Source organism: Musa acuminata, chromosome BXJ3-11 (assembly GCF_036884655.1).
Source record: "Musa acuminata AAA Group cultivar baxijiao chromosome BXJ3-11, Cavendish_Baxijiao_AAA, whole genome shotgun sequence".
Taxonomy (NCBI): Eukaryota; Viridiplantae; Streptophyta; class Magnoliopsida; order Zingiberales; family Musaceae; genus Musa; species Musa acuminata.
Window position 1 is genome coordinate 5,591,908 of NC_088359.1, and position 53,479 is coordinate 5,645,386.

The 53,479-nt window shown below is 39.1% G+C and overlaps 8 protein-coding genes, 1 long non-coding RNA gene, 1 other non-coding gene and 1 pseudogene across 23 annotated transcripts; 4 read left to right on the top strand and 7 right to left on the bottom strand.

Moving 5' to 3' along the window:
* Window positions 1-1,103: 1,103 nt before the first annotated feature.
* Window positions 1,104-8,637, top strand: LOC103970581 (glutathione gamma-glutamylcysteinyltransferase 1). Of its 2 annotated transcripts, none has more exons than XM_009384404.3 (8): window positions 1,104-1,205; window positions 2,282-2,438; window positions 2,935-3,173; window positions 4,211-4,374; window positions 6,569-6,620; window positions 7,319-7,546; window positions 7,634-8,134; window positions 8,239-8,637. In XM_009384404.3, the coding sequence occupies exons 1-8, from the start codon at window positions 1,131-1,133 to the stop codon at window positions 8,317-8,319; spliced, it is 1,497 nt and encodes a 498-aa protein (XP_009382679.2). In that variant the 5' UTR covers window positions 1,104-1,130; the 3' UTR covers window positions 8,320-8,637. The 2 variants fall into 2 exon arrangements, with proteins under 2 accessions (XP_009382679.2, XP_065031202.1); XM_065175130.1 differs by lacking the exon at window positions 1,104-1,205 and adding an exon at window positions 1,482-1,601.
* A 281-nt stretch (window positions 8,638-8,918) lies between these two features.
* On the bottom strand, window positions 8,919-12,117 carry LOC135582170 (large ribosomal subunit protein uL14x/uL14z/uL14y). 4 transcript variants are annotated; one of them, XM_065175131.1, is made up of 4 exons: window positions 11,965-12,116; window positions 11,407-11,691; window positions 9,361-9,402; window positions 8,919-9,179 (listed from the first exon to the last, which is right to left on the bottom strand). In XM_065175131.1, exons 1-4 carry the CDS (start codon window positions 11,975-11,977, stop codon window positions 9,097-9,099), a joined length of 423 nt encoding a protein of 140 aa, XP_065031203.1. In that variant the 5' UTR covers window positions 11,978-12,116; the 3' UTR covers window positions 8,919-9,096. The 4 variants fall into 4 exon arrangements, 2 of the variants coding, with proteins under 2 accessions (XP_065031203.1, XP_065031204.1); XR_010502387.1 differs by lacking the exon at window positions 8,919-9,179 and adding an exon at window positions 10,846-11,014 and having other exon boundaries at window positions 9,374-10,727; window positions 11,965-12,117; XR_010502386.1 differs by lacking the exon at window positions 8,919-9,179 and adding an exon at window positions 10,272-11,014 and having other exon boundaries at window positions 9,374-10,152; window positions 11,965-12,117.
* On the bottom strand, window positions 9,620-9,750 carry LOC135653471 (small nucleolar RNA snoR137). The gene has a single exon (XR_010502434.1). It is a non-coding gene; the product is annotated as a small nucleolar RNA snoR137 (small nucleolar RNA).
* Window positions 12,118-12,979: 862 nt separating the features above from the next.
* On the top strand, window positions 12,980-25,059 carry LOC135653057 (transcriptional corepressor LEUNIG_HOMOLOG-like). Of its 5 annotated transcripts, none has more exons than XM_065174498.1 (18): window positions 12,980-13,239; window positions 13,404-13,522; window positions 13,630-13,727; window positions 14,889-14,998; window positions 15,085-15,380; window positions 15,466-15,541; window positions 15,658-15,769; window positions 16,360-16,409; window positions 16,502-16,807; window positions 20,506-20,577; window positions 20,725-20,952; window positions 21,056-21,197; window positions 21,268-21,377; window positions 22,183-22,332; window positions 23,625-23,780; window positions 23,864-23,980; window positions 24,099-24,296; window positions 24,622-25,059. In XM_065174498.1, exons 2-18 carry the CDS (start codon window positions 13,491-13,493, stop codon window positions 24,763-24,765), a joined length of 2,397 nt encoding a protein of 798 aa, XP_065030570.1. In that variant the 5' UTR covers window positions 12,980-13,239; window positions 13,404-13,490; the 3' UTR covers window positions 24,766-25,059. The 5 variants fall into 5 exon arrangements, with proteins under 5 accessions (XP_065030570.1, XP_065030572.1, XP_065030569.1 ...); XM_065174500.1 differs by having other exon boundaries at window positions 20,515-20,577; XM_065174497.1 differs by having other exon boundaries at window positions 12,992-13,239; window positions 13,396-13,522.
* Window positions 25,060-28,505: 3,446 nt separating this feature from the next.
* On the bottom strand, window positions 28,506-33,194 carry LOC135582179 (uncharacterized). 3 transcript variants are annotated; one of them, XM_065174599.1, is made up of 4 exons: window positions 33,057-33,194; window positions 32,852-32,933; window positions 31,116-32,709; window positions 28,506-29,096 (listed from the first exon to the last, which is right to left on the bottom strand). In XM_065174599.1, the coding sequence occupies exons 3-4, from the start codon at window positions 32,655-32,657 to the stop codon at window positions 28,713-28,715; spliced, it is 1,926 nt and encodes a 641-aa protein (XP_065030671.1). In that variant the 5' UTR covers window positions 32,658-32,709; window positions 32,852-32,933; window positions 33,057-33,194; the 3' UTR covers window positions 28,506-28,712. The 3 variants fall into 3 exon arrangements, with proteins under 3 accessions (XP_065030671.1, XP_065030672.1, XP_065030673.1); XM_065174600.1 differs by having other exon boundaries at window positions 32,852-32,975; window positions 33,057-33,189; XM_065174601.1 differs by having other exon boundaries at window positions 33,053-33,169.
* Window positions 33,195-35,250: 2,056 nt separating this feature from the next.
* Window positions 35,251-35,943, bottom strand: LOC103970920 (uncharacterized). Its single transcript, XM_009384835.3, has one exon. The coding sequence runs from the start codon at window positions 35,941-35,943 to the stop codon at window positions 35,251-35,253; it is 693 nt and encodes a 230-aa protein (XP_009383110.2).
* Window positions 35,257-41,255, top strand: LOC135653120 (CASP-like protein 5A1). Of its 3 annotated transcripts, none has more exons than XM_065174634.1 (4): window positions 35,257-36,046; window positions 36,112-37,049; window positions 40,329-40,461; window positions 40,813-41,255. In XM_065174634.1, exons 2-4 carry the CDS (start codon window positions 36,838-36,840, stop codon window positions 41,002-41,004), a joined length of 537 nt encoding a protein of 178 aa, XP_065030706.1. In that variant the 5' UTR covers window positions 35,257-36,046; window positions 36,112-36,837; the 3' UTR covers window positions 41,005-41,255. The 3 variants fall into 3 exon arrangements, with proteins under 3 accessions (XP_065030706.1, XP_065030707.1, XP_065030708.1); XM_065174635.1 differs by having other exon boundaries at window positions 36,121-37,049; XM_065174636.1 differs by having other exon boundaries at window positions 35,257-36,042.
* A 798-nt stretch (window positions 41,256-42,053) lies between these two features.
* LOC135653121 (uncharacterized) lies at window positions 42,054-43,102 on the bottom strand. Its single transcript, XR_010502327.1, has 2 exons — window positions 42,487-43,102; window positions 42,054-42,405 (listed from the first exon to the last, which is right to left on the bottom strand). It is a non-coding gene; the product is annotated as an uncharacterized LOC135653121 (long non-coding RNA).
* LOC103970587 (uncharacterized) lies at window positions 43,070-44,498 on the top strand. Its single transcript, XM_065174631.1, has 2 exons — window positions 43,070-43,449; window positions 43,540-44,498. Exons 1-2 carry the CDS (start codon window positions 43,128-43,130, stop codon window positions 44,313-44,315), a joined length of 1,098 nt encoding a protein of 365 aa, XP_065030703.1. The 5' UTR covers window positions 43,070-43,127; the 3' UTR covers window positions 44,316-44,498.
* Window positions 44,499-44,703: 205 nt separating this feature from the next.
* On the bottom strand, window positions 44,704-48,037 carry LOC135653119 (protein POST-ILLUMINATION CHLOROPHYLL FLUORESCENCE INCREASE, chloroplastic-like). 2 transcript variants are annotated; one of them, XM_065174632.1, is made up of 8 exons: window positions 47,810-48,037; window positions 47,177-47,288; window positions 46,424-46,508; window positions 46,264-46,342; window positions 46,073-46,186; window positions 45,880-45,992; window positions 45,128-45,235; window positions 44,704-44,999 (listed from the first exon to the last, which is right to left on the bottom strand). In XM_065174632.1, exons 1-8 carry the CDS (start codon window positions 47,922-47,924, stop codon window positions 44,859-44,861), a joined length of 867 nt encoding a protein of 288 aa, XP_065030704.1. In that variant the 5' UTR covers window positions 47,925-48,037; the 3' UTR covers window positions 44,704-44,858. The 2 variants fall into 2 exon arrangements, with proteins under 2 accessions (XP_065030704.1, XP_065030705.1); XM_065174633.1 differs by having other exon boundaries at window positions 47,177-47,282; window positions 47,810-48,036.
* Window positions 48,038-48,430: 393 nt separating this feature from the next.
* Window positions 48,431-49,238, bottom strand: LOC103970590 (GDP-mannose 4,6 dehydratase 2-like; annotated as a pseudogene).
* Window positions 49,239-53,479: the final 4,241 nt, after the last annotated feature.

Sequence of the window (53,479 nt, forward strand, 5' to 3'; positions counted from 1 at the left end):
CTTATGTGATTATAAATTAATTAGGTCATGTCTTCAGAAATTGCAAATGAGAGAAAATAGTAATGTCAAGATTACAAGATAAACAATTCTTTTCGTAGATTTTCCCTCTCTCTTCTCAGAAGAATAGATCATACATATAGTCATCAAAAGAATCCTACTTCTTGAAAAGCAGGATGTTTCCTACATCCAATTACCATTACTCCCACCAACATAGATTAAAAAGAAATCAACTAGTATTGACTTGAGCAATTGTTTTCACCTCATATATATAAAGGAGAGAGAAATGTTGATAAATTACAGATTTTTCTTACAAGTTTGCATCAAAATCGATAGGATCAAGAAGCAAAGGAAGGCAACAAATTCGCGAAACCAAGGAAAGCAAGCAAATCACGGACCTTTCCAATCGTACAAGAAATGGTACACGAGGTCGCAACAAAAAAAGCCGAAAAAATGCGCATCAAGATCGTACCTTTCGAGAATAATGGACGAGCAGAGCACCAGATAGCGAGGAGGAGATCGTGTTTTGAGTGGGTTATAGCGGAGTGCTTCCGTTCGCCGGAGAGAGATGGCAGAGACGAGACTTCCTGTGTGAGTTCATCCAGTGAGAGGGGAATTAATGGGGCTATCTTTCTTTCTAATTAAGGATGAACAAAACCATAATCTACGGGATTAACATAATACTGCAACCATAGAACCAAAAATAAATGGCTTAAGAGTGGTTTGGTGATTGTTGTCTTCGTTAACCATTTTAAAGAGCATTTATTTTCCTTCACTTTTCTTGCAAATTATCTGTTGCTAATTTATTTATTTTTTCTCAAAATTATTTTCAAAAATATTAAGTGGTAATTTGAAAATGTGTTGATTTTTATTGGAGAGTGATATATTGGAAGTTGAAACTCTTTTCTTTTATAATAATAATAATAATAATAATAATAATAATAATAATATTCTCTTCTCTATTATCTTACTTTTGGACTCATAACATAGAAAAGAATTATGAGAATACTCATTCATATAAATAATTGATTATTGTGATAAATCAATTTGGTTGTGATAAATCAACAATATATATATATATATATATATATATATAGAAGGAAGGAAGCAAAGGCGAAGACTGGCGAGGAGACATGGCCGTCGCGGGTCTTTACCGGCGAATACTCCCTTCTCCGCCCGCTATTGAGTTCGCCTCGTCGGAAGGGAAGGTTAGTTATCCCAAATTTTATGCTACACTCTTTGATCCCCATCGTTCTGCTCTCTAATCCAAAGACGGAGAAAGAAAATCAGCAAGAAATGGGGCTTTCTGCGAACTAATTTCTCGTTCACATCGGAGATTCGATTTGGGTTTTCTAGTTTTGATTCCTTGATAAGTTCAATCATCAGTGCGTCCCGAATACCAATGTTGGATGTTGCATACCTAATGTGTGATTTGACTGTTAATGAGTATAGTGTGGTGAAGAAAGGCGTAACAAGTTTTAGTCTTTGTGTGCTACAGACATAGGGTTTTCGAGGACTTAGCTTGTTGGAATGTTCTTTGGATAACTATTGAACCCGAGAGATTTTATGCAGCGAGAAAAAAATTGCATCTTTTCTACTTAGTGGTGAGTAACATGGTCACGTGCAAGTTTGTTCTTCATGGTATTGATCTCATGAATGGTTTCTCATAGTCAAACAGTCAGCGATTGGCTAGAAGTGTTTCACGCTCTTTACAAATTTTCATCCTGACCTTGAAACTCAAAGCCTAACAGATGGTAAGAAAGTACTAAAAGTTACTGCACAGTATCTAGGCGGTGGATCCCATGAGAAACATATGAACTTAATTTTTTGAATGCTCATGAGAATAGAACATGATTCATGCCCTGGTTTTGGTTTCACTAATCCCTACAATTCTTGTTTGATCCTGTAATATGGAATTTGCTTGACTTCTTGATGCTTTTTTTTGTCTGTATGAGTTAGTTCCTGTTTCCACAGATAATTGCATTTTTCATGACAAGATATACGCCCTGTATAGGTTTCTCCTGTCTTCCATGATAAGATATGTCTTGTATGTCTTTTATGAAATTTTTTTCCTGGTAGACCTACTTTCGTTATTTCATACTATTTAAAAGTAAAAGATGCTGTTGTTTTTATTGTTGATACTCTGTTTTAGCTCCTTATACAATGGTTATATTCAGGTTTAAGTACTAGCATTGGATATCATTAGGACAGATTTTATCTTTCTTTATGAGCCAACATTATATTTCTTCTTCATTTTATTTTTCTTCTCTGACAAAATTTGCAGAGATTATTCTCCGAGTCTCTTCAAAATGGAACAATGGAGGGGTTCTTCAAGTTAATTTCTCACTTCCAAACACAATCTGAGCCTGCATACTGTGGATTGGCCAGCTTGTCTATGGTCTTGAATGCTCTTGCAATAGATCCACAGAGAAAGTGGAAAGGTATTATTTCATCACTAGTCTTCATGTTATTTTTTCCTAAATTAGGTGATATCTTTTTTTGTGCAGATTCACTTTCAGTTATGCAACTTAATAAATTCTTGTTGAGTAAATATACACTTGTATCTCTCGACATTCTTCTCCCCATCTTTGGTTGGTGATATCCTTTCAAAGGAATTTTTTTAGGTTCAGATTTGATTTGATTTTTTCGTGTGGATCCTTAAACAATTTCCCGTTCCGATTGTATGTATAAACAAGCATTTGACTAATTCATTGTCCAGTTCTGAATCATATATGACTTATTTCTGATACTAATATATACATTTTGCTATTGGTAACAACAGATTGCTACCTGGTAATATGCAATGTTTCTTGAACTTAATTGCTTTTGATGTGGTGCTGTGATAACAAAACTGAAATATTTACAGAAGTCGTCTTTATCTTCATTTTTTTACCTTCACTTAAAATTTGTTATGATGGTTCTTTTTTCACTTTTTAGGTCCTTGGAGATGGTATGATGAGTCCATGTTAGATTGTTGTGAACCTTTGGAGAAAGTTCAAACTGAAGGTATCACATTTGGGAAAGTTGCTTGCTTGGCTCAATGTGCTGGAGCTAAAGTCGAATCTTTCCGTACGAATCAAAGCACCATAGATGATTTTCGTAACCATGTTGCCAAATGCACCTCTTCAGAACACTGCCATTTGATAGCATCGTATCACAGGAAACCTTTTAAACAGGTCCCTCTACTTTTCCTCAAACAAATATTCTTTTTGAATGTTTGTCCAATCCTAATTAGCATCAAATTGATATATTGTGAGGAATATTGCTTTCAATGAACTGCAAGTGACTTTATATGGAAGAGGATATGAGTTGAATGCAAGTTTTCACTTCTTCAGTGATGTATTTGCAATGTTGGCTTGTATATGGAAAAGCATGATGGTAAACCATTGATTTATTTTTTAAGATCAGGGGCCTATGAACTTGTTAGTTATACCTCTGCATCAGTAATTGTTTATATAGAAAGATGCATTAGCAACAGTGTTTTTTTTAATCTTTAGTTTTTTTGCAAATATTATCCACAGCTAGAAGTTTTTGGTTTTATAGCTTAATAGTTGAAATAATATTATGCATGGAAACTTTTTTTTTCCTGTATTAGTATTTATCATGAGTTATTCAATGGTATATGTTTGAAGAACTAAATAGTTATATAAAATTTATAAGTTCAGGGAAGCTTGTTGGTCTTAGTTCATTATTGCTTTATAAAAAAGCAAAATTATATATTGTAGCTCCCTTTTGTCTCCAACTGATTAAGCCAAAAGCACCATGGTGTGGGCACATTAATGGATAATATTGCTTTCTTTAAACAAATTGGTTCTACGAATTAATGGAAGTGTTTAATGAAAGCAATAACACTTGCTGGTTTGGTATTCTGTGGCTGTGCTTGTCTGGAACATAGAAATGCTGCCTTTATTTGGAACTAGCATTGTACTTTCTAAACATATTGATTGCATCACATTTGCTGGTGGCTATTCACCACTACTTCTTTCGATATCACCTCAAATTACTTGCCATACAGTTGAATTACTTGAATATGCATTAGTAAGCAATATGCTTCATATCTAATCGTTATAGAATGATCTGCAGGAGTTGATGTAAACTATTAACTGGTTCTTAGACTTTGAAAGTATTTTATTCTTTTACGACCTAGGCACCTATTTATTCGCTGTTCAGTGTTGGCAGAAATACCTGATATTTGTATCTTATTTACATGCAGACAGGAACTGGCCATTTTTCACCAATTGGTGGATATCATGCAGAAAGTGACATGGCACTCATTTTGGATGTGGCCCGTTTTAAATATCCTCCTCATTGGGTTCCACTTGCTCTTCTTTGGGAAGCCATGGATACAATTGATGAAGCAACTGGGCGTCCACGGGGGTATGCTTTGAATCATTCACTTTTTATTTGTCCATCACTTGAAAAGGAGCATGTTGATTCAACTTGCCATTTTTTGTGTGGAAAACATTATGCTGTGTGCCAATTCTTACTTGCATGATGCGACTTTTTAAGGAAAACATAGTTACCTACATGTTACTAGTAAATGATCATCTGAAAATCAGGGGGAAATGGAGATGTGTCATCTCTGATGTTCTTGATGTAGGTAATCTCTACTTGCATCTGATCTGTCTTATATATTACATGTGAGTTACTTCTAATAGATTTACATAAATGTAAAACCTGATAGACATACATGTAGTGGGCTTGAGAAACAATATTTTAGCGCTGACCTGGTAACATTGCTACTCCACATGTTCATTTATAAGAATAAAGGGTTTGTACTGGAAGCTTAATAGGTAAAGTGAGCATTGGTTGGCAGTGTCTATATGATGTTTTATGGTCTTATTATTTTTTGGCATCAAACATATTGTGTCTGGCATTTGATATCTTGTTTAGCTTCCTACAAGTATGAGCCCATCATATTTTTCATCTGAGCTTTTATTTAACTGGTTTGTAATAATTTGCTGTGGTTTAAAGTTTCTACATGATGTGAAAAAAATAGTAGTTACAAAAAGATCCGTTATATCTGTCGTAATGCAGATCAGATCCGAACTAGATCCCTATAAGACCCTAGATAAGACAACCGTGCTTACTGAAACATGGCAGCAGCTGATCTTGTTAATTGCTGCAAGGTGTAAAGAGGTCCCTTTGAAGCGTTCTGATGCATTGGATGCACATGATCGATCATGATCCGGACAAAGTGTTATCATTGGGAGAACGTCCAGGATTTAGAGAGATATCTTTTCGCTTTTGAGCACAACAGTTCAAATTGGAAGTCTTAAGACTTCAAACTCATTTGGATATATCTAAAGGAGATAAACCATTACAAGGTAGCTGGACTTTAAAAAGATTCAATCAGACATAGAAGAGCAGAATATTACAAAACAAAGTCACTGTAGAAGTTCTTGTAGTTGACATAAATCACTCTTTAATTGATAGATATTTCTTTTATAGAATAGACTTAGAGTTGGCATAAGATTTGGGTATCGTTGGCTTCTAAATATGTGCTTTGGTGTAAGGCCTAGGCCTTGTTTTGAGATTGATATTATTTTGTTTATGCAACATAGTAGACTGGATTGTTAGAATTGAGAATCCTTTTCCATGGGTTGGAATCACAGTTCTAGGAGGGTACTGTCCTATTATATGTCTTAATTATTTGTTAATATTGATGGAAGGCCCACAAGAAAAGGTTTAGGATTGATATTAACCATTCTGTTTGGAATCTCTGGTCCACATGTTGGCGAACCAATCTATATATTTGTCCAAACACTTCAACTGAAATGAAAATTTTGGTTTGAAGAAATTCAGAATTTTGACTAAATGGGTTAAGTCACTTGACCAAGGCGACAATTGATTGATTTCAGTGGTTCGGTTTCTTGGTTGCAATTTCTATTAGGGGAGGGGGAGAGAGCAAGACAGTAGTTGTGGCCTTTGTCAAGGGGAAGACAGGGAGAGAATAAGGAGTAAAGAAATCAAGAGGGAGACAACAGCCTTTGTCCAGAGGTGGGGTGACAGAGAAAGAAAAGGCAAGAGAGAGAGAGAGAGAACAACAGTAATGCCTGAGAGTTTTTGCCCTCTTGTCATATGTGTGCATTGAACATATCATGCTTCCAAGGACCTTAGCGAAGAGCATATGGACTCTTATGGCTAACTAAGTATATGTTTTCATTGCTTGGTTCATTTGCTTTTCTTGTGGGATGGCTAACTGAATGTACTAGGTTCAGTTTTGTGGATTTCTTTTCTTATGTTTATTTTCTTTCTTTATGAATATTCCTGGTATATTGTACGTGGTTCACAAATCAGATTTTTGCAAGATTCTTCCCACATATACTTCAAATGTTTCTTAAAGATGGAGGCATTTAGGTTTGGAACCTCTCGGTTTCTGAAGCTTCTTATGAACTTGTCCTTTTGTCACCACATACATAGAACAGTAAAATTAGTTGTATTTTGTTTACTTTGATGGGTCCCTTATATCCTTTTGGTCCTCTCACTGAATTTGATTCTTAGATACACATTCAAATCCTGTTTGTGTTAAACGTTTAGTTATTGACTTGGAGATTTTAATTTTTTTCAGGTTTATGCTTATTTCGAGTCATCAGAGAGCCCCATCCTTGCTTTATACGTTGGTAAATGATTTTCATACCTTTTCTTCCCTCTTAAAAATTTAATTAAGCTTTCTTCTTTCAATATATAGGGCTATCGAAGAGATTTGGTTATAGGATTTTAGTTCGTCATCAAATATAATTACCTTTCTGTACTTGCCTTTTTTAACATATACAAAGACGGACAGTATTCAGTCAGGTGCACAATATACATAATTATGAATATGCTTATGTTATATTACAAGTTATTGTGGATCTATCATGTATTATAACATGTTACAGGCAATCACCTTGGTGCTTTGATGGTGAAGGAGAATCATGACATCTAGGTTTCGCTTGTCTGGACCATCACATATAATTAATTATCTACCATTTTCAATACCATTTTAATGAATATGTCAATTGACTTCAGAAAATAATGATATGCATTATAGTTTGTTATCTTAATTTTTAGAACAGCTTTTGCAAACTTCGGTGTAATTTCAAGTGTTTCAGTGCTAATATGCAAGGATCCTGTTATAATTGAAATGCTAATTTTCTGAAAATAAGTACGAAATTTATGATGCTGTGTTAAAATAACTATAAAAAAGCAAGGTGAACTTTTCTCTAGTTTGTCACCCAGATTATTACGTAGGCATAAGGGGAAGTTTGTCATCTAGATTATGTGATTTATGATGTCATAGTTAATATTTATATTGTGTGAATTCTCGAATATTCTTTAGAGCTGCAGAGATGAAAGTTGGGTGAGCATGGCAAAGTACTTGATTGATGATGTACCTATTCTCCTGAAGTCTGAGGACCTAAAAAATGTTCACGAAGTTATGTCTCTCCTACTAATGTCCTTGCCTGCATGTGCTGGAAATTTCATCAAATGGGTTGCAGAAGTTAGGAGACAAGAGGAAGAAGGATCTAGCTTAAGCAAAGAGGAAAAGGATAGGCTTGCCGTGAAGGTCTTGCTTCTTTTTCCCCCTATTCCCTCTCTTTAACCTATTTTGTTTCTTGTCTCTGAATAGTCCCTGGTAATTCTCTGGTTTCAGGAAGAGGTACTGCAACAAGTTCATGAAACCGAGCTATATAAGTGTGTGACAGACTTGTTATCTTCTTCAACCTCAAATTGCAAGCTAAGAAAAAAAGATTCATTGACGGAGATTGCAGCTAATGTCTGTTGCGAAGGAGCAGCTCTGTTGTCCGGAGGCCTAACATCTAGAAATGGAATTTGTTGCAGAACATGTATTAGATGCTTGAAGGATAACGGTGATGAGCATACGACTGTTGTCTCTGGGACAGTAGTTTCAGGTGGCGGCAATGAACAGGAGGTTGATATGCTGGTACCGGTATCAAAAGCAACGGCAAGGAGCAGTTGTGATACCACATTGAATAATTGCATTGTGATGCACCCCGCAAACAATGATGTTTTAACCGTTCTGTTATTGGCTTTACCTCCCTCTACCTGGTTGGACATTCAGGATGAGAGCTTGTTGGCTGAAATCCAAGGTCTTGTTTCAACCGAGAATCTACCCGATGCTCTTCAACAAGAGGTTGGCTTCTCTTGCTTTTAATTCTTTGTCGTCAATTCATTTCTTCATTTCTTGTGTTTTATATTATGAATGGACTTCGACGAACTCGTTTATATGCATGACAGGTTTTGCACTTGCGGTGGCAACTCCATTATCTAAAGAGGTGTAAAGATAAGGAAGTGGATAATGATCTTACATTGCCTTAGTTCATTTGGTGCGACCATTTTTGCATCGCATAAAAGATGAGCCGAACTTGATAGACTGTGGCTAGTCATCGCATAAAAGATGAGCCGAACGATTGACAGGAAAAGATCATATTGTTGGGACCGTATTACATCTATATTTTCTCATCCTTGATGTGTTGTTTGGTGTGCTGTTCTGAATATTGACGAGAAATAGAGAATCTAATAGGTACCTTTGAGAATCAAGGGATGATCGAAATATAGAGAATATATGATACCAAATATAATGATCATTTGGATGATGTCGTTTTAATTGAAGTTCTCTGATTGTTCTTGGTTTCCTATTGGATGAACATCTCCTCGTACGTTTCTTTCTTGGTCAACAGTTTCGTCAGGCCACTTGCATTCCATATTATGGCATTTGCTCAGACGTCGATCAGTCTTCTGATCGTTTAGTCCAAGAAAGTGATCACCAACATAATATTGATGTTATGTTGAACAGAAAATACCGGTGAATAAAAATTCATGCAACCTTTAGCATATGCAATTTTGATATGTGCCCATTAAATGTAATAATGGAATGTCTCAATTTTATGTTAAATGCCACATTAGTGCATCTCATATGGAGGAATCCAAGCACTTGACACTAAAACCCAGATTCGTGGGTGACAGATAAGACATCAAAATCTTGTCCAGTTAACCACAAGAAAAAGAAAATTTATAGAACCAACAAAAAATCCAAAATTCCTTTTGAGCACAAAGATTGGAAAATGGGAAAAAGAAAAACTTAAGCCTTCACCATTATACGATGGCATTGGCTGCACTGGCAATTCTAGGCCACAGATCAGCACATTCCTTCCCTATGGGTCCTGTGATAGCAGAACCTGAAAAAGGAAAAGATAGAATAAAAGAATTAATCAATCTAGTGTTAAATGACAAGTATATTTCAACTTCTATAGCTGCAAGAATTAACATGAGGATTAAATGTGAGAAGGAAAAAATAAAAGAAAATCTATAAATATTTCAGAAACTATGATATCGTTAGAAAAAAGAGATAAATTTTACCTTTCATTTCTCCTTTTGGATTCACAATAACTCCAGCATTATCTACAGAAGGCAAATTTTTTAATATGAGTCCATAATTCAGCATTATACAAAGCAGCAAATAAATACGATATAAGGATAGCCAACATGACTCCACCAAGTGGCACTAACATAAAACTATGCGAGTAAGTACCAGAGTTAAAAAAACATTATAACGAACATTAAGAGCCCACTAATTTTATCATCTTCCTCCCAACCAAGTGAATTCACTATGCATGAGTAATTTACCAGGAGACAGGTAACATAATGCTATTCTATAACATCATGCTGTTTAACACTGGCCAAATTAAATATATGCTTCTCACTACAGAATGACTCCAGTGGAAGCCACTCTTCCAGAACAGAAGCAACTCCAAAGGATCAGATGATGGCCAAAGTTCAAACTACTTAAACCGAGAGTGCGACTGTGATCCAGATTACAAAATAACATATTATTACACTTCTGACATATCACAACAAAAAGGCTAACATAAACCTAGTGCACAAGCAGGTGTGACTCACGGCCAGTCCCAATAGGCAACAGCAACAATGCTGCTGCTCCAGGTGATTCCTATCCAAAACATCTCTTCAATCAACACTGAATCAATTCTTCCTATATTTAAACTTTAATGTGAAGGTTCATTGTAAGCTACCACCTTTATCTTAGCTCAACAGCTAATATGTATGTCTCATGGCCAGTCCCAAGAGGTAATGGCAGCGATGCTGCTCCTCCAGGCGATGGAATATGAGACCACCTCCAGATGGAGGAACTCCCTGCAAAGATTTGAACTTTTCAGGAAGAACCATCAACATCCAAAGACTCTGTATGTGACGTTTACTCAGGAATTTACAAACATAATTGGTTTGCTCCATCATGTTGAGGAAATTCTCACCCAGAAAATCTCCTCCATCAGCATAGATAAAGATTCACAGTGTAGCTACCACCATGATCTAAGCTCATTAGCTAGATGTATGTCTCATGGCCAGTCCCAAGAGGTAATGGCAACGATGCTGCTCTTCCAGGCGATGGAATATGAGACCACCTCCAAATGGAGGAACTCCCTACAAAGGTTTACCTTTTCAGGAAGAACCATCAACATTCAAAGACTTTGTATGTGACGTTTACTCAGGAATTTACAAACATAATTGGTTTGCTCCATCAAGTTGAGGAAATTCTCACCCAGAAAATCTCCTACGTCAACATATATAAAGATACACAGTGTAGCTACCACCTTGATCTTAGCTCATTAGCTAGATGTATGTCTCATGGCCAGTCCCAAGAGGTAACGGCAACGATGCTGCTCTTCCAGGCGATGGAATATGAGACCACCTCCAAATGGAGGAACTCCCTACAAAGGTTTACCTTTTCAGGAAGAACCATCAACATTCAAAGACTTTGTATGTGACGTTTACTCAGGAATTTACAAACATAATTGGTTTGCTCCATCAAGTTGAGGAAATTCTCACCCAGAAAATCTCCTACGTCAACATAGATAAAGATTCACAGTGTAGCTACCACCTTGATCTTAGCTCATTAGCTAGATGTATGTCTCATGGCCAGTCCCAAGAGGTAACGGCAACGATGCTGCTCTTCCAGGCGATGGAATATGAGACCACCTCCAAATGGAGGAACTCCCTACAAAGGTTTACCTTTTCAGGAAGAACCATCAACATTCAAAGACTTTGTATGTGACGTTTACTCAGTAATTTACAAACATAATTGGTTTGCTCCATCATGTTAAGGAAATTCTCACCCAGAAAATCTCCTCCGTCAACATAGATAAGCTTTACTGTATGAGTATGAGAAGAAAAAAATTCATAGTATAGCTACCACTTTGACTTGTACATGGGGAAATGGATGCATCACATAGTAAAAATCTGCAGCAAGACATGATGTGGCAATATCATCTGAAGTAAAATTTATCAGATAATAACTAAATAGACAAACTTTATAATGGCATATGATAAGTGCATAATGTCTCCAATCATAGCATAAGGAGAAAATGCAAGCCAGCAATTAACTTTTACCTTCAAAGTACATGTAGACACCATCCTTTCTGCGCCACGGTTTCCGCTGCCTGACAATGACAGCAGGCATAACCTTCTTCCTCAAGTCCGGCTTACCCTTCTTGACGGTAGCCATCACCATATCCCCGACACAAGCAGACGGAAGCCGGTTTAGCCGGCCCTTTATCCCCTTGACGGATATAATATAGAGGTTCTTGGCCCCTGTGTTGTCGGCACAGTTGACCGTCGCCGCCACTGGAAGACCCAGCGACATGCGGAACTTGTTACCAGCGGTGCCTCCTCGTCCTATTGTATCACCATAAACAAATCAATTAACAAACCAAAATCACACGTATTCTACAGATCGGGTAGATAGTATCTAAAATTGGAACCAGACCTCGACAAAACCCCACCTTTCTAACGAAAGATGAAATCTTTTGCAACAAAACAACGTCTAAGAACGAAATCTTACACAAGAAAAATATTAATGTATTCCCAAAGCTACAGCAAAGAAAACCACGCAACGGAAGCATTGATTCGGTGAAAGAAGAAATCCCGATAAAAGAATACCCGACTCACCTCGTTTCGACATCTCCGAAGGAGTCGGCGACAGCGGAAGGGGTTAACGCGTGGGTCATATTTATAGCGCGCAGCGTGGTGGGAACCTAGGGTTTAAAGACGTCCGATCACTATAATGCCCTCAAGTCATGGGCCGAACCGGAAATGGATATTGGGCCAATCTGCCCGGCGTTACCTGGAGCCTCCCGGTGGCTCGGCGCGAACAGTGTGAAAAGTAGACGGAGTCGGGGCGACGAATTCGTCGGTCGCTTTCCCGGACGCCAAAAGCCACAAGCGGTGGTTGGAAAGAGAACACGGCGTTGAAACATGTGGGCTGGGTGTCGGGAATGCTTCGGGCCGCTCGGCTCATCTGAACCGCACACGAGTCGTCGATCTCAAATCTCAGCCGCGCATTACCGGATTCCGTCCGCCCGTCTCAATCGGCGTTGGTGAGCGCATCGCGGTTGCGATCGTTGACGGTCGGTCCCGCGGGCCAAAGCCTACAGCAACGGGGCCCATCTACTTTCCGTCTCACAAACCCCTGGTTAGAGCTGGTCAAACTTGATCACGTCAATTTGACTCGTACCCACGCGTTGCGGTTCTCGATTGACATTTGCCATACGCAATCCACAAACCAAATTAATATTTTAACCTCGATGGATTGCTGTGCGTTCCCACATCTTCCTGATCGACACAGAGCAGCGAAATGAATTCGCCGAACCACGCGAAAAGCCATATGCTGCTGTCATCAGACAACCAACGGTCCTGATCAGGCGCAGCGTCGCTTCTTCCCGTCACCTAGGCGTAATCTGGACAGCACACGTGTCGCCTAAATGAAATCACAGCCGCAGATTTCCAGATGCTTCTCCTGTTGATCCCCGGTGTCAGCTTACGCCTTCATGACGCGTCTCGGCTACCCGACCATAAACAGCAAACTAAAAGCTAGTCAATCTCAATCGAACACGTTTGCAATAACGGCCAAGTTTCATGCGTTTATTGGAAAGCGCCACTGCGTATGAGGGAGAGCCGGTAGGTTCGGATAACCGAGCCACGATCCGAAGCTTCTCGAACCTTGGTTTGTGAGAACGAAGCGGGAGCTCGAGCCTCCTTCGATCTCTCACTCTTGCCGAGGCAGGTTGAGAGGGCGTCTCTCCCGTCTAACGATTGTGGTGTCCTGCCCCCGATCTCGAGCGCCCATCTCGCACCCATCGACTCTGGTCGCCTCGAGCTCGGATCTCGGAGAAGAACCACCCGGAACTGCGGTGGGTCGCAGTAGGTGTTGAGCTGAGTTATGTGGTAAGAGGTCGTGTTCGGATTTGCGATTTTTGGTTTTCCGTTTTTGCATTAAGTAGATTGTGGCTTGTAGATTTTGGAATTGGTTTTGTGACTGATGATTAGAGGCCGAGATCGATAATGCGTGCGGCGATATAATTGTTACTCTTTTCCTCTTAGCGTGTTAGGGTTTTGTTTTGTCGATTGTTTTGGTTGATGGATCATGCTGTAAGACGAGTGGAGTAGCGCTTTTCTGGTGGTGAGTCGAGCGGAATATGGCGCAGAGTAATTGGGAAGCTGATAAGATGTTCGTACATTGCGATTAAGATACTTATATTTTGTACTTCTACTGGAGTAGTATTCTCTTCTTACTTGGCTTTTTGTTTTTTGTTTTTTTTATTTCTCGTACTGTAGGCTTGATGTCTATATTTATGATTATTTGATGAAGAGAAATCTGCAAACCACTGCAAAAGCTTTCATGGCTGAAGGGAAGGTTGCAGCTGATCCAGTAGGTAATGGAATTCCCTTTTTGGTTCCTTTCTAGATGTTCTATGTGATATAAGGTTCTTGGTATGTTTGCTGATAATATTCTGGCATATTCAATTTGGGATATCATTCATAGAGTACAACAAATTATCTGACCGGAGACAGAGCAGCCAAAATTCTTTTACCAAATGCTTCTTTTTAACTAGGAGAACTAAAGAATCTCAGTCACCTGACATAGCTTGTGATTATTAGTTGTTGCCCATCAGTTCTGACAGTTAAATTTGTTGAGCCGGTTTAAGAATTGGCCTAGGCCACATTTTTTCCGGATCAGGAGGGCCTACAAGTCCCTGATCATGTAGCGACATTGCCAAGATGTGAGAGAACCAAAATTTATCCTGCTGAGTTCCACCCTGATGCTCAAGTCATATTATTATTGAAGACCAACAAAAGATGATGGTCTTACTGAATTCATTACTGCACAACTTATTCCTACTTTTATATGATTTTTTTCTGCCTAAATGATGATAGGTTAAGTGTGCCGCCTATTTAGTTAAGTGATGATGGGTCTAGTATGCCACGAGTCCAAATGAAGGGTACCACCATGTCTAGTTGTGGTTATAGTGAATGTGTTGGCAAGAAAATGGGATTGGATTTCCTTGTGACCATGTCTCAATGTGGTCATTGTGGTGTTGGCAAGAAGACATTACTGGATTTCATTGACCATGTCTCAATGTGGTCATAGTGGATGAGTGGCAAGAAGACGGGATTGCATTTCATTGTGCATCCCTGACACTTCCTATTTTTTCTAAAGCTCTACAACATAAGTAATCTACTAGCATTTGATGTGGATATTATCTCCCTTCTTTTACCTTATACCTGTATTATCGTCTCTTTACATTAATACTGTTTTCGGAAAGTGTAGCTAGAATGCAAATGAATGATATTTATCCTTGGATCTGATTTTCAGAATAGATTCATCATTCCAATTTCTTCTGCTTTTTTCACATTTCCAGATGACATATTTTCTGCTGTGTAAATTTCTGCCTAATTAGATCTTTTGAGGAGTCACTTTGTTTTTAATTTGATGGAATAGCTTCAACTCATAAATATTAGCTATAATTCTGGAAATTATTATATGTCAAAGAAAACTTATTAAGAAAGTCATGACTTTTGGCTTCATTTCACAGCAATTGATGCTCCTGGAGGATTTCTGTTTGAATGGTGGTCAGTCTTTTGGGATATCTTCATTGCAAGGACAAATGACAAGCATTCTGAAGTTGCAGCAGCATATATAGAGGTAAAATCGTCACAATCCTTGTCCTCATTTTTTTCCCTTTACCACTTTTCTGAGTAGTCATTCCTGAACATTTTTTTGTCTGATAGGCTCAACAAATCAAAGCAAGGGAACATCAGCAACAGTTACAGATGCAACAGTTACAATTGATGCAACAGCGACATGCTCAGTTGCAGAGAAATAATCCTACTCATCCTTCGCTTATGAGTCCTGTAAATGCTGTAAATTCTGATGGCATTTTAGGACCTTCAACTGCTAGTGTCTTGGCTGCCAAGATGTATGAAGAACGTATGAAGCACCCACACTCAATGGATACTGAGACATCCTCGCAGCTTCTCGATCCTAATAGGATGGCCCTTCCTAAGTCCGCAACCACTCACGCTGGGTAAAATCTGTTTATTTCTCTTTGATATTGAGACCTGCCACTGCACCTATTAAAGTTCATTCAATTGTTTCATCCATTGTTGCAGGCAGTTAATCCAAGGTAATCCAGGGAGTATCTCTGCAACATTGCAGCAAATTCAAGCTCGAAATCAACAGACAGCTGTAACTTAGTGCACTTTTTTTTATGTTTTGTATCTTCAATGTTTTATATTTAGATATCTTGCTTTATCATAGACTTGATCGATCTGTTTTATTCTCATGTATTATATTTATGATAGGACATTAAGATGGAGGGTAATTTGAATATGCCTCAAAGAACTTTGCCCATGGATCCATCCTCGATATATGGACAGGGCCTTATACAGTCAAAGTCTGCATTAAATGTTGCAGGTAAGTGAATGTTTACCATGACTTTTTGTAACTAGTATTTCTGTAACCATCTGGATATTTACTTGAGAGGAAAAGAATGGTCAAATATCCATTAAATTTCACAAATTACTGTTAGATTTTGTAATTTTGTTTATATAATTGTTTACTTAGATACTGTATTCTGTCCTAGTTTAACAAGATTGGAAGTAATGACATATCAGGATCATTATGGATTAGTATCCTATACTTGTATTTATGCTTCACATAGGACTGGGCGAGTCTTTGTGCTGCAACAATGAGCTCTCACTGAGGTTTTTTTTTGTGTGTGTGTGTGTGTGTGTTTCATAGAAACAGCTTTACCTTGTTATTTGAAAGTCAAGGGAAGTGATCATTCTAAGTTTTTTATTTTATCTTTTGAGATAATTTCCTATCTGTTTCTGTCTTCTGATGATCACATTCTTTTCATGATTCTTGACTTTATATGAAGAATTATGTATTTCAAGGGTCTGGTGCCTTTGGAAGTGCAAGGCTGTCAAGACATACCTTTTGGTGAATTTGATTTTTTATGACTTATACGAGATTAGGTGCTAAATGACTTTTTGCCTATACAGGACTGAACCAAGGTGTCAGTGGTTTTCCATTGAAGGGTTGGCCTCTAACTGTGAGTAGTTTTTCAGAGCGTTAAGATTTCTGTAATTTCATCTTGTTGTACTTATCTATGTTGACTTGTTTCTATTACATATTCATGCACAGGGTATCGACCAGCTTCGGCCCAATTTAGGTCCTCAAGTGCAGAAGCCTGTTATATCTGCACCAGCTCAGTTTCAGCTTATGTCACCACAGCAACAGCAACAGTTCCTAGCACAAGCACAAGTACAGGGCAATCTTGGTAGTTCTTCTAGCTCTGGAGATATGGATCCTCAACGATTTAGGACATTGCCTAGGGGTAGTTTAAGTGGTAAAGAGGGCCAACCCACTGGAACTGATGGGTCAATAGGTTCTTTGATTCAGTCAACCTCACCAAAGATCAGACAGGATCAAGCTGAATACATAATGAAGGTTAGTTTTTCCAACTTGTAATCACACTGAGATTATTTCAAGCTTCTCATTGCATACTATTTAATACTACTTGGAACAAGAATATTCAGTTACATATATTTGGCTACTTGTCTGTCAATGAACATGGATAATATATTTGTTCTTTTAATTGAGCAGGAGGGAGACTTTTGTATGTTTTATGTGCATCCTTTGGTTCTTGCCATTGTTTTAGTTATCATGACACGATTTTCGGTATTAGCAGACAGGATTTTTGGACATAGTAATGCAGCTCACTGAAGCATATGCATATCTTACATTATAGTTTGTAATGCGTAAAATTTAAAATACAACCAAGAATTCCAATCTCAGAAGTACAATAAATTAAATGTTTTTTTCTTTTTCTTTTTCTTTTTCTTTTTCATTTTGTCAAAGGACAGATGGGTCAAGGATTAAAACCTCTGTTCAAGATCAATAACAAACGTTGGTTGGGCCAGTACTTTACCACAAGTATGAGCTTGTGTCAACCTGTACCTATTTGGCCCTTTTAACCTCTAGTAAATCTTGTCTTCTTTTTTTTTATCCCTCAATGTTAAACCAAAATTCATTTAGGATCTACTAAAGTCCGTATGTTAAAAATACATACATAAAAAAATTCTAAAAATGCATGAAGTTAGAACATTATACATGTATGACTAATAAATCATAAACATATTATTGAAAAACTTATAGATACATGAATTTTAGAGCTATATGAGCCATGCGTTATTAATGACTACTGCCACCAAAAGCAATGGCATGTTGGATCAGAGGTGTCTAGGTCCACAAGGTGAATCAGTTGGTGATAAGTATTATAATTATAAACAACTCCCATGATATTACTTTGAAACATTCAATCTAGCAATAGTTATGATATCTTGTTCGTTATGTCTAATTTATATCAGTGTTGCAAGGTAAGTAGGGCTATGCAACAATTGATGTAGAACTAGTGTTGAGTGGTGAGACCATGAGGGCTATGAGCCATTTGAAGCAAAGTCACAAATTAGGACCAATTATAGATAACATATCATAGCCCTGAATTATGTTCTGGTTGTATGGTTATAACTATGAAAATTCCTATCTAACTCGATTACAACTAAGCTCTTTTCATCTTCTCAAAGTCTTAAGTTGCTTCTCCTTGCCGTGGTGTTTTTCATCCATGACCTATTTTTCATTCGTGTCTTTATCATCATTTGGGTGGCATGACTACATGAGGGAAGTATTGCTCTTCACAAGGTTCATCGTTCTGCGGTATATCGCCCTGTATGGGTGGTACATACTAGTCCGACAGGGGATCAGTATGTGGACAACCCTGTACCGGGTGGTATATACTTAAAAGCTCTATATCACTCGATACAGGCCTGTATCGCTTGGTAACAATCAAAATTCGACGGTTACTGACCTGTATCGTTCGGTAATGGTCGGCTCTTTCGTTCCTCTCTTTCATCCTTTTTCACTCTCTCAAACTCTTATACTCTCCCAATCTCTTTCTCACTCATTTTTTTTTTAAATTCTCACATTTGCACTCTCTTAAAATTTCACAAAGCTGCGATTTATGGATTAAATCAAGTTTTGGAGGCTAATTATGGAGGATTAACACCTAAGTTAGAGAAAGAACTTTCTAATCAAAGGTATATGGGATCGTAGACAACTTCTCAATCGCATTCAACAACCCACTTGGTCCGAAGATATGGCAATGACGTGGACAGTAATGCCTCGATCGACAATGGTGTCGACACTGGGAAGTCAATGGTCTCATCTACACAGTTTGAAAGTGGTGCATAGATCGAGAAGCAGTATTTTATGCATGCCATCCAAACTCAGATCATGGAGCTCGACGTGATAGTTGGCCATTCATCTTTAAGCAGCGGTAATAGTTGGTCATTCTTCTTCGAGTAGCAGTACGGTGATCGATCTTATGATACAGAGCAACAAATAAGTGGTGAAAATAGAAGTTTTGACATTCTTCATGCTCCGCACCAATAAATGCAACAATTGTACTTACCTTCGGAGTCGCCTCGAACACGTGTGATTCACAACGATCAAACTATGACAATAACCACATTGATGCACCGATGGCATACGGTGTATTGATATGCTATGTCGTGGGATCAATTTCAGGATTGAGACTATGTATTGATATACTATATACAGTGTAGCAATATATTGATCACACGTGTATCGATATATTATGTCATGGGTTCAATTTCAGGATTGGGACGGTGTATCGATATACTATATACAGTGTACCAATATATTGATCACACGTGTGATCCCACAACCAATTATAGTATATCTGTATACTATGTCGGTATGGAGCGGTATGTACCATACTGCTGGCCAGCCGGTACATCGGTTCGGACTGGTAAGGCGAACCTTGGTTCTCCAGGCCATTCTCTTTTGTGTCTATCTGTTAGGAAAACAGGACCGTAACCTTGCCACCATTGTCAATGGACATGACAGTATCTGTCTCACTGTCATCTTTTTGGACCTCATGCAGATTGGAATCAAATGATGATCTTATCTTTATAAAGGAAACCAGAGGCCAGTTTCATAAGGAGTGGCTTCATGGACTTGCGGTGCTCACCTTAGGTGCTATTTATTGAAGTCATTGAGCCACAACTGAAGCAAGGCACAAGATTAAAGCATTGATGGCATCACTCCTTAGGTGCATCTTTAACAACACTGAATGCAACCGGTACTTGAAATAGGACTCAAATTAAGAACATGGATCGTAAACTGAAATAAGACACCAAGGGCTGTCTGTATTAACAACTGAAAATAAAGATGAAAATTATCCTGTTGAAGATAAATGACTCCTGTTGTTCTCAACCTAAACTCATTTAAGATCCATCTTAAACCAAACTGTTTTATCCTTTCCTATCAATAATGAATTCCTAGATATTTCTGTTTTTTACCCCAGATTCCGTTTGCTCTCAGCAGTCCTTTTAAGCCCTATATTGGAGTGTCAACATTTATCAACTTTTGTTAATGCAGACATGAAATGTACATTATAGATTTGCCTTAAAGACCAAATCTGGTGATATTTATAAGTTCTAATCAAACCAAACATTTCTTTGGCAGTCCTGTTCTCAAATTCAAACATAATTCATAAAACATCTGGTATATCTATTATGCAAGAGGTACAATCTAATAAAGTGTTTCATATAAGACCATGTTTACTTGAATAAGGTGGTTGATCAATCTGAACCATGTTTCAAAGTTTTTCTGTGTCATTGCATTCCATTCTTCCTTGTTTCTACAAAACGGAGTCTTGAAACTTCAAATATAGTATTATAAGAAAATATATCATATATAACCCGCCCCTGTTGGCATCTTTCCATCCTACAAGGACACCTCCTGGAGTGTCCTATGATTGACACTAGAAGAAAATCCGACTAACTGAAAATCACATTGTTATCTGTGGAGGGTGTTCTTTTTTTTTTCTCTTCTTTTCTTTTCCGTTTGAGAAACCTAGTGGTTTTACTACGGTTATTCTGACATAAAAGATATATGTTCAAGTGTCGTGTTATTATTGCATCAGATATATTATTTTTCACCATTTCTTTGGAAACTGTTGCTTTTAATGGTTTCTTTCTCGTAGCTCATGTTGATAACTGCAGATAGATGTCTTCCCCTTTCTGCCTTGTTGCTTGTCTGGTACTTTATGAATTTAGATAAAGATTGTGCAGATGCAGCAGTCCTCATCTCAGAAGCCACAGGAACATCTCCAGCAGCAACAACAGTTAGAGCAAGTAATAAAGAACCACTTTTGCAACTCCCTTATTTTATGTTTTCAACTATCTCATCATCAAATGACCTCAACCAATCTGTCTGTGTTCTTTCTGTTTTTTGGAGTGATGAAAATATATTTTCTGACAATTCTTAACTGTGATATCCAGAACAATAGGAAAAGGAAACAACCTTCTTCATCTGGGGCTGCCAACAGTACTGGCACTGGAAACACTCTGGGTCATTCTCCCAACTCTCCTTCGTCAACACCATTTACCCATACAATTGGTGATAGGGTGGGGATGGCTGGAAACTTGCACCATGTTAGCAGTATGCCAAAAAGTTCAATGATGTATGGTGCTGATGGACCAGGGCTTGCTTCGTCTTCAAATCAGATGGTATCAATTTCAATTTTCTTTCTCTTTTTCTTTCTTTTTGATCTTAAAGTTATAAGAGGAATCTATTGCAATTAACCCCATGTTGGTTTAAAATTTTGTATAGGATGATCTGGAGAACTTTGGGGATGTTGCTTCTTTGGAAGATAATGTAGAGTCATTTTTATCGCATGTTGATGGAGATGCAAGGGACATATTTGCTGCATTAAAAAAAGGCCCTTCTGATCAAAATCAAGGGTCTTCAAAAGGTATACATGACAGTGCTGTTTGTTTTATACTACAAAAATGATCCTGAATATGCTTAAACTTTCTGTCCAGGTTTTACATTCACTGAAGTCAATTGTATTCGCACAAGTAACAGTAAGGTTGTCTGCTGTCATTTTTCTTCTGATGGGAAATTCTTGGCCAGTGCTGGACATGAGATGAAGGTATTAAGCATTGGTATTGGAACTAGTTGAACTCATGCAGCATTTATTTGAGAATTCTGGATGCCAAATTGGTGCAATGATATATTATTATTCTCAAAAGGTTAACTGCTAAAAGAGGGATTCCCTAGTATCAAGTTTTAGAGATTCATTAAGCTACAACTGAAACATAGTTTGTTATTGCCACTGGTCTTTTTTATTGTGCATTAGTTGTAAAAAGGAACCAAGATATTATGGGTGTATCTTGAGGTACATCTTTTTTGCTCTTATATTGAAGCACGAGTGGTCATTAAGAGCTAAGACATAAGCATTTTCCTTAGAGCCTTCCACTGGCTTTATATTAATGGTAAATAATTTCATTCTCTAGTTTGTAGAACATGTTTGACCAGTTAGATGTTAAAATTCCTGTACCTGCTGATTGTCATTCTGTTTTTGTGCTTGCAAGTATGGTTCTATGTTTTGCTTGGACCAGTACATGCCAGTCCAGTCTGGCCTGTTGGGTTGGCATCATGGACTAGTCACGTGCCTCCCAACACTGCATAGTCTCCTCTTAGAAAAAGTTTCATGGCACATGCTGGCGTATCATCTGTTAGTACACTAGCATGTACATGTATTAGACCCATTCCGGTCCAACCTGGGACCAACACGGGTTCAGTACTCATAACATCAAACCATGCTTGCAAGTATTTCTGCCATTTGAATTTATGGTTACTAACTTGCGTTAAGGTTTCTTTATGTAATTTATGTTGATTGCAGTATTGAACTAGTGAAATTTGTCTTATTTAACAATTTATTTGTCATCTTGTAGGCTGTTCTATGGAACATGGATACTTATAAAACAGAGAGTACTCCGGAAGAGCATAGTCTTATCATTACCGATGTTCGTTTTATGCCAAACTCAACTCGACTGGCAACTTCATCGTTTGATCGACATGTGAAACTCTGGGATGCAACACAAGTAAGGATCTATTCTTTCTGGACTTTAAGCCTTGGCTTGTATCTTTGTTTCATGTGTCCTCTGTTTCATCTTGGGTTTTTATTATATTTAGCTACAACTTTCATCTATGATTTTGTAGCATATACAGAAACCTAGCTGTTCTTTTATGATATCATCCTTGAAACGGGTTTTGCTGCAGGTGCTTTTTGGACTTAAAATCTAAGCCATGTCTTGTCACTTTTCCCTTTTATTTAGGCTCTTCAAGTTTAATGTTGCAGCTTGGGCTTTTGTAATGAACTTTATTTTGACTGTATTTTTCTTGACTATTATTTTGGATTACAGTATGGCCAACTCTAATATGTCACAATGGCTTTGATTATGATGCAGCTTTGAGGTCTATAGCCTAAAAATTTTTCTCTGATAATTAAGAAGTGGGTAATAGTTAATGCTATATTAACCAAGTTATGATGTACTTATAGTTGGTATCTGGGCAGTCAAGATAATGTATGCTGCATATGTTGTACGTGGAAGCATATGGCACTGTCTGTGGGGGTCAATTGAATATCCAAATTCATATTTGATTCAACATGCATAAAGAAATATATACAATCAATCTTTATGTATCCACTAAACAATAAAAATCTATACAATGGCATTTATGCTCTTTTAAGAACTTACAATAGTGATAAATCATAGGAACTGTGTATTTCAAAGTGATTAATGTTGTGTTATCATGTACCATTTGTAATGTCATCCAGATAGTAGTAATTGTCATGACAGCACTAAAGAAGAAATCCCTGGATTTTATTTTCTCAACTTATTTTTTCTAATGTTGTCTTGTATTTTTTATTTGTCCAAACTAGCTCCTGAGTTTGTCTAAACTGTACCAGTTTGTTCTGCACACTTGATGGTCCTTTGCTTTTTTCTCTTTTTACTTGCTTTTTCTAAGCATAATTCTCAGTGACAAATCTTCTTTAGAAAGTTTCATTGGTTTGAGCTACCCAATGCATATCTTATTCCTTGTACAAAATCTGCTTCAAGCCAGATTGATTATAAGCTACCTTAACATTATACCTAAATGTTCCGTCTTACCACATTTTTCATTTGATCCTCATATATGTCTGCTTTGTTTGTTGTGAGAGATCTCATTGTTTTGATGTTAGCATACTGATAGAAATTAGAATTAGAGTTCCATTCATGTGATCCTGCCCAATGGAAAACAGAAATAAGACAAAATTGGAGCACCTTTTCTTTTCATTCAACAATCTTATACGAAGTAGCTGATTTTTGCGACCATCTTCATCTCTTTGTAGCCAAATTATTGTTTGCACACTTTTTCGGGGCACAATTCGCAAGTGACATCCCTGGATTTTCATCCAAAGAAGACAGATCTAATGTGCTCTTGTGATGGTAATGGTGAAATTCGATTGTGGGATGTCAGTCAGTACACACTCTCACGTGTTTCGAAGGTTAATATTTATAATTCTTTTCCTGTGTTGTGCTTTATATAAATGTCTATTTTTATAGTGGATGGTACTTGTGTACACTTCAGGGTGGTACAGTACAAGTTAGGTTCCAGCCTAATGTTGGACAACTTCTGGCAGCAGCTGCGGAAAATGTGGTGTCAATTTTTGATGTGGAAACAGATAGAAAGAAACACACATGGCAGGTGTTCTTCTACCAGAGATTAGTAGATTTTAGCATTGTTATTACTTTTATTGAAATGTCAAACTCAAGAATATTGATCTTTGTTGTTTATGATAACCATCATCTCTGTTTATTTGCAGCTTCACAAAAAGGATGTGCAATCTGTTTGCTGGGACAACACTGGAGAACTCCTGGCATCTGTTAGTCAGGATTGTGTAAAGGTGTGGTCGTTAGCAAAAGGCGAGTGCATTCATGAGCTAAGTTCCAACGGGAACAAGTTCCATTCTTGCATTTTTCATCCAAGCTATGCGAATCTCTTGGTTATCGGCGGGTATCAGGTAGTGGTCTATTTCTCCAACCATTCTTGACAATTCATTTGTGTTCATGCATTATAGAAGCAAGTGATCTGTTATACAATCGTATCTGACACAGCTTTCTCATCGATCATTGTAGCACTTTGCAGAACTCAAGTCAAAATCTCCTCAATTCTACTACTGATTGTTATTAAATTGCTTAGTATCTGTTGGTTTACAGCCTCCTGTTCTCCTCGTTGACTAGGATCGATCACCATTTACCTGATAACTCATATAGGATTTGAGAGTCGATTTATATCTTGTTTGTGGTGTCCTCTTCTTCATTCACTGACATGCGAACTAACTGCAGACTTTGGTGCTGTGGAACATGGGAGAGAACCAAACCATGCCAGTCCAAGCGCACGACGGTTTGATTGCAGCACTGGCAGAGTCACCAGCCGCAGGAATGGTAGCGTCTGCGAGCCACGACAAGTCTGTCAAGTTGTGGAAGTAGGTAATAAAGCATTAGATCGTTACGCCGTCGATTGCAGAAGAAGCAGAAAGGGAACAAATAACGCAAGTTACATTTTATTCGGTTGGTTGGTTTGGTTTGGTTTCAGGGGAATAAAATTAGCTTCAGGTGTTTGTGATGGTGTGCTGTAGTAAATGTATGTGACTGGAAGCATTGATATGTCTTGCTTCCAATTTAAGGGTTCTGTCAGACTCTTTGGACGCATGGGAATCGGAGAACAGTTGTTCCATAACCATCTTCTTCTTTTTATTATTATTATTACTATTATTATTGGTATCTCTTGTTCCATAATCTATAGCAATAAACGACATTAGTTCATCCATTGTAAGAAACTAATATTATTTTGATGAGTCTATTAATGTAAGAAGATGAGTCTTTTATTACTTTGATGTTAGAAGATGAGTACTTTTAGGAATGGATCATACAAAAAAAATTTATGTCGAGATGTATAGGTTTCTGTAATGCTTAAATCAGTAAGGGTTTTGGATAATTTGGAATGAAGTTTAGGACTCGGTTAAATGTCGAAAACTACTATTATCATAGATACGATCATATAGTGTCAAACTCGAAAAACATTCTAGACTAAACCATAGATATGTGCTTCCTTCTTCCTTCGACCATAGATATGATAATAGTAGTTTAGTCAATTTCTTGCAAGACCGACTCTGCTGGACTAAGTCGCTTGGTGGTGCGGTGTCGGCCGTATAGAGACGAGGTATCGGGCTATGTGGTGGTAAGGTGCAGTAGTCTTGCTCGTGACATCATATCCTCGTATTGTTTGACCCTCATCATGTCTCGATGAATTCAACTTATGTTAGACTCTGAATTTAACCACTCAGTGATTGGAATAACGCTTTACGCCTATTCATTCATGTTATCATCAGTGCTTTGAGCTGATTTGATCGTATTATCATCGGAATAACACTATTACTATTCGAATAATGCTTCGGTCATTTCGATCATGCTATCATTGAAATATGCTTCTAAACCAATTGGCTCGTGTTGCTGTCAGGAGATGCTTTTGGGCCAATTCAGCTTATGTTGTTGTCTGAAGATGCTTCTAGGTTGATTCGGCTTGTGTCGTTATCGGGGGATGCTTCTATATCGATTCGGATACATCATTGTCGAATAACTTTTTATGACCTAATTCAATCATATCATTGTAGAATGACGCTTCTTGGTCAATTTGATCGTATCGTTATAGAGGGATGCTTTATGATCGGATTTTACTGTATCGTCGTCAAGGAAAATATTATGATCATGTTTGATCACATTAATGCATGACACTCCTTGGCTGATTTGATCGTGTTGTTCTAGAGGGACGCTTTATGTCCAGGTTGGGTGCGTCATTGTAGAAGGACGTTTTATGATCAGGTTTAGTCGTGTCATTATATAATGTCACTTCATGCAGGAATTATCATGTCATCATAGTGGGACACTTTATAACCAGGTTTAATCGTATTGTTGTTATTGTAAAATGATGCTTCTTGGCTAATTCGACCATGTCATCATAGAGGGATGTTTCGTGGTCAAGTTTGATTACATCATCATCTAAGAACGTTTATGGTTAGGTTCAGTCATATTATTGTAGAAGGGTGCTTCATGGTTGGGTTTAGTTACATTGTTGTAGAAGGATGCTGCTTCATAGCCAAGTTTGGTCATGTCATCATCATCGAGGGATATTTTATAATCAAGTTCAACTGTGTTATTGTAGAATGATATTTTTTTATTGACTCAATCTTGTCTCTATAAAGGGGGCACTTTATGATCGGATTTGACGATGTCATCATCTAAGGATGCTTTATGGTCAGGTTTGGTTGAGTAGCAGCATTCTTCTTGGCCAATTCGGGCATCTCATTGTCGAGAGTTACATCTTTGGGCAATTTGATCAGATTTGTATAAGGAGCTATCTTTTCAAGTGGTTTAATCATGTAAATATCAGAAGACACCTATTTATGTGGTTCGATCGAGAGTCACCTATTTAAATAATTTGATCGTATTGGTGTCGAGATTCATTTCTTTGGACGATTCGATCACGTTAGTATTGAAAATTATCATTTCAAGCGATTCGGCCGTGTTGAGGTTAGGAGCCACCTTTTTCGATGATCTGACCTTGCTAGTGATAAGAATTACCTTTTCAGACGATTCAATAAATTAACGTGAGTTTTATCTCGTTAGATATTTTGATCATGTTGGTATCGAAAGACACCTTTTCAAACGATCCAACCATATTGGTGTCGACCATTGAACAGACTCTACCACGAGAAGCCACCTACCTCTTCGGGCAACTAAATTACGAGTGTCACATTGGATATCTCAAATTATAGTCGCACGTGGTGACGAAATGGGTGTAAGTTGCAATGGAACCGCAAAGAACTTACTCCTCCGAGAATACCGCCGGTTTTCACAACCACCAAGTGGAAACCCCCTGAACCTGTCGCAACACGCCATTTGGCAAAACCTACGAATGACACTTGGCGGTTCACGTCAGTTATTGGCGACGAGGGTATCAGTGACGCGCAACAACCACCTCATGCGTTCCTCCCCCCTATAAATACCTCCTCCTCTTCATCATCACCTCCGCACCACAAACAAGAAAGCAACAGAATGGCGAGCATCGTCCTCACCGGCGCCATCGCCAGGTTCGTCCCACTCGGATCGGCCATCGCCGGGGGAAGTCCGAGGAGCTCGCGGTTTCTGGTCACCCTTCTCAGGTGCGAGAAAAGTAGTATCCGTTTTGTCTCGTTCGTGTTTATGACTGCGGGGACGGGCTGAAATGACGAGTTGATGTGTGTGTGTGGCAAAGGGGAATATGGGAGAGGACGCGCCAACGAAGGAGGAGGTGACTTCGGGGCAGGCGAACATGGCGACGGAGAGCCGAGGCATCGCCGGTGCTGCAGCCAGTCAGGTACATTAGTAAATACACATCTTCTCAGTTTGGTGTCTCGACTTATATGATTCTTGGATCAATAATAGAGATGCATGGGGATCCGCCAAAGGAACCACCGAGGCGGCGGACTGACTTCGTCTCTAGCAACGCTCAACAGGCGAAGGAGAGCATCAAAGACAACGTGAATGATTTTAAATGACAAAGCAGGATAACGAAATTGAAAGAGAGGACAGTGAAAACAATGATCGTAAACAAGTAACGATGATGAACAGAATTTAATATTTCATCTTTGAAAACATAGATATCTAAATATAATTTTCTCAGATGTAAAAATTAAAATTATGCCAATTGATCTGAAAACTATTGATAACAAAATAACTGTCTCTGTAATATAAGCAATAATATATTTTTGAGACTGCAATATTGTGACTGAGAGTGTTGTAAGTTCTAACCTAGTTGACCATAAATGGTCAGACGCAGCAAAGCAAACCATTTTCATTAAAAGAAATTGCAGCATAACAATCAAATTAACATCCACTACAAACAAGAAAGACTGTAAATAAACTTAAAATCTGCGCATTGATAGTAACAACAGCGTCGAATTCATGAAAGACAGAAACCACACTGCAGAATGGGCAGGTAAAACATAGTTTAATGAAATGCATCAGACGATCAACATAAATTACTTGACATCATTTAAGTACAACAAAGTTGGAAAACAAGAAAGGAGTGGATCACACTAGAAACTTTGTTCTTTGATTGAACACTACATTTTTCTTCTTTTTTTTTGGCTTTTTTTAATGATATAGATGCATCCATAACATAATGCAGGTAACACCCTCAAATGGGGCGGGAGGGGTGAGCTGGTTGCTACTGACCATTTCATCAAGCAAAATAAAGAACAAATGGAACTACTTAAGCGTGGTACTGAGGATATCACACACTTCTCACCGAAATGGAATGAATATGAATCTCTAGATACACATATTGATACCTGTGTTAATTTACCTAACATTCCGGATATACAGCACTTGGTTTGCTATTCGAAACCATCCAATAGTTGCTGATCTTCTGAACCTCTGGTGGATTGCTTTCTGTTGGTACCTCGCTTGCTCTTGCCCTTCTTGGCCTTCATCCGTCGCTTCTTTTCAGTGGCATCAATCCAAGTATAATCTGAGGGTATATGAAAAGGATCGATCTCATCTTTGCAGCTTCGCCCTTCACTGCTATCACTAGACTGCCCACCTCGGCTTCGTTTCACCCATGAATACCATGAACCTGATCCCTCTGTTTCTTTGGCTTTGCTTTCCTGGAAATGAGTTGGGCTGGAAAGTGGAGTCGAAAATTCATCAGATTGCTGGAGCTCTTCAAACTTTGTAAAGGTGATGAGAACCCGAATGGTAGGAACGATGGGAATGGCTAACTGAAATTGATATAAAAAATATACTATTAAGTCGATGATTGAGAAAGTCAAAACATCATAGATGCAGTATTGAATTGTGAAATTTTGCCCATGAAAATTTGCCATTTTAATCTTTAAATACATCATAGATGCAGCAATAAACTGAAAATTAATGGCTACTTCGATATCCAATTGACTGTTTCCATTCCGTGACCACAAGACAAAGATTTGACAAAATACATGTTATGTCATATTCCATGATCCACAGAGGTGCACCTTGCATCAGAAACAGAAAGGACATAATAAGAGAAATATTATTAGGATAAGCTTTATAAACAATGTCATTGCATGTTAAACTTTCATTAGAGATTCATCCACTAAAGTATTTCACCATTGCAGATCTATAACGAAAAACCTTGGTGACAATTTTTATGATTGACCACTCCATGAGCCCTTCAACAGCACTCACTGCTCCAAAAGGAAAGGCCTTTAAACTTAATAAAATGCTATAGAAACAAAAGCAACAACCACAACAATTCGTGGTGGTGTGAGGAGATAATCTGTTCTTACTATAAACTTATCACATCATCTGGCGAAGGGACAAAGACCCAAAAGATTGCACATGACTGAGATCAGCTGAGCACATGAGGGATAAGACAACAAAAAAATGAGACAAGAAATCACAAGACTAGATTAAAGGCAAATCATATATGTGGAAATTCATGACAGATCATACTGGGAATTTGGTCTACCACGATTAATGCTTTGAAATTCTCTTGGATTAACTAACTATTTATGTGAACATAAACTGAATTTCAAAGGCTGCAGAAGATATATTACAAAAGATTTATTTGATTTAAGTTCAATGCATAATGTCCAGATCATTGCAAAAAACTTCATCAAATGCACCTTAAGGGTAAAAATGGCTAGTAGAAAGCCATCAGAAAAGTTTATGATGACACATGATCAAACAAAAAAAGTATATTCTCGACAAAATTGCACATTTGCTTCTCAAATTTTCCAACCTGGAGAAATTATATACAAGTGTCAAGACAAATGGTACTTAGCTGGTTCCAACAGTGAAATTAAGGAAAGAAAGATTTACACTTAAAAAGAACTATTGTGAATTTGCACCTAATCCAACTGAACCAAATTTCACAAAACATTGTCATTTACGAGGAACATATCTGAAGAAAACAAAAAGAAAAGAGACTTTATTACCACCAGAGAAATTCTCAAGCTGGAGAAGTGGAAGAAAACAAAAATTTGCTGAGGGAACCCATTCCTCCTTTAGAATAAATATTTTCCTTTTACCAAATAAAACGTCACAATTTCACCAATAAAATGTAAGAAACTATACATTTAGAAATGGAGATTGGAGAAGCATTTGAAACAAAACAGTGATTGATAGGGTTGCAGGACATGCACATACCACTGAAACAATAACAAAGCAGTTATAAGACTCGTCAAGTAGGGCCTTTGACCAAACTTAGACTGCTACACTTCCTAATGAAACTGGGATTCTGTAGAAGTCAGAAGAATCCACCCCAATTAACAAGAATAACACAAAGCTGCAGCAGAATTTGAGATGATCTTTTCACTGAGAACCATTAAAATTGCACAACCAAGATTAAAGCTGAATTCCTCAATAAGGATAACTTAAAACCTTTCGTTAATGGCCAGGTAATGAGAAGTTCAGGATGTCTGACATGGAAAATAAGTACAATATGTCTGAACCATACTTCAGTAGATAATGTGCAGCTAAAAGAAGCATTATCAGCATTACCTGTAAATAGATCTATGAATAAAAAAAAACAAAAACACAAATGCATAAACTATGGCAGCATAACTAGCAAAGCAAGTTTTCCAGTAGAATTAGCAAATACAACTTTTAACAGACAAAAGAGTGAAACCACTAGAGAAGGAAGGCTTACTCTTCGATTTCAAGCAAGTAGAAAGAGTAGTGGTCATACTGACAAAAAAAGAATTAGAAAAATTATAAAGAAAAAATTAGAATAGAGTATACATTTGCCGGTTTACCTTGACAGGAAATGTGCCTTGCGGGAGCTTTGTGGTCAAGAGTTCCCTCAGCCTCCTCACAGCTTTGACCTTGTTTGCTAAGATATCGAGTAAAGGAAGAAGCTCATCTGTTTTCAAAGGGAAGTCTGGAGTCAACCACAAAACTGGTCTCACACCCTTCTTGAACTCACTTTCATGTTTATTAGACTCATTTCCGGTCTTCTTCTTACTGCCTTTTTCTTTCCCCTTCTTGATATCTCCCATCTCCTTTGCTGATTCAGATTTATGATGACCATTCTCTGGGCACAACTTCATGTGTTTATTCTTTACATCATCTGCATCCTCACCTCCAGTGTTCTTGGAAGTCCTTTTGCTGCTCCAACCAAACCAGCTTGTCCTCTCTTTGGTTACACCATTGGATTCAGAGTTCTCAACACCTTCCAGTGCCCCACTATTCCCCTCAGATTCATCTAAGCCCTGTGAATTATCCATCCTAAGCGCTGAATCTAACTGCATCCTCTCCTCGGGTGTCAATACATCATCAAGCTCCCCATCAAGATCCCCACCATTGGCTATCCTTTCATCATTGTCGACGGTGAATAACTCCTCATCAGTCATAGCACCAGGAACCCTTCTTGATTTCACACTCACCATTACATTTAGCATATCATAGACTTTAGTTTTCCAATTCCCAACCATTTCAGCCCTCTCCTGACGTCGCCAATTCAAGTGAGGAACAAGCTCAGCTTGCGTAACGTCAATACCTGGCCTGTACATATTAGTCTGAGACATCAAAGCAACCTCGTGAGCCACCTCTGCTTCTGTGGGCTTGGCTCCAGCTCCTTCGAGTGCATTTGTGATCTCCTTCTCCTTGTGAGCAAGCACAATTAGAGACCCAGGTGGCAGTGGTGGATGCACATCCTCAGCCGGAGCACCCTGACCAAGAAACAGGAATGTCTGGTCAGAACGCTGGATTCTGAAGCCATCAAATCCGGCCAGAGTCATGTCAGCTCTAAGGTTTGGACCCCGCTTCCATATTCGATAAGTATCAGATGGTGCAATCCTGCTGATGAATGGGATCACTGAGCTTTCGAAGTGGAAGGTGATCTCCATGTAGAAATCCAGGATCCTCTCGATGGAAGAAACAATGCGAGGGAGGCGGCGGCACCACTTGGCCCAAGCGAGGGGCTGGTAGTGGCGGGCGATGATCATAGCGATTGCATCCTCACGGGTGCAAACAGCCTCCTGCAGCGCCGACCATCCATGCTCATTCTGAAGGGACCAATCGGCGCCAGCCGACATGAGGATCTCCGCAGAGATGGGGTCGCGCATCCGGACAGCAAGGTGGAGGGGGGTTTCCCGGTGCGGAACGTCACGCCGATCGATGACGGCGGAGACGGCATCAGCCGTGAGCTCGCCGGCGAGGGACTCCTCCTCAGTGGTGACCTCCCCAGCCTTGGGGAGGCGCGGGAGCGCCGCGACCATCCGCCGGAGGCCTGCATGATCTCTTCGTGCTACGGCGAGGTGGGCTGGACTGTGGGCGTACTTGGAGAGATCCTCCATCCCAAAATTCCGCAATTACTCCCTCTCTCCCTTAGAACCATAAGCTGCTCATCTAGCGGAACAAACGCATAAACCACAAACCATACAAAAGGCTCAGCAAAAAAGAGAAACAAAATCATGTCCCTACATGGAGAAAGCAACCATGGAAACCCTAGAAAAGCTCAAAAGCGAGCACAGGTCGAAACATGCTTTACCTCTTCCATTCGCCGGAAACCACCGTTCGGCCCCAAAGAGAAGAGTGTATCGCCGACAAATATTGCAACTGGGAGAGGAGATCTACGAGCCGAGACCAATCACACGAGTAAAGCTCAGATCCATCTGTGAGATAGAATCAAAGAAAGGAATCTCCACGAACAAAACAATCCAAGGATCTACGGATCGAAGCAACCACCTACTTACCTTACGGAGAGGGAGAAGTGAGATCTGGGCCGACGAATCAGAGATCTCCGGCGACAGAGGAAATGAGGGGAGTCGATCCCTCTCTCTCTCTCTCTCTCCCCGATCTGTTGATTGGGATCGATTTGATTTGGAATTGAAACCTCTGGATGAAAACTACGGAAAGAGGTTGGGATTTGGGATGAATCACGAGACTACCATCGTGCTGTCGTGGACCCCACATTTGTTATCCTCTTCCTCCCGAGTGTTTTGGGCCCCACCCGAAAGTTCAAATCCCCATTTTCTCTACCATTTTTATTTAAGATTTTTCTCTTTATATATATATATATATATATATATATAGAGAGAGAGAGAGAGAGAGATGGGTGGACCGAATCATTCCGTTACTATGTAGAGGACGATGTGATCTATAGTGGACATGACATTTGGGATATGGAATCCCCAGCAATCTAAGAAATATATGAATCACTTCACGTGTCACCGTTAATTAATTTATCTTTATCAAATCTAAGAAGACAACATAAAGATGCTTTTTATTTCCTAACATAACTTTTCATATTTATTTTTTTAAAAAAATAATTTTATTTAAAGGTGATGTTTATTGATAAAATTGATGACTATGCATCTCATACCATAAGAGACATTCTTTTATAGTAAATTATATTTTCTTATAAAATAATAATATAATAATAATAATAAAATTATGAATTCTAATTATTTAGGATTGATTACATAAATATTTTATCGTAATTGAAATATATAAAATTTTATAAATTTAATTAAGTTTAAAGTAATTATATATTTATTTTATAATTTTTATTAAAATATTTTTAAGATTTTCTTCATTATTAATAGTAATTATTTTCTGACCATATTTCATACCATTTTAAACAATTCTCACTTATCTTATTCAAAACGATATCTAATTCTTTACGAATATAAATATTTTTTCATCTTTTATGATAACTTTATATATCCTTCTCAATATTATTATAACATAGATTATATATATATATATATATATATATTATTTCTTAACTATTATCATAATTATCTTATAAATAATTACATAAGGCACTTTGAAATGCCCTATCTAAAGTATTGTCAGCATCAAAATTTTGCCATGATGATCGTTTGCTGATACTTGGATACTGACTCTGCTAGTTCTTATTGCTTCTATTGAACATTTCTTATCATCACCACGTCACCACCGACGCATACCCTTTCCACGTGTCCAGTCAGAATCCATACGAAGGCGTTCCTCGATACCTCCCTCCAGAATCGGTTGGCACACTAAACCTACGTACAACAGCTACTTGGCACCGTCCCGCACATCCTGAGACAGCGATCGCACAAAGATACCAATGCGCCTCTCGAGGATCGGCTGGCACACCAAGCCTACATATGGTCGACCCTCATGCAATAGTATAAAAACCCTTAGTCGGCATCTGGCCAGGGGAGGTAAAAACAAATACCCCCCTACCAAGCACTGACTTGATCATCGGAGGGGCCAACATCGGTAACCGACAAGGGTCTTATGTGCAGGAAAGCGGAGTTCACCGGGCTACCATCGTCATCCCAATCGAGAGACGTCAGCGCACGGCTTCCAGCGCCCCGCCCCGCCCCGACCCGAGAGCGTGACCGACTTCAGCAACCAACTCATCGACCGAAGACTCTCGACATCGGCTCGTGAACTAGACCGTGCTGACTCATCAGTCACAACATATTTGTTCACCAACACTAACTCTAACTCTGCTAAATTGTTGAGAGAATTGCCGGCGTTAACATGAAAGTTAGAATATGAGTTAGAATATGAGTTTGATGTCACCGAAAAGATACCACTAACCGGACAAACTCACCATCATAATAGCAGCAATCTCCTCATCGACCGTCGATACCCCAAATTCCTTGAAAAGAAACTCTCTGTAAGCTGCATTGTCCACAAACACATCGGCAGTAGCCTCTCACGAACTTGACGTGTTGAGGAAGTAGTGTGAGATCCACACGCACACACATGATTCTGTGCATTGCATTTGTTGACGTGAGATAGTGCAGATTTGGTTGTCTCTTATGCCAAAGTGCATGCATAATGCGATGTTGTCAGCGTTAAAAATACTACATTGCATGTGACCGATTAGATCTGGACCCAACCGGTCGATTCTGGTCGCGCAGATCCCCCAATGCACTCTCCATCCTCTCACCGCCACCACCACCATTCTCTTTCTCCTCCTCGGTACAAGAAGCACACCAGTAGCAAGCAGCGGATGACCATGGAAATGGGCCCAGAGATCCACAGGAAGAAAGGAAGGGAAAGGTCGAAGGGGTGGAGTCCACCAGACCAGAAATAGCTCCCCTTGTTCATGGCCTTGGCGACATATTCCGCTGTATCGAGGTGCGCCGGTGACCGCCGGCCCCGGAGAGGCACGTTGATGAGGATGCTAACGTGGCTGTAGTACCGAACGGCTTCGATGTTTAGAAGCAAGGCGAGCACGAAGCAGACTAAGATGGAGAACAGCTCGACGGAGAGACCCAGCTTGCTTCGGTCGCCCAGCACCAAGTCCTGTCCGCTATGCTTGCTTGAGCTTCCATTCCCGCCGCTGTTGGTCATTAGGTAGACGATCACCGAGCAGAGCATGAACGCTGTGGTGGCTAACAACGTCGACGCCATTATGTTGTTCCTTAGGGTTTGGATAGCCAGGACTCCGTTCTTAGTCGAGTTCTGTATCATGATGCCAACATCTGCATGAACAGGTATGCATTTGAGAGAGAGAAAGAGAGAGACAGTCTTGGTCGGGTGTTTAGCGATGCGGCGGAGAAGCCATAGATGGTAAGCCAACATGATGGTGAGGCCGGCCGGCACCAGAACGCAGTCCAGATCTTGTTGGTTCATGGCGAGGAGAAGATGATAGAGGAGGAAGAGGCCTTTTGTTCCGAACACAGTCTTGGAAGGTCGTATTTGGCCGTCACCGCCACTCCGTCAAATAACCACGTAGGTAAGCATTGAGATCCAATACGAGTAAATGAATTTACGCCACGGATTCATGCATGGAATTTGCAGGTCTTACAGGTCGTCGGTCAAAGATTCTGTGAGTGTTGACTTTTGAGTCCATAAGCATACTACACACGTACCACATGAAACCACGTGGCGTATATTTGTATACACACTTGATTGGACCGGGTCCCATCTGTGAGGCTTATGCCGTCTCGGGTAGCGTCCGAGGTGGGTATGTCTTTTGGGGCAATGTAGAGGAAACGGAAGTCCTCAATAAATAACTGTGACGGCGTAAGAACAAAGAAAGCATGCGGGCGTAAGAGACGGCCAATTTACACGTTTGCCGAGCACGCGCTGAGGTATATATATATATATATATACACACCTGTATATTAAAGACGTTTACGTCTTCTACACAACACCATACAGCTCAAACTGTCTTGTGATTGGAGGAATTTGTGGCTCCCACAAACATATTCCAGTTAGAAATCTTCCGTCACACACTTAGCGATCGTTTTGTGTTCGTGTGTTTTCTTTTCGTCGTGTTGTCTTCGGCTGGCTCTTTCGATCGCCGTCGCTCTCTCGGCTCTCTGATCCTTCTCCTTTTGCTATCGCGTCCTCCATACAAGAATCATATCTTATTCCGGAGTCCGGCAAATTGGAGGTAGGAAGAGAGGGATCTCGATTAACGAGGGGGGTGGTAGGGTGGTGATGATGATGGGATTTCACCTGATCTGACGCCTAGTTGGTAGCCTCGTCGGCCGTCATGGACTGGGAGTTCGCCTAGGAGAGATGTTTGTGAGCAGGCCGGCAGTGCACCCCGTGGAGGCGCCGCCTCTCACGGATGCAGCCGAGAACCCACCGAGGGTGAGGATGAAGGAGATCCAGGGCATGCCGGGGACGTCCGGCGGCCTCGCGCTGCGCCTTTCTCAGTTTGTGTTCGCGGCCGCCGCCCTCGGCGTCATGGTCTCCGCCAGCGATTTTGCCTCCGTCACTGCCTTCTGGTAACTTGGCCCTTCATCGATTCCCTTCTTTCTTCCTTTTTCTACCCTGAAGCATTTCTAAGAGAACCAGCATCTCTACTAGTTAGTTGAAGAGATCACTTACTGTGCTCTCTACATTCTTGACTTGACAGACTATTTTATTAAGACATTAATATCATTGAGAACCATAAATAGATGTGCTTAGGATTAAAATGATCAACAAGACATTGTAATCAGGGTGGAAGAATTTTCATTCATGTTATAAACAAATCTTTCTTTTGGTTTCATGCTTAGGATGTCTAAAGAGAGTCCAAATGTTATTGATACTCCATTGGTTATCTTCTTTTGGTGTTGGAGTTCCAAAGTCTGTTGCATGTGGATGCAATTACTGTTAGAACTTTACCAACTGGGTTACAATAGTTATACACCATGTTTTGATCATTGTGATTTGGTTTCCTTTGCTCTTTAGTACAGTTTGCTGTATGATAAAAATAAAAATTTGGATAAAATTTTGCTAACACAACTCAGATTCTTAAAACAAATATACCATTACAGGAATTATCCATTGACCTTTCAGCGTTTGAATTATAAGAGACCTTGGCCTCTTCTTCTGAATGTTTCAGTTTGTCTTCCTTAATGTTTCTTATTGATTGATGATGCATGTATCCTTGTTAATTGATTTCTTTCAGCCAGTATACCAAGTCAATGGTTTATGAGGCTCCTGATTGATACACTGTAGACTTGTTAAAATAATTACTTTAGAGTAAGTTCCATTAGGCTCATAAATAGCTTATCACCCCAACTTTAAGTCAATTACAAAGAAAACGATGTAGAATGTATGCTCCTGTCACTACAGAGAGAAGCGGCAATAGCAACAAGGATAGTCATGGATTCAAATATCATATGCGTTGTACCAGTCTGGCCATGTACAAAAGCACATTGTATTATGTTATCATTATCAAAAGTAATATTCTATTACTTTCTCAGTGATGTTCTGGTGTGTGCCGTACCAACGTATCATACTTGTCCATGAGGTGACCATTACAGGATTGGTACCAGGATTTAATTCTTTGAAGACTAATGATTGCTTTTGACTATGCTTGTGTGGGCATTGGCAGCAACTGCCAGGAAAAGAGCAAATGCTGTTGTTACGCGTAGTTTGCCTTTCGTCATCATAATCTGTGTTATCTTCAAGTATCTATTTTTTCAGGGTCCCTCCATCTTCTTTGGGTTAGGGTATGGGTTACTGGATATTTGTTTCTGGATACAAGTTCCATTCTACTTATTTTAATGGTTCACAATCCTTGGTGGTTAGTGCCAAAGTGCATAAAATGGGGCTTCACTAGTCTTGCCTCTCTTGGATGCATGCAATTCTTGCATTGAACTTTCCTGAACTGTTGATGGGCTAAGAGAGTTAGAATGCGCCTTTGACTGAATTCCAGCATGAGTCAGACTCTCAAGCCGTTATTGCCATATTATTATTTTCAGACATTTTATTGATGGCTACTCGCAAACAGCTACACAAGTCAATTTCTTTTTGGTTGTGTTTGTCTTGCCCTTTGCTCAAACAATTGAAACTTGTTGGGAGGAAGGATTTAATGCCCACTCAAACTTAGCGACCATAATCTGAAACTATACAATATCTTAATTTATGTGCCTCCCATAAAGGTTTATGATCCACCATGTGCGAATCCATATTGTACCAAGGAGACCCTTTTCATGCATGTCAATGCAGCCAACTGTTCCATGAATATAGTTGCATGAATCAAATAGGTACATGTATTCGAGTGTCTGTTTTGATAAGGAGACTTAGTGGGTTTATCGGCCAGAATTTGTCCAACACTTTTAGTCTGTTAGCGCGTAACAACGTGCACTTATGTAATACACACACTTACATCATCCCTTTTTCAGTATCATGGGTTTATATATGGTGCAGTGATGATGTCATGCTTTTGCCTGGTTGGAGGTTTTGTCTTCTGAAATTTATCTTGCTAAATTGTTCACAAGGCCAAAGTAATTCAGAATAATAATGATTATAATCCTAAAGTAAATTTTGGCAAAAAGTTAATGTTCTTGTGGTCCAATATATCTCTTTACCAGTACCTCAAATGTCTCGAGTTGCTCTAGAACCTCTGAGGAATTAGAATTTGAGTATGTCTCATCACACTGCCACTGAGTTCTTAAGATTCTAGAATATCTTTTGTTACTACTATCAGATAAGGAAAAGAAATTCTTAAGTAGAAGGTGGAGATACCGTCATCGTTGCTCTGCTGATTACGGTTTTGTCCATGGTTCTTTCTGCCATGGATATAGATTTTAATTCTTTTGTCAATTTTATCCATTCGTTCTTAAGCCCAAAAACTTCTCATATGGCATCGAGGAAAATATATTGTCCTCTTATGACGCTACGTAACCTTTAATTAAGGAATCACAGTAATATTTTCTGGTCATTCTTTCTTTTCAAACATTCATGTTTATATAAATATAGCCTGACTAATATATCATTACCATGTTTGGAGAAGAAACTGAGTCTGGGAGACTGGGACAGAGGTCGAGGTCGACAATAAGGAGTGTTAGGATCGGCATTTGCAAGTGACCAAGTTAGTCTTAGCATTGCTGAATTATGGTGAACAGCAGCTGTTGGTTTTCAAGTTACATTTTCTTAGTTTCAATAACTTGTACATTGCTCTGCCTTTTATTGTCTCTTTTAAAGCCATCAAATTTGCTCTTATCATCGATAATATGAAAATTAAGAATATTCTCTTTGAAATGCCCTATGTAAAGTATTTCTCATGATACACATTATCTTCATCCATGTAGATAAGCTTGAGGAAGGGTCTTCAGAACAGTCTGTTTCGACTTGATAACATGATATTTCATTTGGCTTCTCTGGCATGTCCTTGACTTTTCAAAATAGATGTACTGCTGCCATGCTGCACTGATATCTGTTTGGATGTATTGATGGATAGTGCTGGTTGTCTCTGTCATTTTTGTTTTTGCCTAGTTTGCAAATTTACTTGTGTTCTGAAAAATTCACGAACTGAGTGATGAAGCCCTTGTGAATAGGCAGCTAAGGAGCTATAAATATAAGCCATTAGTTATATCTAAAGAAATCATGATGCTCTTGTAATCTAATTAAAACTCGCTTTAAATTTCTTAATTAAGATACTTCTTGAAGATTGTTAGTGTGGGCATATATGGTGAATGCTCTCTTGTCTGCAACATAGTTAGCAACTCTAGATTCACAATACGGAACAGAAATTCTGAACCTTCTGAAGTAACTTTTTCCGTATCCTGCAGTTATCTGGTTGCGGCAACCATCTTACAAGGCTTGTGGAGTATCTCACTAGCTTTTCTGGATATATATGCACTTCTAGTAAAACGCTGCTTGCGGAATCCCCGAGCACTGCGTTTGTTTACTCTTGGAGATGGGGTAAGGTAGTTGGTCGACTGCATGATGGATGTTAGCTTCGTGGTTTTGTTCTAAACAAAATCAAGAGGTTTTTCACATGCAGATAAACACCAGGATGCATGTTGTCATATAAATTCAATCTGTGGACTTCACAAAAGTAAATTCATCCTTTAAAAGTCTCTCATCTGGCAATTTAGTATGCATCAATTAACTTTGTCGGTGAGCTCAAACCAACCGTGCCCCTATCAAATGTCTCTATAACTGTGAAGTCAGACTAGTTAGAAATCTCCTTTCCCGACATAAGATTTGCACAATTTTTTTCATGTAAATATCTAAGCAGTGGAAAGTGCATTAATTTGATTTCTCATGCAGATCACGGCCACACTGACATTTGCAGCTGCTTGTGCATCTTCCGGCATTACAGTACTGATCGGCAATGATCTCAACATATGCTCACAGAACCACTGCACGAGCTTCGAGACTGCAACGGCGATGGCTTTCATCAGTTGGTTTGCAGTCTGCCCATCATTTCTCATGAACTTCTGGTCACTGGCATGTAGGTGAAAAGCAAGAATGGCTGCTCCTAATTGCCAATTTTTGGTGTGCCCTTGAAGATTTCTTTTTCTCCCCCATTTATCAACAGTCAAATTGCCATTACTGTCAATCTGTATAGTATGAATTCCTGGGTGTGATTGTGCAAGATATCAGATGAAATGTACAACTTTGGTAGCCTCCATTCTCTACATTTGTTGCTCACTGGACATTGTGTTTCAGTCATTCAACCTTTGTTCTTTAAATGATTTCCTGGTCTTCTATTGCTTGTTTTACGCACAATGAATCATATTTAAGTACTCCATTTCACAAGTCACTCGGTTTGTATGAAAGGCGAGAATAATGGAGTGAGAGAGATTTGCTCTCTGATGGGTTGCAGTTCTGGTAATCTGTGAAATATTGATTGAATTGCTCTCAACTTATGTTATGAATATGTTCATGTATATTGATCCGAAAAGGATCAAATCTATTTGTAATTCATACATTGTTATAATTGTATCATCATCTTCTGCTAAATTATAAATTTTATTTTTATATTATATAAGTAAATCATATTTTTTTTTTTATAAAAATACTAATATTAGTTGAAATAAAAAAAAGTCAAATCTTTGTGTTGACCGGAGTTCAAAGGTCAAAGTGACAGTTGGCGCACATGCGATGGGCATCATCGATGGCCTATTCCGTTAATGGTCGGCATCGGTCGACGAGCCAAGTCAAAAGGCCACGCACATAGCTTTCCCTCACCTACGCAGTCGTTAGAACCGTAACCTGAGATCGACGCATGCTTTAATGTCGACAGTTCCTTAGTTTATTTCCACATATGGCTTTACTTATTTGAAATGAGAATATATATATATATGTATATATATATATATATCGACCGATTCGATTTGGTCTAATCTCCAATATATAATATTTATATTATTTATAATATTTTTGACACATTTATCATTAAAAAAATGTATTCAAAAATATTAAAACAAAGACAAACTAAACTCAAAACCCAAAAAAAAAATTAATCTCCTATAAAAAACAGAGTTACAAATAGTTATTTTTTGACATCTCTATCAAAACATGATAATATTATAACTGAATAATTAGATCAATCCATAGGGTATACTCAGTAGATACTGTACTGTTTATCTTATCAAGAGACATTTTAAGGATTACAGTAAAATGAGAAACACCCTTTAGAAATTATGAAAAGAAGCAAAAAAAAACATAAAATAAATTCTTTCGACAATTCATCCAAAATTATGTATTTGTATATATAAACAAAATAAAAGTTGACGTGCATGGGTGCACGTGAGAGATGGCACCCCCCGGTGGACATAGCGAAGAGGACCGGCGTTCTTTCCGGTGCGGCATGTGCGTCCGTCACGATTCTCCACTGCGACTCTGATGGCTTTGCGCCTTCAGAGAATGATTTGCTGTAACTAAGCGAATATAATTAAGACGACGAGTGGGAATGAAATGGATGGTATGTATACATACATACATACAGTCGGCAGCCTTCTGCATGTCCGACGCTGCTCCATCTGCTCTCGTTTGTATATCCACCGTACGAGTCGACTCTCTCGGGGCTCACAAACAAGCCGAGGAAGTCCAGCAGCAGAAGCAAACGCCAGCGTTTCCCGTGCGTTGGCAGGCACGCCGCGAGGAGGCATCACCATCAAGGCGCTGTACTCGATCGTGTTGCCTATGGATCGTTGCTTGCGCAACACAGACCGTATAAAAGCTCGAGCTCAACCGGATCGAGTACGCAAACTACGGATCACTCCGCAAGTAATGCTACGGCCACGGGCATAAGCCTGGGTTTTGGTGTCTTTGCATGATAGCCTCCTTATTCTATGCTGTATTTTGGAATGGTGGATGCAGAATGCAGAGGTCGATGTAGATGTTTAGTATATCGCCTAGATCGTGGAGAGCTTAGCTGTAAATTGATCTCAAGTCAACCTATGATCCCGTTTACTTCGAGGTATATATATTATATATATATATATGAAGCCCCTCGAAGGTGTTTCTCCTGTGTGTGTTTGTGTGCGTGTGTGTGTGTGAGAGAGAGAGAGAGAGAGAGAGAACTTGATAGCGAGTGTAGGGCTTCTTGTCAGGAAGAGCACAGGGAGATCAAAGGCATGGTGGTCTGGAGTGGCAAGAGGGCCGTCATCTTGGTCTGGCTTGCCGCCTTGGTGGTGGTGGTGTCCATGGGAGCCGTCTCGGCTGCTTATAAGGATCTCAAGGCTAAGGGAGCATTGGATCCTGCGTCCACGCACTACATCGTGCTGGAACCGAGGACAAGGTCGAGGCAGGAACGCTTCTTCTGCCTGGCGAGAGGCCGCTGCCGCTATAAGACCATTGAGTGCCCCGCCGAGTGCCCCCAACGGAAGCCCAGGAGGAACAAGGTCTTCAAGGGATGCTTCGCCGACTGCAGCAGCCGCTGCGAGACCACCTGCAAACGTGCGGCCGTCACTCTTAGCTTCTCACTCGAAGATGACGTGCATTGCCTTCGTTCATGTTTTGTGTTTCCTTTGGCTTGTGTTGATGCAGATAGGCTGCCCAACTGCAATGGGTACGGATCGGTGTGCTACGACCCCCGGTTCGTGGGCGGCGACGGCCAGATGTTCTACTTCCATGGCGCCAAGGGAGGGGACTTCGCCATAGTGTCCGACGACCAGTTCCAGATCAACGCCCACTTCATCGGCATGCGGCCGGAGGGGAGGCCGCGCGACTTCACCTGGGTGCAGGCGCTGGCCGTCATGTTCGAGTCCCACTCCCTGGTCGTCGCCGCCCGGAGGGTGGATAAGTGGGACGACCGCTTCGACGCGCTCGCGGTCCGCTGGGACGGCAAGGAGGTCACGGTGCCCACCGATGGCGAGGCCGAGTGGCGTGCGCCGACCGGGGGCGAAGGTAAGAAGGGAAGCGGTGGTACCGGGACGAGGGAGGTGGTGGTCGAAAGGACGGGGGAGACGAACAGCGTGAGGGTGACGGTGGCGGGGGTTGTGGAGATGGACGTGAAGGTGGTGCCGATAACGGAGGAGGAGGACCGGGCACACGGGTACCGGCTGCCGCCGGGCGACGCCTTCGCGCACCTGGAGATGCAGTTCAGGTTCGCCGGGCTGACGGAGCGGGTCGAGGGGGTTCTGGGGCAGACCTACCGGGCGGAATACGTGAGCCCGGTGAAGAAGGGGGTGGCGATGCCCATGATGGGGGGAGAGGACAAGTACCGCACGACCTCCCTCCTCTCCACCAGCTGCCCCTACTGCCGGTTCCACCCTCCCACCCGCGTCGTCGTCGACGAGTCCGCCGCCGTCGACGTCGCCTAGCACAAGTGTTGTGGCTGCTGCCATTTTAGCACGACAACTCTACATGTTATCTCTGTCCACTTTGCTCCGTGTAATATGTAATAAACAAAATGCTGCTGTTATTGTTTCTCTTTTTCTCTTAGTAAGATCCTATTGTAATGCATTTTGTTTCATGAATTATTTCTTCCTAATTGTCTATCAAAATACACTTACACTATGGATGGATGCCTCTATTAGATGATCCAATTTGTAATAAATTCTAGTGGCAAATAAATCCTCATGTTTTGACTAATGGGTGTAGCACAGAATATGTTGAGCCTTTTGTTTTTATCTTGAAAATTAAGATAAACACTGGAAGCAAAATAGCAACTTTATATTGTAACACAGAACCAATGCCCCCATCAAGAAGGAAACAGAAAGCAGCAAATGCTGTACACTAAACAGTAAGAGGCTTATGTAGAAAGTATATGGATAATACAGTCTACATCAACCAAGCATATTACATGTCAATATGTTTATAAGCATGCTAGAATAAGATCTGGCAGCCATACCTGAGAACCTTTATTACAATGGGGAAGCACACTGTTCTTCTTCGGAATCCGAGTCCAAAGGACAAGACCCATCATCTACATCTGCTAATGGATTATATAATGGAGAGTCTGGATCCATGCATCCTTGTACAAGATTCAGCTTGCAGCTATTTCCCTGTATCGAATTCATGGGCTAAGTTGTCATCCATAGCCCCTCAAACTCTCTTCAAATAATATGATGCACCCAAAGAGAGAAGAAGATTTTCTAGTATAATTGAAAGGAAAGCTGAAGTAGTTTCTTACTCCTTCGGTGTAAATGTTGCCAATTGCACAGCTTGCCACAAAATTGTTTGCATCAGGAAAGATGGCTCTCTCGCAAGCTCCTTCTACACTGAGCTCTTGAGCCAGACCCTACATCAAGCCTTCAACCCCTTAATTTTCTCAAGTCACATGTTCACTAAGTAATACAAATAAAAGAGAAAAAAAAGTGTGTTAAGAAAAATGGCATGACAGCAATACATATTTGCAACATCTGGAGATTTCTTGCAGAAGCCAGGTTAGCTGAGATTTCTTGACAGCAATACATGTTTTTTTTTTTTCCTTAGTTTTTTCAAATTCGTGCATGAGGCACTGAAAAATACACAAGGTGTCATAAGTAAAGGTTCGGACCCTAAATCTACTGGATGGCACCAGGATACCACTGCTCTTCTAGAGACGTGGGAGTACTGGTTAAAAGGTCCCTCCTACATTCTGTCTATATGTTTAAAGGAGATGAGGTGATGGAGTTGATTATGGTTAATTTAGGATTTGGCCAAAAAAAGGCATGGAGTTCTCAGATACAACATAGTTTGTGCAAAAGAGATCCACCTTAAAGCTAAAATTTGCATATTCTTTGTTACAAATTGCAATTCAAGAAGTATGAAAAGAGACAGAGCACCGCAAATAATCAAATCAATAGCTAAAATAATTCGAGATGACCGATACTTACCTTTGAAGAATTGGAAAATGCCAAATGGTAAGATTTTCAAGAAATTTGGGAGCAATAGTTTATTTACCTCATTAAAAAAGCTTAGTGGTTTGTTCCGCCACATCTTCATAGTCTGAAACTTTAGCCTGTATGGGCCATCCCATTCAGCTCCATTTGTGAATGAAAAAATTAGGTTAACAGCTGTACAATTGCAAGACTATAGTTATAACAAGCCTATGTGAACTAGAAATTTCAGACCACAATAACAAAATATCACAAACCATGCTTCGGTACACGTATTTTTATACTAAAGATGGGAGGATCAGCCTTCCCCCTATTTCTCTTTGTCATTACTCTTGGCTCACCACCACACATAATGGGCTGATTAAAACCACCTGTAATTATTTGCATATCGACGTTAAACATTGAATTACCACAGCAACTAAAATATTAACCATGGATGATTCAATACCATTAAATGCAACCCCATATTCGTTATTAGGGACGAGGTTGCTCGCAACAGGATTATAGAAGAGTGTCAAATTTTCTCCCTGTCAAACACTAAAGTTATACTCGGTGAAGAAAAACGAGAAAATCAAGGCATTATATGATGAGTTGATATCCTCACATACAGATGTTGGAGGAAGACCATTCATGGTTTTCCAGAAGACAGGAGCCATCCCCAGTTCAAATTCAGCCCAAGTAGGAAGTGTATACCTGAAATATTGAGAAAACAAACAAGTCATATTGTAAAAATTCAAGAAATTAGAATGTAAGCTTGAAAATGTTCTCAAGTTAATAAAACGTCTAGAAAAAGCACAAGCTAATTAAAAGGGATCACAAACAGTAAGCAAATTCTGCAAACCATTTGACTTTGGAAATGGTAACAATTTCTAAAATTTATAAATAAAGACTACTGTGGAAGTCAGTTTTAGTGCAGTACTGGAGTTAATTCCATATACAATAATTTGCAACCTTTTTCCAATATATCATTTGTTTTCCAACAACGGGTGTGGAAATCTGTAAATATATTCCCAAAGATTATTGCCAGGATACAATATTGATTCAAACTAACTGAGGAAGCCAATTTGAAATATTGTGTTCCAAATATTTTAGTGGATCAGACCCAAATAACTGGTTTGAGAGAGAGTATGGCCATCAAGTTCCATGTTTAGCATGACCTTTATGATTTGAATATATAAGATAAGTGTCACTAGAAAGGTTAAAGAAACCAATATCAGACATTATGAATATGGTGTTCTGATAATTATTACTAGTATTCAGCAGATATCAGGGTAAAATAAAAAGCTAGCTCTAATTTTCTCCACAGTTGGGAATAGATATCATTAATATGTGTGGATCATATCAATCTAAAATATTCTTACTCTTTAGTTTCCTCCACAGTTGGAGCTGCAGCAACACTGGCCTCTCGGATTGTCCTTACAAACCTTTGCTTGTGCCGGTATATCATAGAACATGCACCAGAAAAATCTGCAGCTTCACAAAGAAATAATTGCTTAGTATGATTTGATGTAAAAATAATAAGCACCAAGAGCTTCATCCCCATTGAGGACATCGATGAAAAGCAGCAGTTAGCTAATTGCTTATAGAAATGGATACTTCTTGCCCAGGTAAATGCATTAATAAAAGTAAATCCAAAACTAATCCACACAAATAACCATCTAAGTAAAAAAAATACACCTTTTTTGCTTTTTATTGTAAATCTTAGGGGTTAATTGCGCTGCACAGTCTGCATATGAACCTCAAGAAGCAAAAAATAATTTGCGGATGTACATAAAGCAGTGAGAACATAAACGATTTCCTGAAAATTTGGTCTCCCAAGCTCGCGGAGAGACGAAATTACGGATCTCAATAGAGGAAACAACAGCCGCAACTCCGACAGAAAAGTATGGGCAACAATAACTCCACAGAAATTTGTCACCGGAAGGGAGGAAAAGAAAGAAAGATAAGAAACATTGGTCGAACACGACGCAAGCGATCTGGACGAAGAAGAATACCATGGGGCGTGGAAGCCAACGGTGGCGGCATGGAGGCGGAGCCGTGACGATCGGGCCGGAAAAGGGAGGAGGGGGACGGAAGGCAAACGGGGGAGAAACGAGAAGCCATGGCCATGGGGGGTCGTTAGGGGATTCCGCGCGTGCCAAGGGAGGAGGAACCCCTGCCCTGGCTGTTATAACTGGTGAGCGGCGGAGGAGGCGACGCCATCGCCACAGAGGAGATAGATATTTCTTTTCCTTTCTTTTTCTCTTTTAATTATTTTCGAGTATAAATAAATTCCCACTTACTTACGCCACAAATTAGTCGTTGATATTTTAATGAGAAAATTGTTGCCTTTATTTCTTCATTGGAATATACTCGTAACAATATTTCCGCTGATATTTATCGCAGTCATGCAATTAATATTTATACACAAAAAAAGAAAAAGAAATCGATCTCACCGAGTGCACGTAAAGACAAATTCCACGCCGTCTTTGACGTGTCCAGAGCAGCCGCCTTTTGACCTCCGTGGTTTGACCTCGACAGGTTGTGGATTCATCGGACCCAAATTAAGGTGCAGAATACAATGCAAGGGAATACATGAAGTGGAAAGGAAGAGAAAACACATGTCTTGGTTCTATCTATGGCTGCTGCTGGGCGTCGATGTATCCGGCGTCCACCAACACCTTCTCCCTCTCGGCGATCTCCAGATCATGGTCCACCATCATCTTCACCAGCTCCTGGAACTCCACCTTGGTGGAGTCGCCCCTGAGGCTGTCGACCTCGGCGGGACGGAAGTACTTGGGGTCCATCACCACGTGGTCCTTCCAGTTCAGGCCGACGTAGCCGAAGGCGGCCTGGAGCAACTCCTCCACGGTGTGGGACTCCTCGGTGGCCACCACGTAGCATCATCCACATGGCCTCGACGTAGTCGCCGTCGAACCCCCAGTCGCGGGCGGCCGAGAAGTTGCCGAGGAAGACCTTGGTCTGGAGGCCGAGGCGGATGCGGCAGACGGCACGGGTGATTCATGCGGGTGACGAAGTTCTGGCCGCGGCGGGGGCTCTCGTGGTTGAAGAGGAAGCCGTTGCAGGCGAAGAGGCCGTAGGTCTCGCGGTAGTTGACGGTGTACCAGTGGGCGGCCACCTTGGCGGCGGCGTAGGGGGAGGCCTCCGACTGGGGCGGCGGAGTGGAGCCGAACATGTCAGAGGAGTCGGCCAGGTAGTAGCGGATGGGCTTGGCGGAAGGCGGAGGGCGCCGGTGGCGACCACGTCGGCGGTGTAGTCCGGGACCTCGAAGGATACGGCCACGTGGGACTGGGCGACCAGGTTGTAGACCTCATTGGGGAGGAGGGCGTCGACCCAGCGGCGGAGGGAAGAGGCGTCGGATAAGTCGGCGTTGTGGAGCTTCATTCGGGCCTTGGCGGCGTTGTGGGGGTTGACGTAGACGTAGTGGAGCTTCAATATCCAAGATTTGAATGTACATAAATATCGATATTAGATCTTTAATTAAAATTTAATAATTATTTTTTAATACATCTTATCAATTCGAGTATGAGCCACATGAAGAAGATACAGTGTGACGTTTGTACACTTCCATTGAGAAGGAAGGAAGGAAGGAAGCAGGACCTACAACATGCACTTCACCAACCCCTGATGCCAACCAACCATGTTTCTCCCGACGCTCAGTTGCTCGCCGTGAACCCTGTGATCTCTCCGGCTGGCCTCCATGATCCATGGAAGCTCGCTTTAGCTAGTCGCCCTCAGACGTCTCCACGCCCAGCACATCAATCTCTTGCCTTCCTACGTTCCTATATATCAGCACCTTCTTGGTCAACCTCGTACTTGCCCTTCAGCTGCATCCAAGAAATGGGAGCTCTCTTATCGTCTTCTTCTTCTTCTCGCCTTCGCCAACCTCATGGTCGCCACGGATGCCATCGCGAGAAACATTGGCCAGCCTCGCTCAGGTGCGTCTTCCTTCTAATGCTCGGCTTTACGACGAATAAGGATTAAGCAAACAAGGATGGTGGGCAGATGATGAGCATCGCGGCCGGCATAGCTCGGATCGAGCCCTCCGTACTGCTCCCATGGCCTACAAGTGTGCATGTTGGAAAATACACGAAGAGAGAAAGAAGAGGATGAAAACAAGATGCAAGATGAAGAACACAATAGAAAATATATTTAAATTTGAAATATGTATAAACACTTTTTAAAAATAATATTTATACTCTCTTTTTAATAAGATTGCTATGAATTTGATGCAAATAATTTTAGTAGATATGTTAATCCTTTAGAAGATCTATATTTAGCAAACAATAAAGAATCTTCAAGGAAAAATTAGAGAATGTTTAATTCAATCATTTAGAAAGTTATCAAGAAAAAAGAAGGATGTGGAGATATTTTTCATCATTTACTCTCAAATATCTATTTATAGATATTTTTACAAAAGATACAACATTTGAAAAATAACTATCAAAATAACTACAAAAGAAATCAACTTTTCAAATAACTCTTTAAAAAAACATATATTTTTTAATTTGAACAATTTATAACAATCTCCCACTTGTTCAAATTTAAATTTTTTTCTCCAAATGATTAAATAGTATTTATAAATAAAATAAAATATATCATTCGATTTGAGTATTACCTTTTACTGTAAGCATCACAAAGTGAAGTTAAAATTTTAAATAGCATAAAAGCTTTGAATTTATTACTAATAATGATAACATCGGTGATACCACACACATAAATATAATATTATTGTATTCCTCATAAATTCTCGCTCAGTCCTAATATGGTCTTGGGCTCATTCGAGTTCATAAACTTTTATGAGAGAAACTCCAACTCTCAATCGCCACCACTTCTAAGTTCATATATATAAAGTTCTTATACTATCTTTGTCATTTTTTAAGATACTTGTCCTAACTTGACTGAACTTCATTAAGAGTATAATTAACTCAACCCTCATTCGGTGACAACCAGTACTTTAACATCTTTAGATGGGACTAGTAAAATATTTTAAAGTGCTAAACCACTCCACATGTCAATGACTTGTTCTTACCCTTTGAACTATTTATTTCTCATTTTATAATATTGAGTAGGGTTGCTATGGATCTTTTATTTAAGAAGTTTTAGCCCCATCCATTTTGATGTTGATCTTACAACTTCTCTTGTAAAAGGTTTGGTAAATAGATCAGCCAAATTTTTACTTGTTTTCATAAATGTGAGTGAAATAATCCCACTCTTGATTAATTTTCTTATATAATCAGGTCTAAAACTTATATGTCTTGACTTTCCATTATATATTTCAGAGCTAAAGTGGCTTAATTATCACAAATTATAGAAATTGAGTTCATACTATTAAAAGTCAATAAAATTTCTAATAGAAAATCCCTCAACCATTCAGCCTCCTTTCCTGCTTCTACTAGAGTAACAAATTCTGATTACATAGTTGAGTGAGTTATACATATTTGTTTCTTGGTCTTGTAAGAAACACTATTACCTCCCGAGGTGAAAACCTAATAAATTTATTATCTTCGAAATTCAATATCCAACTTGTATTAATATCTTTCTAAAATAGTAGGAAATTTTGAGTATTGTAGACCATAATCTTTGGTCCATTTAAGCTACTTAAGAACTTTTTCAATAGCCTTCCAATGCTCTATATTTGGATTGCTAGTAAATTTACTTAATTTACTAACTGCAAATGTTATATCAGGTCTTGTGCACTGCGTTGCATACATAAGACTTCCTATAACACTTGAATATTCTAATTGAGTCACTGTTCTTCTAATATTCTTAACTAATTTGATGTTTGGGTTAGACGGGATATTTGCTTATTTGATTTTTAAATGATTGAATTTCTTCAATACTTTTTGTATGTAATGAATTTGACTCAAAACATATCCCTCACTATTTTTTTTTACATTGATACCCAGTATGATATTAACTTGCCTAAGATCTTTCATCTTAAATGTTGAAGATAGAAACCTCTATGTTTTTACAACACCTTTCATGTCGTTGCTCACTATTAGTATATCATTAATATAAAAGCAAACCATCACCCTATAGTCATCATAAGTTTTAAGATAAATATATTTATCTACAACATTGTGAACAAATCAATTAGAATGAATTATTGCTCATGCCATTATTTTGAAGTACGCTTTTGTATTACCAAAACAGTTCTCACTCTTATCTCTCATCCTCGATTCCTCCTCGATTCAAAGATATTTTTGAATTTGCTCCAAAATGATATTCTTCGAGTCATGCAAAATCTTCTTCCTATATCATTTCCAAGATGAAGGCAACTTGACTATTATAGTGCCTACTTGAAAATGTTATGAAAGTTTGATTTTTTTCAGTCTTCAATTGATTAATAATGATATGCAACTCATGCACTTGTGCTAAGATTGGCTTATCATGTAATCAAAATATTTAAAACTTAAAATTTTCTTTATACCTTCCTCATCGACATGATACTTGAATTCCAAAGCATTCCAAATTACTTTTGCAGATAGTTTTATTGTATAAAGAATATGTCCTCTATATATAACTCTATCTTTATTTTTCTTCTTTTGTTCAGCATTGACTTCATAGTTGTTATTATCGGTTTGATTAGGAATTGATTGATGATTTGGATTAAGCCTATAGAAGATCTTCAAAGCAGTCAATATAAACTTTATCTTGTCTTGCCAATGGGTAAAATTCGTTCTATCAAAATGATCCAAACGAATAAAATTTTGATTCAATAATTTGATGATATTTGTGGCCTCCGTGATAAATTTGTATAAACTCACAAAATATCATTTTTTGATTATTGAAAAATATAACAAAGAGTATGAAAATATTATGGAAACAAATAACACTATAGGAAATATATTTAAACATTATGAAAATAGTTTTTGTAAGATCAAAGACACCATAGGAAATATATTTAGGCTTGAAACATGTATAAATATTTTTCTAAAAATGATATTTATACCATTTTCTCAACAATATTGCTCTGGGTTTGATGCAAATAGTTTTAGTAGATATAACAAACCTTTAGAAGATCTGTATTGAACAACTAATAAAAAATCTTTTAAAAAAAATAAAGAATGTCTAATTCAATCGGAGAGTTATCAAGAAAGAAGAAAAAAAATATGAAAGATATGTTTATCATGATTTACTCTCGAATACCTATTTATAGATATTTTCATAAAAGATATCATCTTTAAAAAATAATTATCAAAATAACTACAAACGAAATCACCTTTTCAAATAACTCTTTTGAAAAGATTTTTTTTTTTAATTTGAACAATTTATAACAGTGCACCAGCAAGTCAATCGTCTTAATAATTTGATGAGCTTATTATTATTAATTTAGATTTAAATATTCTAAGCTAGTAATTCGAAGTTAATCGATCGAATAGTAAAAATTGATCTCAAAATTTAATATTAGTATACGATGAGAAGCTCCTTAGCATAGTCGACAATCAGGCCATATCTATAAGACATAGCCCAGTTTGATGAGAGGCTTATCTACATATATGTTCGACATTTTGACCCAATAAAATCTCTTTATAAGAGTCTGTTGACTATATTATTGTTAACTTAGATTTTAATATTTTATGTCAGGTTTAAAGCTAATAAAGTTAAGTATATTCATCACCATAAAAATATATTCAAAGGACCTAATACAATAAAATATT

Excerpts from the sequence above, each read along its gene's own strand:
- LOC135653057 (XM_065174498.1), top strand. The coding sequence starts at position 13,491 with ATGGCGCAGAGTAATTGGGAAGCTGATAAGAT. Across the intron at positions 15,770-16,359 it reads GTCTGCATTAAATGTTGCAG|GACTGAACCAAGGTGTCAGT; the intron begins GTAAGTGAATGT and ends TTGCCTATACAG. Across the intron at positions 21,198-21,267 it reads AAATCAAGGGTCTTCAAAAG|GTTTTACATTCACTGAAGTC; the intron begins GTATACATGACA and ends CTTTCTGTCCAG.
- LOC135653119 (XM_065174632.1), bottom strand. The coding sequence starts at position 47,924 with ATGGCCATGGCTTCTCGTTTCTCCCCCGTTTGCCTTCCGTCCCCCTCC. Across the intron at positions 46,343-46,423 it reads ATGGTCTTCCTCCAACATCT|GGAGAAAATTTGACACTCTT; the intron begins GTATGTGAGGAT and ends AGTGTTTGACAG. Across the intron at positions 46,187-46,263 it reads ATATGGGGTTGCATTTAATG|GTGGTTTTAATCAGCCCATT; the intron begins GTATTGAATCAT and ends AAATAATTACAG.
- LOC135582170 (XM_065175131.1), bottom strand. Across the intron at positions 9,403-11,406 it reads TGTCTACATGTACTTTGAAG|ATAATGCTGGAGTTATTGTG; the intron begins GTAAAAGTTAAT and ends TGCCTTCTGTAG. Across the intron at positions 9,180-9,360 it reads TCCAAAAGGAGAAATGAAAG|GTTCTGCTATCACAGGACCC; the intron begins GTAAAATTTATC and ends TTCCTTTTTCAG.
- LOC135653120 (XM_065174634.1), top strand. The coding sequence starts at position 36,838 with ATGTTTGTGAGCAGGCCGGCAGTGCACCCCGTGGAGGCGCCGCCTCTC. Across the intron at positions 37,050-40,328 it reads GCCTCCGTCACTGCCTTCTG|TTATCTGGTTGCGGCAACCA; the intron begins GTAACTTGGCCC and ends CGTATCCTGCAG. Across the intron at positions 40,462-40,812 it reads TGTTTACTCTTGGAGATGGG|ATCACGGCCACACTGACATT; the intron begins GTAAGGTAGTTG and ends TTTCTCATGCAG.
- LOC103970581 (XM_009384404.3), top strand. The coding sequence starts at position 1,131 with ATGGCCGTCGCGGGTCTTTACCGGCGAATACTCCCTTCTCCGCCCGCT. Across the intron at positions 3,174-4,210 it reads ACAGGAAACCTTTTAAACAG|ACAGGAACTGGCCATTTTTC; the intron begins GTCCCTCTACTT and ends ATTTACATGCAG. Across the intron at positions 6,621-7,318 it reads CATCCTTGCTTTATACGTTG|AGCTGCAGAGATGAAAGTTG; the intron begins GTAAATGATTTT and ends AATATTCTTTAG.
- LOC135582179 (XM_065174599.1), bottom strand. The coding sequence starts at position 32,657 with ATGGAGGATCTCTCCAAGTACGCCCACAGTCCAGCCCACCTCGCCGTA. Across the intron at positions 29,097-31,115 it reads AAGGCACATTTCCTGTCAAG|TTAGCCATTCCCATCGTTCC; the intron begins GTAAACCGGCAA and ends TATCAATTTCAG.
- LOC103970587 (XM_065174631.1), top strand. The coding sequence starts at position 43,128 with ATGGTGGTCTGGAGTGGCAAGAGGGCCGTCATCTTGGTCTGGCTTGCC. Across the intron at positions 43,450-43,539 it reads CTGCGAGACCACCTGCAAAC|ATAGGCTGCCCAACTGCAAT; the intron begins GTGCGGCCGTCA and ends GTGTTGATGCAG.
- LOC103970920 (XM_009384835.3), bottom strand. The coding sequence starts at position 35,943 with ATGAACCAACAAGATCTGGACTGCGTTCTGGTGCCGGCCGGCCTCACC.